Source organism: Apium graveolens, chromosome 3 (genome assembly GCF_009905375.1).
Source record: "Apium graveolens cultivar Ventura chromosome 3, ASM990537v1, whole genome shotgun sequence".
In the NCBI taxonomy this organism is placed as follows: Eukaryota; Viridiplantae; Streptophyta; class Magnoliopsida; order Apiales; family Apiaceae; genus Apium; species Apium graveolens.
The window spans coordinates 267,644,084-267,716,172 of record NC_133649.1 but is presented as its reverse complement, the minus strand read 5'-3'; the positions used below and the strand labels follow the sequence as shown (position 1 = coordinate 267,716,172).

The 72,089-nt window shown below is 37.6% G+C and overlaps 1 protein-coding gene across 1 annotated transcript; it reads left to right on the top strand.

The window, feature by feature from the left end:
- The first annotated feature begins 41,933 nt into the window (after positions 1–41,933).
- On the top strand, positions 41,934–62,342 carry LOC141714998 (uncharacterized). The gene is made up of 3 exons (XM_074518487.1): positions 41,934–41,987; positions 42,064–42,447; positions 62,337–62,342. The coding sequence occupies exons 1-3, from the start codon at positions 41,964–41,966 to the stop codon at positions 62,340–62,342; spliced, it is 414 nt and encodes a 137-aa protein (XP_074374588.1). The 5' UTR covers positions 41,934–41,963.
- The last annotated feature ends 9,747 nt before the right edge of the window (positions 62,343–72,089 follow it).

The following is a 72,089-nucleotide window of genomic DNA, read 5'->3' as shown; positions in this document are numbered from 1 at the left end:
AATCCTAAGAAAAGGAAGAGGAACTCTTCCAAGAAGAAGAAAGTAGGTGAGAAAATGCCGGTTCCACCAAAAGCTGAAGACCCCAAGAGCAAAGTTGTTTGCTTTCACTGTAATAAGGTGGGGCACTGGAAGAAGAACTGCTAGGTTTACCTTGCAGAATTGAAGAAGAAGAAGGGTAGTGAGACTACCGCTTCTGATTCAGGTATGTTCATGATAGAAGTGAATATGTCATTAAATCAAATTTCTACTTGGGTATTAGATACCGCCTGTGGTTCTCAAATCTGCAATTTATTACAGGGACCAAGGAGAAGTAGGACTCTTGAGGAAGAGGAGGTGATTCTACTGATGGGAAATGGAGCAAGAGTTGCTGCTGAAGATGTAGAATCATTTCATTTACATATGCCTACGGGCAAGACTATTGTTTTAAATAATTGTTATTTTGTTCCCTCGATTGTGAGGAATATTATTCCCATGTTAGACTTGGCTGGATTTTCATTTATTATTGAGAATAATGAATGTTATATTCTTAGAGATAATATCCTTTATGGACGTGGTACTTTAAATAATGGTCTGTATAAATGTGACATAATTTACTTCAGATTGAACAAACTAATAAAAGAAAAGGGATGATGAAAATCTCACTTTATAGTGGCACTGCAGTCTCCATTTAGTAGACATGGAGAGAGGGCTGCAAATTTGCTAGGAATGGTACACACAGATGTATGTGGACCAATGTCTACGCAAGCCATGGGTGGATTTTCATACTTCATTACTGTCATAGATGATAGATCTAGATTCGGATATGTGTTTGATGAAACACAAGTCTGAAGCCTTTGAAAAGTTCAAAGAGTATAAGTATGAAGTGGAGAAACAAACCAAACATAGTATTATAATTCTTCGATTAGATCGAGGTGGTGAATACTTTAATGGAGTGTTTCTAGATTATCTCAAAGTAAATGGAATAGTCTCCCAGTGGACTCCTCCAGATTGGTATCTGAAAGGAGAAATCGAACTTTGTTAGACATAGTTCGGTCCATGATGAGCTATGAGAATCTTCCAGTATTCCTATGGGGTTATGCATTGGAAACCTCAGCATATTTACTGAATAAGGTGCCTTCCAAATCTGTTCCTCAAACTCCGTATGAGATATGGAAAGAAAGAAAACCGAGTCTTAAACACGTTAAGATTTGGGGATGTCCAGCTTATGTCAAGAAAGTTGACCCAGATAAGCTGGAATATCGATCCGTAAAATGTAGTTTTGTGGGATATCCTAAAGAGATTTTAGGGTATTACTTTTACACCAATCATCGGGTATTTGTCTCTAGACATGCTACCTTCTTGGAAAAGGAGTTTATCCTTGAAGGAAACAGTGGGAGCAAAATTGAACTTGATGAAGTTCAAGAAGCACAAACTACTACGGATCAAGTGGAAACACCTGTTTTGACTGAATAACCTTTTGTGGAACAGCCCATTCATAGATCAGGGAGAGTGTCTCGCCAACTTGAGAGGTAATATGGCCTTGTCATTGAGAATGACAATGAGTTATCGATGATTGATGATGACGACCCTGTGACCTATAATGAGGCTATGAGTAGTGTTGACTCAGAGAAATGGCATAGTGCCATAAAATCCGGAATGCAATCTATGTATACGGTATACGTAAGAATGATTAGAGCAGATGGCCAGGTGGAGACCTTTAAGGCCAGGCTTTTGGCAAAAGGATTCAAACAAAGGCAATGGATTGACTTTGATGAAACCTTTTACCTGTAGCCCTGTTAAAATCAGTTCAGATTTTGCTTGCGATTGCTGCTTACTACGACTATGAGATCTGGCATAAAGCCAGATGGTTTTCTTTCCAAGGGAAATGAAAACCTAGTGTGTAAGCTGCTGCGAACCATATTTGGTTTAAAGCAAGCTTCTCGAAAGATGGAACATTCGTTTTGAAGAGACAATCAAAGAGTTTGATTTTATCAAAAATGCAGATGAACCATGCGTCTACAAAAGGGTTAGTGGGAGCGCGGTAACATTTCTTGTATTGTATTGAAATAGAGTTGACACACATAACAATATAGCAGACCCACTCACAAAGCTACTTTTTGAAAGTCACTTTGATCGTCATAAAGATGAGATGGGTATTAGATACCAGAGTGATTGGCTTTAGTACAAGTGGGAGATTGAAAGGAATATGTCCTAAGTCCAATCATGTATTAGGATTTAGGAATAACTTTTATGTAATTTGTTTTGATTTCATTGATATTAATAAAAGACTTGTTTTGTTTTTATTACGGGCTCGATCTATTTAAGTGTTTAAATAAGATATACCATAGTTTAGAGTAAAGCTTTTTATGGATTATGATGAGATCATAATAGTGAGACCTAAAAGATGATAACTCAAAACTTAAATAGTTCCTGGTCGTAGGATTACTAACTGGTAATTAATAATCCGCAAAGATCGGTACATATCATGCTTGCTTTATTATGAAGGATGTATGTTCTCATAGACATTTGTGTGGTGACACTATAGCTAGTATGTAGGTGCTTATTATAGAATAAGTTCACTGAACATGACTCGCACAGCTGAACAACTGATTGAGTTCACTCACGTGTCAGCAATTGTTCACATAGTGATAGTTGTACAAGTATCATTAGACTTGAGGTCATCATAGTCATCTTGTGTACACTGAACTATGCTTTGGTTTAGTTCTTAGTCTCCAGGGACAATTATTAGGGCTCTACTGGGTATAGGAATTTGTACACGAAGATAGTGTATGATCAATATAGGATCTACCCCTTCCAGTGAAGGAAGTGAATGTTCAAGGCTGATCCACTTATGCTAGTTCAGGAATCTCTGGCCAGAGTGAATGAAATTAGAAAGGAGTTTCTAATTTGCATAGAACTACGCATAGTAAATGGTAAGCAAGTGATTAAATTAGATAGGCTTGACACGAGATCCATGCCTTGTATTTAATCGGGACATTGTAGGGTAGAAGGAGTTTATTGTACGGTAACTATTCACTGAATAGGTTCTTGATATTCTAAGCAGTTAATTCATATTATCCGAATAGTCGGGATATGCTGAGAAGTATCCCTCACGATGTAGAATAAATGTGATTATTTAATTAATCATATTTAATAAATTAGAGAATTTATATAAATAATGATAAAATAGTTTTATTATTATTTATTTCTACTACCGGCTTAATAATGAACCTACAGGGTCACACCATAAAAAGAGAATGATTTAATGGTGAAGGAATTAATTAATAATGGCTAATAATTATTTATTTGTGAAATAAATAATTAATTGGCAAATTTAATAATTGATTAAATGAGATTTAATTGATTATAAATTAATTTAGAAAAGTTCTTAATATTATTAATTAAGAATTTAATTTTTGGAAATTAAATCAAGAGAGAGAATTATTTCTAAAGTGTTTAGAAAAAGGATTAATAATTAAAAGGTGTTTTAATTATTAATGAGAATAATAAATGGGATAATAATAATAATATTTATGGGAAAATTTCAGCTGAAAATTTTGCCTATAAATACACTATTATAAACCCCATATTTGATTCTAACCCCAAAACCCAAAAAGTTTGGAAAACTCAATTCTCACCAGCTCCTTCCTCCTCCTTAACATCGTTTTCTTGGTGGATACCGGTGGAGTGCTTCACACTTGAGGAGCAACTGCTAAGGATCTCTGATCGTTGTCTCCGAATTATTTTAAAGGTTAGATTCGATCCCTCGAATTTTTACTCATGATCTGTATGCTTTTATTTGGATTTTATATGTGCGAAAGTGTTTTTCCATACCCCCGCTGCGATTAAAAATCCAACAATGGTATCAGAGCATAGGTTGTATGCATATAGATCTGTGGTAAAAATTTCAGAATTTTATGTGCTTGTATGAATTAATTATGATTTTTACAAGTTATATCATGGATTAATTTTGTCTGATGAGAAATCGTTTCTCAGAATAATTTTGAATGTTGATCTGGGTTCTACAAGTGTTGTAGATCGTCCGGGTATTTTTCTCATAATTTTATGATGTATGGATTATTTATTATGAATTTTTGAAGTTATTTTAATTAAATTCATAATTAAATAAAGATATATAAATTTATATGAATTGTAAGTATATGTACATCTGTTGTATGTTGTTGCTGTGTTCAATGACTGTATGACGGAGAAAGTGAAGACAGACACGACAGAAAAGGATAGGCACGCTGCTCGAGAACGTCTGTCAGGCGGCGGGAAAAAAAAAGAGGGGGTGTCGCGCATTCCGGGAATGCGTTACACCGTGTGGCGCATTCACGGAATGCGTTACACCTTTTAATGGGTTAAAAGGGTTGTAACGCATCACCGGAATGCGTTACAGGGCTTGTAACGCGTTCCTGTAATGCGTTACAGCCCGACTGTCCACATTAAAATTGATTTTCTGGGAGTTTCGTAACTCCGTTTAAGGCGTGCAATATACCGTTGGATTCGTTTTTCCGAGACGGATCTAATAGAGTGATCAATTTTAGTTTATATAAAAGTTTTGAACTGTTTATATTTCTGAAAGTGTTTTAAAGCTGTTTTTAACTGTTTTTAATTGCTTTTAAATGCTTCATGTGATACATAGAGATGTATAATGCTTAGACTAATATGCTAGATGATATAACATGCCTACCTTGATGTTTATTCATGTTGATATATGTGATATATGCTTAGTTTATCATGCGATGATAGATTTAGGTGAACTTAAATGAACATAAGGCGTTTGTTAGACAACCTAGTATAGTGAAATTGTTTCATAACCTTAAGAATAATATTATGAATACAATCATGAGATTCTTGTGTTTATGAAACACGTAATTGAATATGAATTTTCGATATGAGAGAAAGGATAATTCTGTCAACAACAGATTTCTATCTGTAAGAAAGGGTTATTAAGTGACGCCTCTTGACAATGCTCCACCCGATCTAGGAATCATCTGATAATTGATTATTGATTTGAAATATTTAATTTAAAAGGAAGAATTTCTTTATAATATGATTATGATTGTAACGTAATATAATCCCTCTAAAATTAAATAATATCAAGTAGTAATTGGCCAATGATACAACGGGCTTGTGTCGGTCATAGCCTTCCAACATGATAGAAAGTAGTTCTTATTTTTAAATCATTGTCATTTCGTGCCACAGCCGAGGGCTTTAATTTCGAAATAAGAAATACTTGTCTATTACATAGAGATGTGTACATTGAATAAGAATCTAAAGGTCGTTACGTGCCACAGCCGTGGGCCTTTGGGGACTGATTCAATTGTACGGAATGTTGGGTTAGACTTGACTTAGAATATTGAGTTTGTCGTGCCACAGCCGTGACTCAATTATTCAAGAGGCTAAAGTTTGATTAGGGAATAACATTAGATGTAATTGACAAGAGTTGTCTGCCTATTGAACATTACATGGCATTTCGTGCTACAGCCGGGGTTGTGTAATGGAATGTAGGATCCCTATTCCCACTAGCATTATGAATGCTTAATTTTTCACATAGGGGGTTGAATAAATTAGATAAACTAGTGGGAGCCACTTATGAATAAAGACCCTGATTCATATAGTGTTTTAAAATGAAATCGAATATTTGCTAAGTATTGTTATGTGTTTATCATTTACAGATTTACAATATACATTATGTCTTCTGCACTATCACTCAGGAGCATACTGGATGCTCACAAATTGACTGGTCCTAATTATGCTGACTGGCTTCGAAACTTGAGAATTGTTCTCAGGATTGAGAAGCTGGAATACGTGATTGACTCACCTAAGCCTACTGAACCTGCTAGTGATGCACATAATGATGAACATGTTGTGTATCGTAAGTGGATAGATGATGCAAATGTTGCTCAATGCATCATGCTAGCTTCCATGAACATTGAGCTACAGAAGCAACATGAGCATATGGATGCTCACACTATCCTAATGCATCTACAAGAGTTGTATGATGTGGCGGGGAGGACATCTCGATATGAGATATCGAAGGAGTTGTTCGGTTGTAGGATGTCTGAGGGATCATCTGTGAATGACCATGTACTTAAGATGATCAATTTGATTGAACGTCTTGGACAACTTGGTTTTGCCATGGATGGGGAGCTGAGCCAAGACTTGGTCTTGCAATCGCTTCCGAGTTCGTTCTCGCAGTTTGTTGTAAACTTTCACATGAATAAGTTGGATGTCAGCCTTCCTGAACTCCACAACATGTTGAAGACTGCGGAATCGAAATTTTCCCCTAAGAAGAGTTCTGTTCTTCTAATTGGTGAAGGTTCCAATCCTAAGAAAAGGAAGAGGAACTCTTCCAAGAAGAAGAAAGTAGGTGAGAAAACGCCGGTTCCACCAAAAGCTGAAGATCCCAAGAGCAAAGTTATTTGCTTTCACTGTAATAAGGTGGGGCAATGGAAGAGGAACTGCAAGGTTTACCTTGCAGAATTGAAGAAGAAGAAGGGTAGTGAGACTACCGCTTCTGATTCAGGTATGTTCATGATAGAAGTGAATATGTCATTAAATCAAATTTTTACTTGGGTATTAGATACCGCCTGTGGTTCTCAAATCTGCAATTTGTTGCAGGGACCAAAGAGAAGTAGGACTCTTGAGGAAGAGGAGGTGATTCTACTGATGGGAAATGGAGCAAGAGTTGCTGCTGAAGATGTAGAATCATTTCATTTACATATGCCTACGGGCAAGACTATTATTTTAAATAATTGTTATTTTGTTCCCTCGATTGTGAGGAATATTATTCCCATGTTAGACTTGGCTGGATTTTCATTTATTATTGAGAATAATGAATGTTATATTCTTAGAGATAATATCCTTTATGTATGTGGTACTTTAAATAATGGTCTGTATAAATGTGACATAATTTACTTCAGATTGAACAAACTAATAAAAGAAAATGGATGATGAAAATCTCACTTTATAGTGGCACTGCAGTCTCCATTTAGTAGACATGGAGAGAGGGCTGCAAATTTGCTAGGAATGGTACACACAGATGTATGTGGACCAATGTCTACGCAAGCCATGGGTGGATTTTCATACTTCATTACTTTCATAGATGATAGATCTAGATTCGGATATGTGTTTGATGAAACACAAGTATGAAGCTTTTGAAAAGTTTAAAGAGTATAAGTATGAAGTGGAGAAACAAACCAAACATAGTATTATAATTCTTCGATTAGATCGAGGTGGTGAATACTTTAATGGAGTGTTTCTAGATTATCTCAAAGTAAATGGAATAGTCTCCCAGTGGACTCCTCCAGATTGGTATCTGAAAGGAGAAATCGAACTTTGTTAGACATAGTTCGGTCCATGATGAGCTATGAGAATCTTCCAGTATTCCTATGAGGTTATGCATTGGAAACCTCAGCATATTTACTGAATAAGGTGCCTTCCAAATCTGTTCCTCAAACTCCGTATGAGATATGGAAAGAAAGGAAACCGAGTCTTAAACATGTTAAGATTTGGGGATGTCCAGCTTATGTCAAGAAAGTTGACCCAGATAAGCTGGAATATCGATCCGTAAAATGTAGTTTTGTGGGATATCCTAAAGAGATTTTAGGGTATTACTTTTACACCAATCATCGGGTGTTTGTCTCTAGACATGCTACCTTCTTGGAAAAGGAGTTTATCCTTGAAGGAAACAATGGGAGCAAAATTGAACTTGATGAAGTTCAAGAAGCACAAATTACTACGGATCAAGTGGAAACACCTGTTCTAACTGAACAACCTTTTATGGAATAGCCCATTCATAGATCAGGGAGAGTGTCTCGCCAACTTGAGAGGTAATATGGCCTTGTCATTGAGAATGACAATGAGTTGTCGATAATTGATGATGATGACCCTGTGACCTATAATGAGGCTATGCGTAGCGTTGATTCAGAGAAATGGCATAGTGCCATGAAATCCGGAATGGAATCTATGTATACGGTATACGTAAGAATGATTAGAGCAGATGGCCAGGTGGAGACCTTTAAGGCCAGGGTTTTGGCAAAAGGATTCAAACAAAGGCAATTGATTGACTTTGATGAAAACTTTTACCTGTAGCCCTGTTAAAATCAGTTCGGATTTTGCTTGCGATTGCTGCTTACTTCGACTATGAGATCTGGCATATAGCCAGATGGTTTTCTTTCCAAGGGAAATGAAAACCTAGTGTGTAAGCTGCTGCGAACCATATATGGTTTAAAGCAAGCTTCTCGAAAGATGGAACATTCGTTTTGATGAGACAATCAAAGAGTTTGATTTTATCAAAAACGCAGATGAACCATGCGTCTACAAAAGGGTTAGTGGGAGCGCGGTAACATTTCTTATATTGTATTGAAATAGAGTTGACACACATAACTAACATAGCAGACCCACTCACAAAGCCACTTTTTGAAAGTCACTTTGATCGTCATAAAGATGAGATGGGTATTAGATACCAGAGTGATTGGCTTTAGTATAAGTGGGAGATTGAAAAGAATATGTCCTAAGTCCTAATCATGTATTAGGATTTAGGAATGACTTTTATGTAATCTGTTTTGATTTCATTGATATTAATAAAAGACTTGTTTTGTTTTTATTACGGGCTCGATCTATTTAAGTGTTTAAATAAGATATACCATAGTTTAGAGTAAAGCTTTTTATGGATTATGACTGAGATCATAATAGTGAGACCTAAAAGATGATAACTCTAAACTTAAATAGTTCCTGGTCGTAGGATTACTAACTGGTAATTAATAATCCGCAAAGATCGGTACATACTATGCTTCCTTCATTATGAAGGATGTATGTTCTCATAGACATTTGTGTGGTGACACTATAGCTAGTATGTAGGTGCTTATTATAGAATAAGTTCACTGAACATGACTCGCACAGCTGAACAGCTGATGGAGTTCACTCACGTGTCAGCAGTTGTTCACATAGTGATAGTTGTACAAGTATCCTTAGACTTGAGGTCATCATAGTCATCTTGTGTACACTGAACTGTGCTTTGGTTTAGTTCTTAGTCTCCAGGGACAATTATTAGGGCTCTACTGGGTATAGGAATTTGTACACGAAGATATTGTATGATCAATATAGGATCTACCCCTTCCAGTGAAGGAAGTGAATGTTCAAGGCTGATCCACTTATGCTAGTTCAGGAATCTCTGGCCAGAGTGAATGAAATTAGAAAGGAGTTTCTAATTTGCATAGAACTACGCATAGTAAATGGTAAGCAAGTGATTAAATTAGATAGGTTTGACACGAGATCCATGCCTTGTATTTAATCGGGACATTGTAGGGTAGAAGGAGTTTATTGTACGGTAACTATTCACTGAATAGGTTCTTGGTATTCTAAGCAGTGAATTCATATTATCCGGATAGTCGGGATATGCTGAGAAGTATCCCTCACGATGTAGAATAAATGTGATTATTTAATTAATCATATTTAATAAATTAGAGAATTTATATAAATAATGATAAAATAGTTTTATTATTATTTATTTCTACTACCGGCTTAATAATGAACCTACAGGGTCACACCATAAAAAGAGAATGATTTAATGGTGGAGGAATTAATTAATAATGGCTAATAATTATTTATTTGTGAAATAAATAATTAATTGGCAAATTTAATAATTGATTAAATGAGATTTAATTGATTATAAATTAATTAAGAAAAGTTCTTAATATTATTAATTAAGAATTTAATTTGGACATTAAATCAAGAGAGAGAATTATTTCTAAAGTGTTTAGAAAAAGGATTAATAATTAAAAGGTGTTTTAATTATTAATGAGAATAATAAATGGGATAATAATAATAATATTTATGGGAAAATTTCAGCTGAAAATTTTGCCTATAAATACACTATTATAAACCCTATATTTGATTCTAACCCCAAAACCCAAAAAGTTTGGAAAACCCAATTCTCTCCACCTCCTTCCTCCTCCTTAACATCGTTTTCTTGGTGGATACCGGTGGAGTGCTTCACACTTGAGGAGCAACTGCTAAGGATCTCTGATCGTTGTCTCCGGATTATTTTAAAGGTTAGATTCGATCCCTCGAATTTTTATTCATGATCTGTATGTTTTTATTTGGATTTTATATGTGCGAAAGTGTTTTCCCATGCCCCCGTTGCGATTAAAAATCCAACAGAACCTGTAGCTCTGATACCAATTGTGACGGCCTCAGCCCCGGGGTCAGGAGTTGACGTCACCAAACATAACAAACCACATACATAAACTACAGGATTATTATTATTACACTAACACGACCCCAAACCAAGATCCGATCCAGGTTCAAGTATGATTTAAGCTACTCACTATTATAAACCATTTATTTAAAAGTCTGACACACTAACTTATTCAGCATATGGTCTGATACAAACTACCTCAGAGGAGCCGGGACCGGAAGGGGATGAAACTCTGTTCTGACCAGGTCTGATAGATCGTCTAGGCATCTGCGAGATATATATAACAGGTTGCAAGGGTGAGCATATTATCGCTCAGCAGTACCAACATATGAATATCAGAGTAAAATAGTAATGTAAACAGTTATAGGAATAGAACTATAAAACAGATACATGTAAATCAATTCAACTTCCTGTCAAGATAACAACATTTAAAATTGGATATCACTGACTAGAATGCTCTTAATAAAACAACATAGTTGTGTACTGTGTAAATACCAAAGTCCAATTTTAGCATGCTATTCACATTTATAATTCAACTGTATAAATCACTTTTTCCGTTACGGGAATCACAAAGCCAAATCAAATACGTAGTGGATATGTGAAGACAGCTGATCAGGAGATCAACACCAGACGGCTCCAACTGCCATCCCATAAACCTGTTCCGGAACTCAGAGACTAGCTAGGTCTTTGATCTGCTGGACTAATCAGTTATGTAGCACGCGCAACCGCGTTAGCCTCTTACGCAACCTCAATAGGCTACTCTGGCCCCTATGTATTCAATATCTGATCATTTTATCCAGTTTTTAAATGACTTGTACCTATCTTATTTTAAAATCGCTCATTTAACAGCACACGTAAAATTGTTTCATAAATCATTTTTATTTGAGATAGGTACCTCTTCGAAGTTACTTTTCCCCAAAACAGATTTTAAACAAAAACTACAGGGGATACGTAACTTAAAACATTTATGTTCCTGTTAGATAATAAAACAATAGTCTATTCATATATACTGAAGCATAAAAGTATGGTCATGGGTACTTGCCTTGCGACAATTTTTCAGGATTCCTAGGGTAGTTGCGGTTGACTGACTTTGGTCCTCGCGAACTTTGACTGGGATCTACAGTAACAGGATAACCTAATTAGTTATACCGACATGCTTCATATCCTCGACCTAAATAACCCAATTCGATAAGCCGACTCGTATAATGTATATACATATATCCACGTAACGATATTTACAATAGGGGTAAAACGTTTTATGTCGAATAATACACTTTTCGTAATTAAAAATAATTTTTAGATAAATTTGGACAACGACTCCTCTATTTATAAGACTACCCGTCGAAACATAATCGACGCCCAAATCCCAACAATCACAATTTCGCAATCCATGATTCAATATGACTTTACAATAAATATTTACATTCGAAAACTAATTACACGAATTAATTTATTTGTTTTTATAAATTTAGGACTCAGAATAATTCATCACAGTCCACCGTCGACTCGCCGAGGCTCATCGTCGACGGTGGCAAAATTCGGTGGTGCCTGATAAATTCCTGGTTTCCTTACGAATTTCACCAATTAATACTATAATTTTCGCTCACAATTATTCATATCATAAGTATTATTCAAAAAAATTTCCTGCAAAATAATAAAAAAAAAATTAAATTAAAAAGGTAAACGAATTAACACAGGAAGCAACAACACAAGAATAGTCACAATCACGCGGCCACGCTCCGCCTCACACACCAGCACACACAAACACACGCACACACACAATACACACACACACTCAACACACACTGCACAAACACACATCAGCACACAAATATATATATATATATATATATATATATATATATATATATGATTATATAAATTAACTCAAACAGGGACGCAGTAAGGGAATCGCCGGAAAAATCCGGCCAGAAACTCACCGGACAGGCAAGAATTCGAGGGGAAATCGGGGGAGCAAAGGGAGGAAAAAGAAGGAGTGGAAAGGGAAGAGAAATAGAGATGAGAGATCAGGAGATTTTCTGGAGAGGGGTGAGAGATTTCAGAGGGAGAAAGAGACGAGGGATGAAGAAAATAGAGGTGGGGGAATTGTTTTGTTATTTTATTTCTAATTCATTTTTCTACTACCATGAAGCAAACTACAGGGACACACAGCAACTCAATAAATAGGATATATACACGTGTATCTGTCTCGCTTTTGCTTAAATTCTGGTTCATTTTCTTGTAAAATAACGAACCAGCTGCGCATCAAAATGCATTAAAAAATTACAAATTTTATACCGAAATTCTCGAAATATTCAAAATTTAATAAAATAAAATTTTCATAATTTTTAAACCATTTTAAAATGCAACTAATACCCGCATTTAACGATTTAACGAATAAACGTGCCGGTGAATTTAATCAGAAAAATTTCCGAAATAATTTTAAAATTCTTAAAATATTATAAACTTCATAAAATATGAGTTTCGTAATTTTTGAAACATTCTGGAATTAAATAATAAATTTACAAAAAAAGGTAATCAAAAAATCATTTAAAGATAAATAATTGATAAAATATTGATTTCAAAATTTTTAAAATCCCAAAAATAATTATTGAAATTATAAAAGCATAAAAATAATTTTAGAGATAATCCAAATATTTATGAAAATAAATCTGCAATAAAATCACTTTTAAAAGTGAAACAAAAATAATATAGCTCAATATTTAATTATACGAATAATCCTCGTAAACCAACAATCATATATAATTGATAACAAAATAACACACAGCTGACAGGACCAATACAAATATTTTATTATTTAATTATTTAACAATTACACTTTTAAATAGTACAAAATATACGAGTTGTTATACCTTATCAGTTCCTGACACTTCCTGTCCATGAGTTGCCATGAGTGCATAGCATTCTTCATCATTGTCAGGTCCTGATGAGTTCATCCAGTCTTTGTTGGAGTTTGATGTGTACAATGTCTTTCCAGTTGACTTGGGCACTCAGTAGCCAGATGTCCCCTTTTATTGCATTTGTAACAAGTCACCTTGGCCTTATCAAACTTCCTTCCCTTGGTGTACTGCATCTCATTATTTCTGAATTTGCCTTTGCCATCTCCAGAGTACTTCTAATTGAAATCACCTTTTCTTTATGGTTTTACAAACCTCATTCTTCTAAAGCCTTTCACCACCATGGAAGCAATCTGAACAACTCGAGGATCATCTAGTACAATGTCAGAATCTTCATCAATTGTTGTGTCAGGATATGATGATTCAGTGTCAGGATCTGACTCCTCAATTACCTACCTTCTTTTTGAGTTCTCTCTTGTGAGCTTCAACATTTAGAGTAACAACCTTCATTTTCTGACCCTTCATGTTCTTCCTTTGTTGAATCTCCATGTCATGGGTTTTCAGCATTCCATAGACTTCATCCAGTGTAAGTAAATCAAGATCATATTAATGCCTGCTTATAGAGGCTTGAGTATCCCATTCTTTAAGAAGAGCTCTCAGAAACTTGGTGTTTGAGTCTTCCCCGTCATACTCTTTTCCAACCAATGATAGATCATTCAACAGTGTCACGAATCTATCATAGATGATAGTAATTGACTCTTTAGCCTTGGCATCAAACTGCTCATACTCTTGCACAAGATCAGCTCTTCTATTCTTTTTTATTGCCATTGTACCTTGGTACTATGTCTCTAAAGCATCCAATATTTCTTTTGCAGTCTTGTAGGCAATCAACCTGTTGGACATCACATTCTCCAAACTGTTGTGCAAAATGTTCCTAATTTTTGCGTCTTAAGCATTACAGCCTTCTCAAGATCTGGTCATTCTGATTTCTTTTTCCTGATGTAGTGTTCACGAACAGTTGTTGTCATGGACACAACCTTCTCAGGATAAGGAGATCATTTGTTGATGATATCAACATATGCATCATCAATAGCTTCAAGGAACATCAATATCTCTACTCTCCATGTAGAGTAATCATCTTTCTTCAGGATATGAATTTTCATGCTTTCATACTTACTTCCATACATATTTAATCTTTTCAAACTAACAGTTAGTTTGACTGCTCTGATACCACTTCTTGCCCAGTAATGATAATTGTTTAAGGGGAGTTGGATACAGTTATCAAACAAATCGAATTATCAAATAAGTCAAGTAAGAATAACAATGAATAGTTTAATCAAATAACAAGTTTATATTGATCTTTAATAAACTCTTACAAAACTCTCTCAAGAACAATATTTTTAAGAGCTGCTAGGTTATGAATAATATTCGAGATTAAGCACACCACAAAGTCATAACCTATTCGGTGTTTATATATCATACAACTACAATCAGTTCCTATCAATTACAAGATATGTTATAGTATAATATATATAGTTTCTATACATATCTAAATCAACGACCACGATCCTATAAATTAGCATATTCTGATTTATCCTGTAGCTGTGACTTATCCAATTACATCCTGAAAGTCTTTATATCCTAATGCATATTCTAACTGCATCAGATCCTGATGACTTGACAAATCCTAACTATCAGACAGATTCTGATTGGCTACACATCCTAATACCTCTGTCAATTACTGACTCTTTAGAAGATCCTGATTCCTGACATAGATAACTTCCAACATAATCCACCAATTTCTAAGTCAAAACATTCAAGACTCATAACTTTAATACTGAGCATAATCATAAGATCCATTCATGCTAATAATCAAAAAAAACTCCTCTAAAATACACCATTCAACATATCACACAATTAAAATCTAATATCATACAAGTTCATGACTTAAACTAAAGGGTGGAAGCTTGGTTATACCTTCTTAGAGCTTAGTAACACAATACAAGAGCTTGGAATGCCTAAGAGAACCTTGATCTTTGCTTATATAACCTTAAACTTCCAAAAGAAATCAAGAAATCAAAGTTAGTTCTTGAAACTTACTATTCGTCATCATCTTTGATGAATTAATTAGCTAAGCAAACCATGGAATCTTGATCTTAAACTCATGGTATAACTAAGTTATGAAATATAGGATCCAAAGAAACAAACCTTGTAATTTTCCATGGCCTAGAGCTTGAGTGTTGATTTTCTAATCCTCCATTTCTTGTAAAAAGTCGAAGTGAAGATGAAGAAAATGGGGAGAGAAGCTTGCTTCGTGATTTTTTGATCTTTGTGCAAAGAATGCTTGGTTGTGGTAAATTTTTTGGCTATATATCTTGATTAACTTTAATCAATTGCTTATGTCACCATGCTTGCATCCCTCCTTGCCATATGTCATTTTCTTGTGGTGTGATGATGTCACCTTGTTCCTAATCCACTTGATTAATCTCTCTTGATTCTTGAACAAGCTTGTTTCTTGACCGTCTATATGTTTTACGATTCGCTTAACTCTCATTCTCGTTGATCGTTTGAGGAATCATATTCGAATCTTATCATTTGGGGTTCCCTAAGCCCTTCTTAATATATTTTATTCTTTTAATGATCCTCCGTAATCCTTGAATTTAATTCCTTTTAATCTTATCACCTTATACATAATTCCTTCGGTATCTGGTGAATTTTTGGGAAAATCAAAGTGCGTAATCGAATTCTAACGAACTTTACATACACTCATTTACATTATAGAATACTAATATGATCTCAGAATTTTCATTACAGAACTTCTATATAGGGTGGTCTGCTAATTTTACTCAATCAGCAAAAGTTACTATTCATCAAGGTTTTAAAAATTCCAAAAATTAGGGTTATTACAGTCAAGGAAAGAAGCCCAAGAAGTCAAGATCCAAGAAGAAATAGTCTATTTGTTCAGTATAGATGAATTTTTTTTTGTATTTATACTTAAGAAATATGGAATTGTATATGTAATCAATAATGTGTTGTGCAAGACATGCAATCCTATTACTACATAACAATAAACCTAATGAGCAATTATTTAGCAATACGATAGCATGACATGCATAATAATAAAGATTCTTTTAGAAATAGTTTTGCGGGTTTTAAGTTTTACCCAGTTGCTCATGCAATCCTATTACTACATAATTCACTCACCGGTTAGGATTCCCACATGACATAAGGTATGTTATCACAAGGATATTTGAATATGGTTTACTTGGGAGACAGGATATGTAAAATAGTCTATGAAACTTAAGATTTTGCACTATAGAATCAAGATGCATAGATAGATAATTTATGGAGTTCATCGATTTCTTGCAAGATAACCACGGTACATAGATAAATAGTTCCAATACAGTAAGTTCTGGGAATAAGGTACAACAACATAGCAGGGTTAAACAGAGGAAAACTGGAAAATATCCCCATATCTATCCCTAAATTCTACCTAGCTACTACTATTACAACCAACACTAAGTTTTGAAGTACAATATAGCATGAAAAGAAAAAGGGATCCCGACATCTGACCAAGAATCCCAAAGCCTATGGCGCTGAAAAGGAACAACCATAACAACTACGGGCTCTACCAGATGTCCCGTGTGATCTCTGAACTAACCATTAAAATCAAGAATCTCCCTCAATATTGACAACATGCAATGAATGATCTTATATATGAACCCTCCGGGCATCGGCCTCTGCATCACTGGAAGATGGTCCCTCATCCAACCGTCTACGGGCAACCTGCTACACCATCTCAATATGAACTCTCCACTCATCCTCCAACACTAACGTCTGTTGCCTAGACTCACATACCAACCTATCTACCAATGCTCCCAACTCAGGGATACGAGAATATACAAAGTCTTGATCTTGGGCTAGCTTACTACTAAAATGGGCAGTCACAGGTACAACAGCCTCTTGCTTAGGGGTTGGGGTCTCTGGAACTGGTCTCAGGGGAGAAACATGCATAGTGGCATCAGTGCTCTCAGATGGATCCTCCTCAGGATCTGAACTAATATACAGGGGTTCCACTGATATAGGTGGAGTAGAGTCCAGTACTGAGGAACCATGCAACAAACTATCCTTAGAATCAACATCACTACAACTACTAGGGTCCTGAGATAAAATATAAAACAACAGCCAAGAAACAACATTAGGGTTAAATAAAACCTCCAACTGACTCAATGCCCTAGCTCTATTTATCACCTTAACTTATTTATTCCACTTAGACTATACCTAATAGTCTAACTAAACTCTATTTGAGTCGAACACTCTCGTAATATAATTACCCAAATACCCTTTTATCCTATCCTAACTTGTCTCAGGGACTAGATCCTGTAGCTCTGATACCAACTTATGACGCCCTCAATCTCAGGGTTAGGAAATGAGGACCCACACACCAATATATTAATACCATAATAGCAGAAAAATAATAAACCCCGATACTGACAGGATCTAAATAGGATAAAGTAGGAGAGAAGAATACAACTACCAACCGAAACAATATTATTACAACCCAAAATATAAATAAATTCAATATATTCGATTCCGACTTGGAATCGATAGATAACCCAGAAGTATCTAATTCAATTATTACATTTCCCACCATCGCTTTCTCACACAACATCTACCTGATCTAGCATCTGAAATCTAACAACACGGTAGGGATTGCTAGGAACTGCTCTTACGAGCAGTGCGCCTAAGTCTGGCCATCTTCTCGCTTAACTGCCTAGTTAGATCAAAGCAAATAAATGAGCAAAAACGCTCAACAAGTAACTATATAGCAGTTCTAAATATCAACGCAAACAACATTAACTAAGGCATTCTATTTCTGCATAAAACTGAACTAGGTGGTAGTATTCTTTTAACGGCTAGGTAAAGGCTTTGGAAAAGGTTCCGGGCTTTCAAGATTCACAGTTTAAGAGAAAATTAAAATTCATCTCAAATCAACAACAGGGCTCTCAAGGAGTTTCTCATTTCAAACGAAACAGTCATTCAAGCTTCGAGGATCAATAACAACGTAAAGTGACAGGGTTCTCAATCAAATTTCATTACTTTGAGGAAGATACTACTCATTCTGTTCATTTCAAGTAATTAATCAAAATGCTTTATCAAAGATATACATTGCCCTTTTTATAAAACATTAAAGAACCCTTGATTGAACTATCTATCTTTCAAATATAATACGGGTGATCAACCCTAACTGACCTCCATCCCGTCATTAAGGTACCTATGGCATTATTTCAGCCTTATAGTGGACTAGCCCTGCTAGCCTCTTATATAGCTGGACTAGTCCCACTAGCCTCTTACGTCTCTATCCAATCTTCAAGGAATTCATTTGGAAAACATTTGCGTTGGAATACAAGAAAATTTATTTAAATTCAGTTTTAACATTACAAATAAATGAAATCATTTGGACTCTTTCAAGTCGAAAGTCATTCTTAAGTTCAATTTAAGAATTCAAGAAAAGTGAACAAATCTAAAATAAAAGGGGATCATAAGTTAAAGATATTGATAAATCATTGAACAAACGTATAAGTTTGCAATAAGGATAGTTCCAAAGAACGATACGTAACAAGGTATAAGGAATAACAAGGCATATCGGTAAACAAGATATAACATGTGAAAAGTTCATAAATCTCTTTTTAGGGTCAATGATTAATAAGATACAGGGATATGGTACAAGTTCTAGAAACAAGGGTTTACTGTTAGGGATCGTCATATGGACTTATAACGAGCTTATTCTATAACTTAAAGATATTGATCAATCGTTGAACAAGTGTATAAGTTTGCAATAAGGATAGTTCCAAGTGTATAAGTTAAACATATTGATCAATCATTGAACAAGTGTATAAGTTTGCAATAAGGATAGTTCCAAAGAACGTTATGTAACAGGGTATAAGAAATAACATGTGAAAAATTCATAAATCTCTTTTTAGGGTCAAGGATTAATAAGATAAAGAGATGGGGTAACAAGTTCTAGAAACAAGAGGGTTACTGTTAGGGATCGTCATATGGACTTATAACGAGCTTATTCCAGGGACCAATTTAGCATCTAAATTGTCTAATTTTGGTTCATCATCTGGTCATACTCATATTCTTCATCCTCATAGGGCTCATGAATGGAATCATTCTTGGAGATTACCCAGTGAGAAGATCTTTATAAAATCTGCTCAAACTTTAGCTGATCATGCTGTTCAATTAGTTTCAAATTCTAATATGAAAGCATCTATCAAATCCACCATATTGCTACTCCTGGTTCAATTCCTGATGACAAAATTACAAGTTCTTATTCTTTTCCTGACAGTGACAGGGTGATAGTAATTTCCGTGAAAACTGAAGAAGAAGAAATTCTATTTCGGATGGATTTACAAATTCTCTCTGCTTATGTTGAAGCTGTTAATGATGAAAATTTCAAGGAAAAGAAATGGTTTTTGAAAGAGAAATAAGGGCACAGGAAGGAAAAATCAGAACTGTTCTTGACAAAGAAGATCAAGTATACAAATATATGCTTAAAATATCTGAGAGGAATTGATGGAGGAGTACAGATATGAAGATGTTACATGAAAGAGCAAAAAAGAGAGCTCGAGTATTTCCAAAGATAAAAAACAAATGTAAAAAATTGTTGATCTCATTTGTAATGATAAATTGAGCTTTACTCCTGGAGGAATAAGGATGGATGGTTTACTTGGTTCTAATACTATGGGAGATAAGCAATCTTAGTGAGTACGTGCCAAGAATCTTAGGTTGATTGAACCATTCACAAGAGTTAGAATAAGACATCATGAAGCTATAACTTGTCAACTTAAAGGTGTTGAGCTTCACACTTGTTGATAGTCCTAGTCAAGAAGTAACTTCTGATCATCTAGATAGACTTGAAGCTGTGAAGATTATTATTGACAAACATGATGGTTATGAATCTAAATAGAAGATCTTACTCTTATTGCAAAATGATCAAATTCAAGTTCTTTCACTTGATGAACTGATGATCATGTCTACAAAGGAATTGAAATACATTCACTATTTGCTAAGAGTTGAAGATGAAACTTCAAGGTTATGGTCAAATATGATTCTTGCCAATATCAGAAGAAGGATACTGGATGATGGTCAATATTATTTTGGATCATATGTTCCTACATACATAAATTTCAGAGGGCAAGAAGTCAAGATTAAGAAAGGAGGAGATGTCATTGAAAATGTTCTTTCTTAGAGGCATATAACCATGAAAAACTTGTTATGTGTCACTAGAAGACATGATGATAGAAAGAGCTCAAATCAGAAATTTGAGAGCTGCTATCTATCAACTATCTGATAAAACAGAGTTTGAGAAGAATTTGAAGATCAAGTTAGAAGATATTCTATTGAAAAGGATTGATGATAGAGTTAAAACTTTTCAGAGATACTGCAGAATTTATCAAGAAATATAAAGGTCAAAGTCTGAAACAAAGTAAGCTTTACACTACTTATTTTGACTATCTGGTTTTTGGCACTAGACAATTCTATTTAGAATTCATGCTTATTCTTCAAAGCATAAATTGGGGGCGATTGTTGAGAATTGGCTAAGTCGAGAATCAGGATCTGTCTAACAATCAGGATATGATCAACTTCTGTGATATGATTATCCGTTGGAAGCTTCATTATATAATCTGTTGACAATCTTCAGTCATCCATTGATACATACAAATGATTATCCGTTGAAGCTACAACTATATATCCGTTGATCAGGCTATCCGCTGAGAATAACTTGAAGGATAAGTTAGGACTGCTAGATAAATCAGAAGATGTTGATTTATAGGATCGTAATTGATTTAGATATGTATAGAAAGTGTTAAGATTATACCGTAACATATCTTGTAGTTGATAGAGGATTGATTGTAGTTGTGTAGTATATAAACAAAGAATAGGTTATTACTTTGTAAGTGCTTAACTTGAGTATTCACATAACCTAGCAGCTCTTAAGAATATTGTTCTTGAGAGAGTTTTCGTAACAGTTTATTAAAGATCAATATAAATTGTTATTTGATTCATCTGTTCTTACTTTACTTTCATAATACATCGATTTGTTTACTAACTGTATTCAACCCCCTTAAAAAATTACTTTACTAGACAACAAATATTTTCATAAATCAACTTGTCATATCCCATTGTGAATCCCTTATTATCTTCAAAGGTCACCAAGGGCCAACTTGTAATATCCGGGATATATCGTGTAATTATTTTGCTAATAAATAATCATTATATGTGTTCATTATCTATTCTGTGAATCATTTGTTAAGTGTTAAATGTGTTTGGATGTTTAAAAATAATATTAATTGAGTATTTTAATTTTTATATGTCCAAAATAAAATATAGATAATTGTCATATCTTCCAAATTATTTTTATGTTGATTTATGATTTTATAGGAAATATATGGATTTTATAAAATCTTTTTCCGAGTATTTAAAAACTATTTTATACAATCAGTAACCAACCGACGTCATCCGTTTTTACAGTTTTTATAACCCGAAACTCTTCCGAGAACTCCTTCCTAACCTAATTGCAATATTCCGAGCATTTTCCATGTTTCGACTTTTTCGATCCGGCAGTACGGTTTGTCCTGCGCGGGTCCCAGCGCAACATTTTCGATACATTATTCGTTTCGGTAAATCGATAAAACTCGTATTTTCGATAAACGGGAGCTTTTTATTAAACTATCATAATTATCACCTCGTAATACGTGTAACCAGACGCTGATACCAAGACCGCAGTACAAATTGTACTGATTTGGATAATTATCCCGAAAACCGGTACCGTTTGGATCAGTTTTTATAAATAAACGTACCATTTCATATCCGGAATGATCCAAGGGGATACTAATTTTCCATAATTATAAATAGCCTTTTTACCGTATTTTATTCCGTATCAAAATCATTTGCAGTCAGTAATTATATAATTTTCCAGAGAAAATTCTTATATTCATAAACCCTTCTGAGAATCAAACCAACAATCAGAGGTGTTACCGGAGTCTCTTTGAAAAGCTCGAGTACTCAAAACGAAGGTCTTGAGGTGTACTATCAGATTCTGTGAACCATATACCTGCAGAAATCAAGGTTTATTTTCTGGAAATTTGTTTATTTTCTGGAAATTTGGTTATTTTCGAATTATTTTTATTAAAAATATGAATTTTTGTTCGGATCATTGTTTGAATGATTTGATGATTGCATGTTGTAGAGCTTGTTTTCCTGATGATTTTCATATGTTATATGACTGATTTGGAGTTCAATAACATGTTCAAAATTTAGTTTAATCTTCGAATTTTAAAATTAGGGTTTATAACCCGTATGAATGTTTTTAATTGAAATTTGGGGCGTTTTGATTTAGGGGTTATTGGCTGTTATGTTATAGTGGGTTGTGTTCCTTATGAAATTTGCAATCGATTGGTATATAGCTCGTTAACAGAGGATGTCTGAATCGAAGGGAGTTGTGTTTTGAAGTTTTTGATGGTTCGCCGAAAACCGACGATGTTCTTGGCCATTTTCCGGCCAGGACAGGGATGATTGATGTGGTTTGATTGCATGTATAAGTTGTTGGTAGCCTGTAGTTTAATTCTGGATAGTTTGGTGGCCTGAGGTGGCCGGAATCGTGTTCTCCGGCCACTCTCCGGCGAGTCGACGGCGGGGGTTTGCAAAATTGCAAACAGGCCCCTGGACTTTTGGGGAAGAAACAGTTATAGTCCCCCAGGTTTCCAGAGTTTGCACATTTTGGATTTCTGTTTATAAATTATTTAAAAATCATATTTCCTATTTATATATAATTATAAAAATTCGTTTTTAATTTCTGAAAATTCCAAAAATTATTATTTTAATTCCAAAAATTATTTTTAATTCAAAAATAAATCTGAATTAATTAGTTAATTAATTTAGTTAATATTTAATTGATTAATTAGTCAATTAATTCAAAAATTAATTGATTAATTGATTTAATTTAGTATTAATTGATTTTAATTAATTATTTAATTAGATTTAATTATTTAAAAATGATTTAAAAATTCTAAAAAATAGTTTTGAGATTTAAAATTTATTTTAAATTGTTTTCAAGGCTCGATAATTATTATAAAATTATTTTGAAGCCGGATTTGGCCACCCGAACCCTGTTTATTACTCCAAAATTGATCCAACGAACCGTTTTAATTCTGAAAAATGTTTTAAAAATCATTTTAAATACCCGAAAGCATGTTTATGACCTGAGACTTATTTATAAATGATATATCATTGATTATTTGACGTGTTATGTGTTATATGTAACTTTTTGGTTAACTGTCGGTATATATATTCGATGTTTACTTGTTTATAGTATAACTTTCAATCCGTTAATCGGATTTGGGTGAAACGAAGGGTAGATAGAAGTATATGTCGAATAGAATCGTATGAGTTGAATATTGATAGATGCTTATAATATGTGAGCTAAAGATGCAAGGCGTAGGAAAGGGAAACAGATAGTCGAGGAGTAGACGGTTGTGATTGAAAGTTAGAGAAGTATAGCAAGCTAATACCAGGCAAGTGTTCTGAACTTTCTCGAGATATATTGTAGTTGATTGATAATCCTGTTTTATATAGCAAGTGCTTTGAAGCACTGAACCCAAAACCCTGATTCCAGTTATTGATCTTGAGCCGTAAACCTTATTCTTTCTAAACCATTGATTGTTGTACACCCAAATACGAACCACAGATATACGACACTACTTCACAAATACATACAAACTAAATACCAAACACTGAACCGAATTACTTACATACTCAAACCACTGTACCTTATGATTTGAAAGACCAATTCCTGGTAACCCTAAAACATTGATTCCTTTGCTATTCAATTCTTCCATTACCCAACATCCAAGCTTTGAAATTGCCATATTGACCCTTTGTGAAGGTTGAAATCATTTCATTGTCGAACATCCAATGTTGTTTATGATTCTTTTTATTGCTTTACATTGTTTATTCTCTTATTATGTTAGAATTGGATTGTTTTTATAAAATTGTGGACTAGATTCATGGTCAGACCAGATTAATGGTCAAGTTAGGCCAATGTGTGCCTTGGATCCAGTAGTTAGAGCAGTGTTGTGTGCTTTGCTCGGGGTTACTGCGTGACTGATCAGCAGCCTAACCTTGGTTTTTAAAATGAAAATATAATATCCAATTCTAAATCATAATTCATTGTTCACTTGATATCATAACCCTTTTCACTTGATGATCATTATTCTCAGTTATGTCATTATGACTTGCTGAGCTAGTTAGCTCATTTATGCGATGTTGTTTATGTTCTTTTCCAGTTAAGAAGGAACCAGTTGGTACCGAGGATCCCTAGTCCAGCGCGAGAGCTAGGGGTTCAGGTTGTGAAGGAATTTACGGATGAGTGGAAGCGCGAAATAACATTTATTCCGTAAAAACCATATACCGCACATATAGATAAACGTATAAAAGGGAAAAACTGAGGAATCGAAATCATACCTCGTGAATCGAAGCTTTATAAAATTGGAGTGCTAGCAGTTGCTCCTCAGTGTGTGAAGCACTCTACCGGTATCCACCAAGTAACGATCCTCTTTGATGAACCTTTTTATAAAACTGAGCTTTTATAAAATGGAGTTTTGAGAGAGAGAGAGAGGAAGAAGATGGAGGCTAGGGTTTTCACAAAACCAAAATTGTGTGTGTTTTTTTTAAATGAGCCATCCATCTCATTCTATTTATAGGGCTCTCCTAGGGTTTTATAATATATCTTTATATATATTAACCCCCATATTTTATCTTCATAAAATGCTTTAATAATAATTAAAACTATTTTAATCATTATTTCTTTTCTTAACTATTTAGAAAATAATTCTCTCTCTCATTATTTCATCAAAGAAAATGTTCTTTTATGATGTGACCCTGTAGGTTCAATATTATGCTGGTAGTAGAAATAAATAATAATAAACTTTTATTAATTATTTACATGAATACTAAAATTCACTAAATATAATTAACTGATTAATTATATTTATTCTACATCGTGAGTGATGCTTCTCAACATATCGCGACTATCCAGATAATATGAATTCACTGCTTAGAATACCAAGAACCTGTCAGTGAATAGTTACCGTACAATTAACTCCTTCTACCCTCCAATGTCCTGATTAAATACAAGGCATGGAACTTGTGTCAAGCCTATCTAATTTAATCATTTGCTTTCCCATTCACTATGCTCAGTTCTATGTAAATTAGAAACTCCTTTCTAATTTCATTCACTCTGGTCAGAGATTCCTGAACTAGCATAAGTGGATCAGCTTTGAACATTCTCTTCCTTCACTGGAAGGGGTAGATCCTTTATTGATCATAAACTATCTTCGTGTACAAATTCCTATACCCAGTAGAGCCCTAATAATTGTCCCTGGTGTTATGGATAAAAAGCTAAGGTTATTATTTGCTGTATTTATTACTAAGATTCGGGAGCTCAAGGCCTTTAATGGCTGCTCTCGTGTGTCGTAGCTTAATTCTGCCTTTACGAGATGCCTACGTATCTCTGTGAATTAGAGAATCAAGCCAAAAAACGTAGTTCTGATTTGTGGGGTGAGGCCCCTTATATAGATGTGGGAGTCCTTGAATTGGACTTGGTATATGAGACTTGGTGGACAAGCCTCTGAATTAGGATAGACTTAGGAGTTCTAGGAAGTAGGAAGCTGATTTCTTATCCTTTTAGGTCCCCTTGAGGCTAATCTATAAGGATTTATATCCTTATCGGGACTCTTCTCAATTGCTGATTTTTCCCTTATTAATTAATTACGAAATTAATTAATAATTAGGGCTTTTGGGCCTTTTTTATTCCATCAGGCCTGATCTGGTCCATCAGGCTTAACCTTTCTGGTCTGAGTATCATATATCTTTTTATTGGGCCTAGCAGCCCACAGCTTGTACAATTAATACAGTATTTAATTATACAATCATAATTTATTTATCCCTATCATTTGCCCCCCAACTTTTGGGAAACATTGATTAGGTTTCGCAGAAGTTAAGTCTATTCGTTCCCTTACAGGGTTTCATTTTTCCGTAAAGTGTGGAGCGACCTACACATTTACAATGAATCTTCCTTTTATTCAGGAATTATCTTAATTTCCAGGAATTTTTCCCTAATTTTCTGGGATTTTCCCTAATTTTCTGGATTTTTCCCTAATTTTCTGGGATTTATCCTTAATTTCTGGATTTTTCCCTAATTTCCTGGGATTTATCCTTAATTTCTGGATTTTTCCCTAATTTTCTGGGATTTATCCTTTATTTTCTGGATTTTTCCCTTAATTTTCTGGGATTTATCCTTAATTTCTGGATTTTTCCCTACTTTCCTGGGATTTATCCTTTATTTTCTGGATTTATTCCTTATTCCTGAAAATATTAGTATTTTTCAGAAATTATTTAAGGAATTTCCTTATTTTTCTGTAATTTTCCAGGAATTTTTCCCTCCTTTTTCTTCTTTTTTCTTCCTTTTCTCTCCCTTTTTTTTTATACAGATTTCGACCAGAAATCCATTCGACCAGGATCCTGGTCGAATTAACCTTCATATTGCCCTAGTCGACAGGATTTCGGGTAGGATGGTTTCGATCAGGAATCCTGGTCGAATTTCGGCCAGGATTTTTCCCTTTTTTTTTATTTCAAGCAGAATTTTTCGACCAGGATTTCATTTCGGTCAGGATTTCATGCTTTTTGACCGAATTAGCCATCTTTTGTTGCCCAGGTCGACGTAAATTCGGGCAGGGTCCATTCGATCAGGATTTTACTTTGCTTCCTGGTCGACAGGGTCAAAAAACGTTATAGCATTCTGGTTGAATGAAACAGTTATTTCCCCTTTTCGACCAGGAATTTCTGGTCAGGATCCTTCTCTTGACCGAAATAGCCCCTTTTTTCAGCCTTGGTCGAAGGAAAATCGACCTCAATGCAATCGACTAGGATCTTGGTGCAGGTTCTGATCGAATTGGGTCAGGCTCCCCGCTTTTTTTTTTTTACCTTGAAGTTGGGCCATACATCTAGGGGTGGACTCTCTTGGGTCCTTGATTTGGGCCTGGATTTCTTGGGCCACCCTCTTAATGGGTCTTCATCCAGGGCCCATTTCTTAAATCTGGGATTTTGTCTGTCAACTAATTGGGCCCTCTTTCTGGGCTTTCTTGTACTGGGCCTTTATCATGCTTTAATATCCAAAGCCCATTCAAACTTGGATTGGGCTTTAACTCTTAAGCCTGACTTCCAGAATATTTTGGAATTTCTATATCACTCCAGATTTTTCCATATTTTTCTAAGATTTTTCTAAAATAATCTGGAACATTCCAGATCCTTCCATTTTTGGGCCCATATGGGCTTTTTTGAGGCCCAAATCCCCTTCTTCTTAGCTATAAAAAGGTGGGATGAGAGTGTGATTCCTCACACCTCTCATTTCACTTCTCCACTCATCCTACAAATTTCTCCCTCTTCTCTTCCTTTACTTTTTTTTTGCCACTCCTCCCTTCAAGACTTTCAGGTTTTCTAGGCTTTACTAATGGCTGACAAGAATTCCGAGAGAGCGGCGAAGATTGCCTCGGCTTCAAAACGAGGTAAGGATATCGAGATCCGTTCTTCGTACATGTCTTTAATCGATATGATTAACACTAGGGGGGATGAATATCCCTCTACTGCACATCTCGATTCTTTTAATCATTGTAACACTTGGCACAACATTGATTTCAATAAACTAAATGCTCGTTATAACGTCCTTCCTCCTTTTAGATTAGTTCCAGTCTCTGGTGGTGACCGTACTTGCCACTGGAGACCCGACACTCTCTTCATTTACACGGATGCCCTTAATGCTGGGCTTAGGTTTCCTTTTCATCCTTTTATTCGTCATCTTTTGGCTGATTTACAAATCAACCCGTGTCAGCTTCCTCCAAACGCCTGGAGGAACATTCTATGTTTTATGGTTTGTTGTCTTAGGGAGGGCTTTCCTCTTTCTGTAGCTGTTTTTAGGAAGGTCTTTCAGTGTTATAATAGTTCTTCCAATATCTGTGGCTGGGTCTATGTCAAGCAAAGGCCCAAAAGAAAACATATCTTTAACAGCGCCTCTATTCCTGATAATAATCAAAATTGGAGGAATAGTTTCGTTGGGTTACGTTGGGAGAATGGTGACTGGGGCACACTTTTTCGATCTTCCTTCGGGAAGGTCAGTGATGGTAGCCTCAAATCCATTCACTTAACTCCTGAAGAAACTATTATTTATAATGGGCTTACTCAGGATGATGGCACCACCACCAGCTGGACTCTCTTAGAGGAGTTTTCCCTGATTCATGTGGGACTATCCTCTATTTCTCAACAGGGTATTTTTCTTCCCTTCTCAATTTTACTTTATTTCATGCATTATTAACATCACTTATATTGTCCTTTGCTTTGTTTCAGCTGCTAAGGAGATTAACGAGGACAATGTTCCTTTGGTTGAGGAAACAGCTAGGATGAAGAAAGCTCGGCTCGCAGGCCTAGACACCCGGGGAAAGGCCACGGAGCCTATCTTTTTGAAGAAGCACAAAGAGCCTATAGGGGAGGCTTCAACTGAAGGAGCTGGAGGCCATGGTGCTCCTATCACTGCTGCTGCCCCTACTGCTGCTGCCACAGGCGCCTTTCAGCCTCTCTGGGGATTCCGCCGAGGGGACACCGTAGTTGGTTCCACGAAACATGCTTGGGATTGGTCCTACCATAGCGTGACTCCCAAGGACTTTACTGATGTGGTGGCCACCCCTGATCTTGAGAGGATTAAGCTCATGGGAGCTCAGTCTCTGGCTTCGGTATGCCTTCTCTTTTTTGAACTTATTTTTCGTTCTTGTAGCATTTTCTTGCCTTATACTTTGTTAGTTGCTTTGTTTCAGTCTAACGCCTACTTTCAAGGCGCTGTGAGGTAAGCCGAATCATGGAAGCGGGCTTCTGATAAGGCCGATAATGCCCTCAGGAGGCAACAGAAGAAGTATGCTACCCTGGAGAAGAAGCTCAAGTGCAAGGAGGAAGAACTCGGAGAGTCTAACACCGAGCTGGTGGTACTTCGGGCGGAGAAGGATAAAGCTATAGACAACTATCTGGACTCGGAGGAGTTTGCCCAATCCATGAGGATTAGGGATGATTCAGTCTTTCCCGGATTTTTTAGGACTGGTTGGGACACGGCCCTTGGGACTGTGAACGAGGCTTGTCCTGATATTAACCCGGCGGACTACATCTGCCCTGATGACGAGGCTTTGCTACAGAGGTTTCGTACCCGAGTAGTTGTCTCGGACCATGTTCCTCAGGATCCACTCCTTCCTCCTCCCGAGTCTTCTTCCAGACCAGCTGAGGACGATAGCTCTTCCTCCTCCTCCGAGACGACAGAGACATCCAGCGAGAGCGGAGAGGACGATGATATGGATGCCGAGGGTACTTCAGATCCTTAGAGCTTTTTCAGCCCTGCGTGGCTTGTTGTTTTTTATCCTATTTTCAAGACTTTATTTATCGAATTTTTGTAATATCTATCAGATCTATTTCATTTATCACCTTCTATGCTTGCATCCATGCATTTGATTTTTATTTGTTAGGCCACAAACATACTTTGAAGAACTCATGAATTTCGTAAAATTGTCTGGGATTCGTCCCTTACACAAGTAATAATAAATTTCGTAATAAAACTAAAACATATAAATCCTAAGCAAGCAAAGCTTCAAGGTGCTTTTCAACCTACTCGCCATCCTGACGAGTGAGAATCGTATCCGGCTGCCCTACACATAGTAAACCTTCAGGTTTTGTGCATGCCAAGTTCTCGGGACTTCAAATCCATCCATAGTCTCTAGCTTGTAGGTTCCTCTACCTTGAACACTCTTGACTCTGTACGGCCCTTCCCAATTCGGGGAAAGCTTCCCTTTTTGTCCTACACCAGATGCTTCTATCTTCCTCAAGACTAGATCGCCTTGTTTAAAAAACCTTTCTTTAACCCTTAGGTTGTAGTAGAATGAAGCCTTTTTCTGATATTCTACTATCTTTGCATGTGCCTTATCTCGCACTTCATCGATCAGATCCAGGGCTAACCTCTGCCCTTCCTCATTTTCTTCTGCGTTGAAAGCCTGAATCCTTGGAGAGGAATGTGATATCTCCACGGGAACTACTGCTTCTGCCCCATATGCCAACATGAAAGGAGTTGCTCCTGTCGTGACTCTACAGGTAGTCCTATAGGCCCATAATATGGGAAGTATCTCATCCACCCAATTATTTCTTGACTTCTCAATCCTCTTCTTTAGTCCATCCAGGATTATCTGATTTGCTACTTCTGCTTGCCCATTGGCTTGCGGGTGAGCCACAGAGGTGAATCGTAATTCAATTTCATTTTCTTCACAATACTTCTTGAATTCCTCATTGTTGAATTGTGCTCCATTGTTAGTGACGAGGATACGGGGAATTCCATATCGGCACATAATGTTTTCCCACAGGAATTGTGCAACCTGCTTAGTTGTGATTTTGGCCAAGGGTTTGGCTTCGATCCACTTGGTGAAATAATCAATGGCTACAATCAGAAATTTCCTTTGTGCCGTGGCCATAGGAAATGGCCCTAGAATATCCATCCCCCACATGGCAAAGGGAATAGGCGAGTTGATAGAGGTCAGCATCTCGGGGGGTTGTCTAACAACTGGTGCATGCTTCTGACAGCGATCACACTTCTTCACATATTCTTTGGCATTAGCCATCATTTCTGGCCAATAGAAGCCTAAACGGGTTATCTTATGAGCCAAGGCCCTGCCCCCCAAGTGTTGCCCACAAATACCTTCATGCACTTCCTCAAGAGCCAAGCGTGCCTCGTCGGGCCTGAGACACCTCAAGTAAGGAACCACGAAAGATCTCTTATACAGAATTCCATCTATCAAGGAGTACCTTAGTGCTCGAATAGTTAACTTCCGTGCCTCAGTTGCATCACTTGGCAACCAACCGGTCTGAATATGAGCCTTGATGGGATCAATCCATGACGTCCCCAAGCCTATGGGAGCCACAAGCTTAACATCTATGCTTCGTGTCTTCAAAACACGGAAGTACACACTTCCTGAACTTTCTTCAATCTCAGATGAAGCAAACTTTGATAGCGCATCTGCTTTAGCATTTTCTTCCCTTGGAATGTGTTCAACATGGCATTCATTAAATTGGGTCATCACAGCCCTTACTAGGCGAACATACTTAGCCATCGTATCATCCCTTGCCTCAAATTCTCCCTTTACCTGGGATATGATCAGCTTCGAGTCTCCACGGACCTTTAAGTTTTTGACTCTAAGTGTCCCAGCTAGACCAAGGCCAGCAATCAGGGCTTCATACTCTGCCTCATTATTTGTGGTTGGGAAGTCTAGCTTCATAGCATACTCAATTAAGAATCCATCAGGGCTTTGCAAAATCAACCCTGCTCCACTGGAATTTGTTTTTGATGCTCCATCAAAATAGAGAACCCAATATTCTTTCTCCTCGTCCCCATTGTCGACTCCCTTGTCTTGAGGTATGGTATCTTCCTGCCCCCCGACTTCTTGGTTGGGTATGGTACATTCCACCACGAAGTCAGCTAGTGCCTGGGCTTTTATGGCCGTACGTGGCTTATACTTGAGATCGAACTCTCCCAACTCTATTGCCCACTTAATCAGTCTCCCACTTGCCTTGGGACTGTGAATGATGTTTCTCAGTGGTTGATTTGTTAGCACTTCAATCTGGTGAGCTTGAAAATAAGGACGCAGCTTTCTTGAAGCCATTACCAAGGCTAAAGCGAATTTCTCAATAGTTGAATAATTCAACTCTGCACCATGCAAGATTTTGCTGACATAGTATACGGGTTTCTGGGCTTTCAGTTCCTCCTTAACCAACATCGCGCTCAAGGCGCTCTCTGAAACAGCCAAGTACAAGAATTAAAACTTCACTTAGAACTGGCTTGGCCAACAACGGGGCCTGGCCCATATACTTCTTTAACTCTTCAAATGCCTTCTGATTTTCCTCACTCCATACAAAGTCTTTAATGTTCTTTAATGACTTGAAGAATGACAAGCACTTGTCTCCTGACTTGGAGATGAATCGTCCTAGCGCCGCAACCCTTCCTGTGAGCTTCTGTACATCCTTGACAGTTTTTGGTGGTTCCATATCCAAGATTTCCTTTATTTTATCGGGGTTGGCCTCAATTCCCCTCTTTGAGACCATCAATCCCAAGAATTTTCCAGATCCTACTCCGAAAGCACACTTCGTTGGATTCAACATCATCTTGTGGTACCTTAGGACCTCAAAAGCTTCCCTCAAATGGGTTATATGATCAGTCTTTACTAGACTCTTGACTAGCATGTCATCAACATAGACTTCCATAGTCTTCCCAATAAGATCCTTAAAAATTTTATTCACCAACCTCTGATAGGTGGCTCCTGCATTCTTGAGACCAAACGCCATAACAAGATAACAATAAACACCAAAGTCAGTGATAAATGATACCTTTGGAATGTCATCCTTATGCATTTTGATCTGATTGTATCCGCTAAATCCATCCATGAAACTCAGCATCTCATGTCCAGCAGTGGCATCAATCAAAGTATCAATTCTAGGCAGCGGGAAACAGTCTTTGGGGCATGCATCATTCAGATCAGTGAAGTCTATACACATCCTCCACTTTCCATTAGCCTTCTTCACCATTACAGGGTTTGCTAACCACTCCGGAAATTGAATCTCCTCAATGAAACCAGCCTCTAAGAGCTTTTCTACTTCCTTTTTTATAGCCTCTTGTCTTTCCGGGGTAAAATTTCTTTTCTTTTATTTCACTGTCTTCCGGCTTGGATCCACGTTTAGCTTGTGAGTAATTAACTCCGGGTCTATGCCTGGAATATCAGCTGCTGACCATGCAAACACATCACTATTTTCTTGTAAAAATTTCACTAACTTCCCTCTAAGAGGCTCCTCTAATGTGGCTCCAATGAAAGTCATCCTCTCAGGATTCTCGGGGTCTAAAGGAACCGAAACCAATTCTTCTGCTGGCCTTCCTCTATTCTCATCATTTTCTCGAACATCCATATCTTCAATAGGAAGAACCTGCCCCCCGACTCCATCTGCCTCAAAGAGGCCACATAACAACTTCTAGCCATTTTTTGATCTCCTCTCTCTTCTCCAATCCCGTTTCGGGTGGGAAACTTCATGACTGAATGGTAGGAAGAGGGGACTGCCTTGAAGGCATGTAACCCTGTTCTCCCCATGATAGCATTATAAGTTGAACTAGCCTTTACCACCACGAAATCCATCATCTGCGTTGCTTGCCTTGGTTCCGTACCTATGGTGGTTGGCAATTTGATTATCCCTTCCACAGGACATTCTACTCCAGCAAATCCATATATCGGCATGTCGGTTGGTGTCAACTGGGAGTCGTTATATCCCATTCTTAGAAAGGTGTCGTGGAGTAAGATATCCACAGAAGCACCATTATCCACAAGGACCCTCTTAACCGGGCTATTTCCTATTATCGGTGTTATGACCAGCGGGTCGTCATGGGGAAACTTCACACCCTCTAGGTCGGAATCATCAAAAGCCAATGTTACTTCTGTCCTGGCCCTCTTCGGGGCTTCTCTAACAATATGCATAACCTCTCTAGTATATGCCTTTCTGGAATTTTTGGACAATCCAGCAGCAGTTGGACCTCCAAAGATCGTGTTTATCACTGGCCCTCGAGGGCGTCGCGGTCCTCCAAAAATTGCATTTATAACCGGCCCTCTGGGTTGGGGATTCCGCCCCTGATCATCTTGGTCCCTCCTACGATCTTCAAAATTCTTCCTTCCATTATTATTTATGTCCCCTCCATCTCCAATATACTTGTTCAACCTTCCTTTTCGAATCAAAAACTCAATTTCATCTTTCAATTGCCTACACTCATCGGTGTCATGGCCAACATCCTTGTGAAACCTGCAATACTTGCTCTTATCTAGCTTGGCGGGATCAGCCTTCAAGGGTTTAGGCCAGCGAATATCTCTATCTTTCTCAATCTCCATCAAAATCTGACTTCTAGGAGCACTCAGCTTAGCGTATTCAGTGAACTTTTGCCCAGGTCCTCCCTTCTTAGGGGTTGAATCAGGGTTTTGTTCGGTTCTAGGATATTTGTCCTTAGCGATATACTCCAGATCAGTTTTTCACTTCTTGCCTCCAGTGGGCTCATTACTCACTACGGTCTTCCTCATGCTTTCTTCAACCTTGATATACTTCCCTGCCCTCTCTTGGAGTTGCAACATGTTTTCAGGGGGACGTTTGGCCAAGGACATCTTGAAAAACTCATCCCTAGTTCCTTGTTGCAGTGCTATCATGGCTACCTTATCATCAAGGTCTGGGACTTTTAAAACCTCCTTTGTAAAACGATTCAGGTAATCTCTCAAGGATTCCTTAGCTCCCTGCACAAGACTCATAAGAGATGCTGAACTTTTCTCATGGACTCTTCCACTGATGAATTGCTTAATAAAAGCCTGACTTAATTCTCTGAACGATCCAATAGAATTTGGGGGCAGGCGACTGTACCATCTTTGAGCCATACCCGACAGGGTTTGAGGGAAGGCCCGACACTTTATAGCATCATTCACGGGTTGCAGCAGCAGTGCATTAGAGAATGTCCTAACATGATTAGCGGGATCTCCCGTGCCATCATAGGCTTTGATAGTGGGCATCTTGAATTTCCTCGAGATATGGGCATTCATTATCTCTTCTGTGAAGGGTGGAGTTGGATCATCAGGATCTCCAAGGGGAAGGAGATTGCTTGGATCAGTTCTTGGGACAGCAGCCCTTCTTCTTGCCGGACCATCCAGGTCTATGACAGGAGGAGGATTTCTCTCCCTAGGAGGTATCTGGGGTCTGGTGGCCTGGTGAGCCTCCAATTCACGCCTCAGCCTTTGGATTTCAGCCTCATGAGCCCTGATCCTTTCCTGCACTTCTTGGGGATTCGCCCCTGGGGTGCTCTGGGGGCGTTGCTTTCCATCGGCCATTGGCTCTTTTCCAGGACGCCTCCTTCTCAGGGCCACTTCATCATCCGAAGATTCGGAGTCTCTCTCAGTGTATGGACCAGAAAATTCCTGATCCTCAGGGATAGGACCCAAACCTCATATATAGGGGGGCGACCACCCTCGTGCTTCGCTTCGCCCAGCATATCTGCTTCCTCCAAACTCAGGGTGAAGGGGCATCCCATAAGGGGGGTTAGTAGTAACAATAGTTGAATATTCATACCCGACGGGTCGAGAATTCACAGGTATATGTATTTGTTGAACTTGAGGATTCGTACCTTGAATCGGGGGAGTTGTCCCTTGTAGCTGGGGTTGAGTTGCCCCTGTCTGGGCTTCCTCCTGAGTAGATGCATAAGTTGAATGGGGAGGAACCTCCACGGTTGATGAAATCACCTGGGTTGTCTCTGATGGTGTTCCTTCCTCGAGAGCTCCAATTGTTCTCCGTGTTCTCGCCATGGTTGTTGTTGTGCTTTCCCACAGACGGCGCCAAATGTTATGGATAAAAAGCTAAGGTTATTATTTGCTGTATTTATTACTAAGATTCGGGAGCTCAAGGCCTTTAATGGCTGCTCTCGTGTGTCGTAGCTTAATTCTGCCTTTACGAGATGCCTACGTATCTCTGTGAATTAGAGAATCAAGCCAAAAAACGTAGTTCTGATTTGTGGGGTGAGGCCCCTTATATAGATGTGGGAGTCCTTGAATTGGACTTGGTATAGGAGACTTGGTGGACAAGCCTCTGAATTAAGATAGACTTAGGAGTCCTAAGAAGTAGGAAGCTGATTCCTTATCCTTTTAGGTCCCCTTGACGCTAATCTATAAGGATTTATATCCTTATCGGGACTCTTCTCAATTGCTGATTTTTCCCTTATTAATTAATTACGAAATTAATTAATAATTAGTGTAATAACCCCAATTTTTGAGAAATTTTGAAACCCTTATGAATAGTGTTTTTGCTGAACGAGAAAACTTTTCATGCCACGCTATGTAGGGGTTCTGTTATTGATCTTATGGGATATTATTAGTACTCTATGTGGTATATAAGTGTATGTAAAGATCGTCAGAATCTAATTCCGAACACTTTGATTTTTCCCAAAAATCCACAAGATACGGAGAGAACTGAGTATAAGGTAACAGGATAAAAAAGATTTAAATTAAAGGATTATAAGAGAGGATCATAGAAGGAATACAATATATTGAGAAAGGTTAAGGGAACCTAATTAATAAGATCTCGGGTATGATCCCTCAAACGATAAACGAGAACGAAAGATAAGCGAACCGTAAAACAAATAAGTGACCAAGAGACAAGCTTGTACAAGAAGCCAGGGATTGTGACATCATCAAACCACAAGGTGTGGACAAGTGGGAGCATTATGACATGTGCAAGGTGACACAAGCATGACATGGGAAGGAAGGAGGTGTGGTGGCTTTTTAACCACACAAATTCAAGGGCAACAAGGTAATTAACTAAATCAAACACAAAAACAAGCCAACCAAGCCAAGCAAAATCATTTTCATCAAAATCAAAAAGAAACCAAGGCATTGTTCTTCATGCTCTCGGCCAAAACAGAACCAGAACACTAAAACTGCTGTATCTCCTTCATTTATCACTCAAATATTGTGTTCTATAGCTCATTGGAAAGGTATTGAGATGGCCTACAACTCTTGTTCACAAGTCTCGTCCAAATAATCATGGTAAGACCCTCATTTTTACAGTTATTTAAATCGGACTTTTAGAAACTTCAAAGCCTAACTTTGTGTTCTTGATTTCTTTGGAAAGATCAAGCTTGTAGGAGGCTCCCTAAGGCTTCCTAGCAACTTAACACCTCCCAAGGAAGGTATAAACTTCAAACCCTAGCCTTTACTTTATTTGTTAGTAAGTTTAATGGTTGGTGTTGTGAAATGAGAAGCATGGATTTTGATTATTAATAGTTTGGTTTGATTTGGAAGTGTTTTGGTAATTGAAGCTTGATTATAGTTCATAGGTCTTGATTGTGGTTGTTTGAGTTGAAAAACTTGGAGATTATGGACTGATGTGGTATGGTTTAGGTGAAGTTTTTTTGTATTGATGGTTATGAGTTGGTTGGTGGTTAATTGGAGTAGTTTAAACATTGGTAATCGCGTAAACATAGCCGTCGTAACGTCCGATTTTCTTTGGACTGTTTTTGTGCATAACATTAGGACCCGAGAACCCCCTGCTAGATTATGACCACTGCCATGTTTAGATAGCTCATGTTACGAGCTTCGTTTTGATATGTAGTTCGTTCGATTCCGATGCACGGTTTAGGAGAAACAACCGTTTCAAGTAACGGCGTTTCGCGAATGAAACTTTTCCCCTCGCCTTACTTTGAAACATAGGTTAAAGACCAAAAAGGGTTAATTAATGTATGAAACATTTATGGTAAGTGTGTTAGGCAGTTGGTAAGACACTCGCGAAGGAATCGCCTTAAAACTCATAAAGGTTAAATTATTAAAAATGGTGGAGCCGAGGGTACTCGAGTGACTTAAGAGAATCAGTAAGCGCAAAACAAGCGTTAGAGTCTAAGTTAGTTAAAGTATAGATTTACAAGTGACTTTGGTTTAATTCCAACTTACTTGTTGTTTATAGGTTACCAGACTCGTACCGAGCCATTCGTAACCCCCAGTCGCTCAGGCAAGTTTTCTACCCGTTATACTGTTGTTGTGATGTATATATGTATATGCATTATCTTGTGATAGATGCATGTTGGTTAACTAGCAAATTTTGCGATATATTGAAGCATGCTGATATGGTATATATATGCATGCCTGTTTCGTATTCTTGCCATATATATCTGTTGGTTCAGTTGATAATACCTATGCTAGAGAATAGCGGTAATTTGCATATACCCTTAGTATAGGGACCCAAAGGTGAAAACATTTTCTAAAACCGGGAGTCGAGGATCCCGAGTAGATTTTATATATATATATTTATATATATATGGTTATAGTTTTCAAAACTATTAATCGAATAAGGTTTATTCGATAACTTGATTTTATTAATGAATATTATCTTGAATATTCATTCGAGGACTTATGACTCCTTTATATTATTTATTGAATATTACTTGGATATTCATTTGAGGATGTATGACTCCTTTATTTTATTTAATGAATATTATTTATAATATTCATTCGAGGGCTTATGACTGTTATGGATAAAAAGCTAAGGTTATTACTTGCTGTATTTAATACTAAGATTCGGGAGCTCAAGGCCTTTAATGGCTGCTCTCGTACTTCGTAGCTTAATTCTGCCTTTACGAGATGCCTACGTATCTCTGTGAATTAGAGAATCAAGCCAAAAACGTCGTTCTGATATGTGGGGTGAGGCCCCTTATATAGATGTGGGAGTCCTTGAATTGGACTTGGTATAGGAGACTTGGTGGACAAGCCTCTGAATTAGGATAGACTTAGGAGTCCTAGAAAGTAGGAAGCTGATTCCTTATCCTTTTAGGTCCCCTTGAGGCTAATCTATAAGGATTTATATCCTTATCGGGACTCTTCTCAATAGCTGATTTTTCTCTTATTAATTAATTACGAAATTAATTAATAATTAGGGCTTTTGGGCCTTTTTTATTCCATCAGGCCTGATCTGGTCCATCAGGCTTAACCTTTCTGGTCTGAGTTTCATATATCTTTTTATTGGGCCTAGCAGCCCACAGCTTGTACAATTAATGCAGTATTTAATTATACAATCATAATTTATTTATCCCTGTCATTTGCCCCCCAACTTTTGGGAAACATTGAATAGGTTTCGCAGAAGTTAAGTCTATTTGTTCCCTTACAGGGTTTCGTTTTTCCGTAAAGTGTGGAGCGACCTACACGTTTACAACGAATTTTTCCTTTTATTTAGGAATTATTTTGATTTCCAGGAATTTTTCCCTTATTTCCGGGATTTTTCCCTAATTTCTGGAATTTTCCCTAATTTTTCTGGGATTTTCCCTAATTTTTCTGGGATTTTTCCTTATTTTTCTGGGATTTATCCTTAATTTCTGGATTTTTCCCTTAATTTCTGGATTTTTCCCTTAATTTCTGGGATTTATCCTTAATTTCTGGAATTTTCCCTTAATTTCTGGGATTTATCCTTAATTTCTGGATTTTCCCTTATTTTTCTGGGATTTATCCTTAATTTCTGGATTTTTCCCTTAATTTCTGGATTTTTCCCTTAATTTCTGGGATTTATCCTTAATTTCTGGAATTTTCCCTTAATTTCTGGGATTTATCCTTAATTTCTGGATTTTCCCTTAATTTCTGGGATTTATCCTTAATTTCTGGATTTATTCCTTATTTCTGAAAACATTAACATTTTTCAGAAACTATTTAAGGAATTTCCTTATTTTTTGTAATTTTCCAGGATTTTTTCTTCCCTTTTTCTTCCTTTTCTCTCTCTCTTTTTTTTTATACAATTTTCGACCAGGAATCCATTCGACCAGGATCCTGGTCGAATTAGCCTTTGTTGTGCCTTGGTCGAAGAGAATTCGAGGAGGATACATTCGATCTCACTTCCTGGTCGAATTTCGACCAGGATTTTTGCTTTGTTTTTTTAATATTTTTTTTGAGCAGAAATTTTCGACTAGGAATTTTCGTCCCTTTCGGTCAGGATTCCTGTGTTTCTGACCGAATTAACCACCTTTCTTGCCTTGGTCGAGGCTATTTCGAGCAAGATTGGTTCGGCCAGGATTCCTTCGTATTTCTTGGTCGAACGGGTCTAAATCCTGATCGAATTAAGTCTGGTTTTGAGCCTTGATCGAATTCTATTCGACCTTAAGCATTTCGATCAGGAATTCTTATGACTTCTGGTCTAGCTGGGTCAAGAAGCAGGGTTAAAAACTATTCCGGTATTTTCGACCAAGAATTTTGGTCAGAATTTTTTCTTGACCGAATTAGCCCCTTTTTTCAGCCCTGGTCGAAGGAAATTCTACCTCAATTCATTCGACTAGGATTTTAAGGCAAGTCCTGATCGAATTGGGTAAAGGGTACCAACTTTTTATTTTTAACTTTCCTGGGCCTCTATCTTGGGCCATCCCTTTTTCTGATTAGATTTTCTTGGGCCAACCCTTTAGTGGGTTTTAATCCTGGGCCCATTCCCTAATAAATCTGGGTTTTCCCTTTTGGGCCTTTGATTTTCAACTAAATGGGCCCTTTTCTGGGCTAGTTTTATTGGGCTAATCTTTGGGCCCTCTGTTTTTAACTGGGCTTTTCTTTCACCCCTCTTAAAAAGGTATTTGGGCCTCAAACATGGCTTTTATACCTGGGCCTTAGTTCTGGGCCTTTATCTTTAAGCCCAAATTCCAGGTTCTTCTAAGGTTTTTCTGGATTCTTCTAGAATCTTTTAAAAATTAAAATTTTTCACTTGGTTTTTCCAGGAACTTCTTGGATAGTTCCAGAACCTTCTAAGCTTTGGGCCCAAATGGGCTTTTTAAGGCCCATTATCCCCCTTCCTTGGCTATATAAAGGTGGGGTGAGAGTTTGATTTCTCCACACCTCTCATTTCACCTCTCTACTCATTCTACAACTTCTCCTCATCCTTCCTCCAACTTTCTAACCTTTCCTCTCTCAAATCCCCTCCTTTAGTTTTCCAACCTCTCCTTCCTAGCTTTACTAATGGCTGACAAGAGTTCTGAGAGGGCGGCCAAGATAGCCTCGGCTTCAAAACGAGGTAAGGATATCGAGATCCGTTCTTCATATATGTCTTTAATCGATATGATTAACACTAGGGGGATGAATATCCCTCCACTGCACATCTCGACTCTTTTAATCATTGTAATACTTGGCACAACATAGATTTCAATAAACTAAATGCTCGTTATAACGTCCTTCCTCCCCTTAGATTAGTTCCAGTCTCTGGTGGTGATCGTACTTGCCACTGGAGACCCGATACTCTCTTCATTTACACAGATGCCCTTAATGCTAGGCTTAGGTTTCCTTTTCACCCCTTTATTCCTCATCTTTTGGCTGATTTACAAATCAACCCGTGTCAGCTTCCTCCAAACGCCTGGAGGAACATTCTATGTTTTATGGTCTGCTGTCTTAGGGAGGGCTTTCCTCTTTCTGTAGCTGTTTTTAGGAAAGTCTTTCAGTGTTACAATAGTTCTTCCAGCATCTGCGGCTGGGTCTATGTCAAGCAAAGGCCCAAAAGCAAACATATTTTTAACAGTGCCTCTATTCCTGATAATAATCAAAATTGGAGGAATAGTTTCGTCGGGTTACGTTGGGAGAATGGTGACTGGGGCACACTTTTTCGATCTTCCTTTGGGAAGGTCAGTGATGGTAGCCTCAAATCCATTCACTTAACTCCTGAAGAAACTATTATTTATAATGGGCTTACTCAGGATGATGGCACGACCACCAGCTGGACTCTCTTAGAGGAGTTTTCCCTGATTCATGTGGGACTATCCTCTGTTTCTCAACAGGGTATTTTTCTTCCCTTCTCAATTTTACTTCATTTCATGCATTATTAACTTCACTTATTTTGTCCTTTGCTTTGTTTCAGCTGCTAAGGAGATTAACGAGGACAATGTTCCTTTGGTTGAGGAAACAGCTAGGATGAAGAAAGCTCGGCTCGCAGGCCTAGACACCCGGGGAAAGGCCACGGAGCCTATCTTTTTGAAGAAGCACAAAGAGCCTATAGGGGAGGCCTCAACTGAAGGAGCTGGAGGCCATGGTACTCCTATCACTGCTGCTGCCCCTACTGCTGCTGCCACAGGCGCCTTTCAGCCTCTCTGGGGATTCCGCCGAGGGGACACCGTAGTTGGTTCCACGAAACATGCTTGGGATTGGTCTTACCATAGCGTGACCCCCAAGGATTTTACTGATGTGGTGGCTACCCCTGATCTTGAGAGGATCAAGCTCATGGGAGCTCAGTCTCTGGCTTCGGTATGCCTTCTCTTTTTTGAACTTATTTTTCGTTTTTGTAGCATTGCCTTATACTTTGTTAATTGCTTTGTTTCAGTCTAACGCCTATTTTCAAGGCGCTGTGAGGCAAGCCGAATCATGGAAGCGGGCTTCTGATAAGGCCGATAATGCCCTCAGGAGGCAACAGAAGAAGTATGCTACCCTGGAGAAGAAGCTCAAGCGCAAGGAGGAAGAACTCGGAGAGTCTAACGCCGAGCTGGTGGTACTTCGGGCGGAGAAGGATAAAGCTATAGACAACTATCTGGACTCGGAGGAGTTTGCCCAATCCATGAGGATTAGGGATGATTCAGTCTTTCCCGAGTTTTTTAGGACTGGTTGGGACACGGCCCTTGGGACCGTGAACGAGGCTTGTCCTGATATTAACCCGGCGGACTACATCTGCCCTGATGACGAGGCTTCGCTACAGAGGTTTCGTACCCGAGTAGTTGTCTCGGACCATGTTCCTCAGGATCCACTCCTTCCTCCTCCCGAGTCTTCTTCCAGACCTGCTGAGGACGACAGCTCTTCCTCCTCCTCCGAGACGACAGAGACATCCAGCGAGAGTGGAGAGGACGATGATATGGATGCCGAGGGTACTTCAGCTCCTTAGAGCTTTTTCAGCCCTGCGTGGCCTTTTTTTTTTATTTTCGAGACTTTATTTATCAAACTTTTGTAACATCTATCAGATCTATTTCATTTATCACCTTTTATGCTTGCATCCATGCATTTGATTTTTATTTGTTAGGCCACAAACATACTTTGAAGAACTTATGAATTTCATAAAATTGTCTGGGATTCGTCCCTTACACAAGTCTTAATAAATTTCGTAATAAAACTAAAACATATAAATCCTAAGCACGCAAAGTTTCAAGGTGCTTTTCAACCTACTCGCCATCCTGACGAGTGAGAATCGTATCCGGCTTCCCTACACATAGTAAACTTTCAGGTTTTGTGCATGCCAAGTTCTCGGGACTTCAAAACCATCCATAGTCTCTAGCTTGTAGGTTCCTCTACCTTGAACACTCTTGACTCTGTACGGCCCTTCCCAATTCGGGGCAAGCTTCCCTTTTTGTCCTACACCAGATGCTTCTATCTTCCTCAAGATTAGATCGCCTTGTTTAAAAAACCTTTCTTTAACCCTTAGGTTGTAGTAGAATGAAGCTTTTTTCTGATATTCTACTATCTTTGCATGTGCTTTATCTCGCACTTCATCAATTAAATCCAGGGCTAATCTCTGCCCTTCCTCATTTTCTTTTTCATCGAAAGCCTGAATCCTTGGAGAGGAATGTGATATCTCCATGGGAACTACTGCTTCCGCCCCATATGCCAACATGAAAGGAGTTGCATCTGTCGTGACTCTACAAGTAGTCCTGTAGGCCCATAATATTGGAAGTATCTCATCTACCCAATTATTTCTTGACTTCTCGATCCTCTTCTTTAGTCCATCCAGGATTATCCGATTTGCTACCTCTGCTTGTCCATTGGCTTGCGGGTGAGCCACAGAGGTGAATTGTAACTCGATTTCATTTTCTTCACAATACTTCTTGAATTCCTCATTGTTGAATTGTGTTCCATTGTCAGTGACAAGGATACGGGGAATTCCATATCGGCACATAATGTTTTCCCACAGGAATTGTGCAACCTGCTTAGTAGTGATTTTGGCCAAGGGTTTGGCTTCAATCCACTTGGTGAAATAATCAATGGCTACAATCAGAAATTTCCTTTGTGCCGTGGCCATAGGAAAAGGCCCTAGAATATCCATCCCCCACATGGCAAAGGGAATAGGTGAGTTGATAGAGGTCAGCATCTCAGGGGGTTGTCTAACAATTGGTGCATGCTTCTGACAGCGGTCACACTTCTTTACATATTCTTTGGCATCAGCCATCATTTCTGGCCAATAGAAGCCTAAACGAGTTATCTTATGAGCCAAGGCCCTGCCCCCCAAGTGTTGCCCACAAATACCTCCATGCACTTCCTCAAGAGCTAAGCGTGCCTCATCGGGCCTGAGACACCTCAAGTAAGGAACCACGAAAGATCTTTTATATAGAATCCCATCTATCAAAGAGTACCTTAGTGCTCGAACAGTTAACTTCCGTGCCTCAATTGCATCGCTTGGCAACCAACCGGTCTGAATGTGAGCCTTGATGGGATCAATCCTTGACGTCCCCAAGCCTACGGGAGCCACAAGCTTAACATCTATGCTTCGTGTCTTCAAAACACGGAAGTACACACTTCCTGAACTTTCTTCAATCTCAGATGAAGCAAACTTTGACAGCGCATCTGCTTTAGCATTTTCTTCCCTTGGAATGTGTTCAACATGGCATTCATTAAATTGGGTCATCACAGCCCTTACTAGGCGAACATACTTAGCCATCGTATCATCCCTTGCTTCAAATTCTCCCTTTACCTGGGATATGATCAACTTCGAGTCTCCACGGACCTTTAAGTTTTTGACTCTAAGTGTCCCAGCTAGACCAAGGCCAACAATCAGGGCTTCATACTCTGCCTCATTGTTTGTGGTTGGGAAGTCTAGCTTCATGGCATACTCAATTAAGAATCCATCAGGGCTTTGCAAAACTAACCCTGCTCCACTGGAATTTGTTTTTGATGCTCCATCAAAATAGAGAACCCAATATTCTTTTTCCTTGTCCCCATTGTCGACTCCCTTGTCTTGAGGTATGGTATCTTCCTGCCCCCCGACTTCTTGGTTGGGTATGGTACATTCCACCACGAAGTCAGCTAGTGCCTGGGCTTTTACGGCCATACGTGGCTTATACTTGAGATCGAACTCTCCCAACTCTATTGCCCACTTAATTAGTCTCCCACTTGCCTTGGGACTGTGAATGATATTTCTTAGTGGCTGATTTGTTAGCACTTCAATTTGGTGAGCTTGAAAATAAGGACGCAGCTTTCTTGAAGCCATTACCAAGGCTAAAGCGAATTTCTCAATGGCTGAATAATTCAACTCAGCACCATGCAAAATTTTGCTGACATAGTATACGGGTTTCTGGACTTTCAGTTCCTCCTTAACCAACACCGCGCTCAAGGCGCTTTCTGAAACAGCCAAGTACAAGAATAAAACTTCACCCAGAACTGGCTTGGCCAACAACGGGGCCTGGCCCATATACTTCTTTAACTCTTCAAATGCCTTCTGATTTTCCTCACTCCATACAAAGTCTTTAACGTTCTTTAATGACTTGAAGAATGACAAGGACTTGTCTCCTGACTTGGAGATGAATCGTCCTAGCGCAGCAACCCTTCCTGTGAGTTTCTGAACATCCTTGACAGTTTTTGGGGGTTCCATGTCCAGGATTGCCTTTATTTTATCGGGGTTAGCCTCAATTCCCCTCTTTGAGACCGTCAATCCCAAGAATTTTCCAGATCCTACTCCGAAAGCACACTTCGTAGGATTCAACATCATCTTGTGGTACCTCAGGACCTCAAAAGCTTCCCTCAAATGGGTTATATGATCAGTCTTTACTAGACTCTTGACTAGCATGTCATCAACATAGACTTCCATAGTCTTCCCAATAAGATCCTTAAAAATTTTATTCACCAACCTTTGATAGGTGGCTCCTGCATTCTTGAGACCAAACGCCATAACAAGATAACAATAAACACCAAAGTCAGTGATAAATGATACCTTTGGAATGTCATCCTTATGCATTTTGATCTGGTTGTATCCGCTAAACCCATCCATGAAACTCAGCATCTCATGTCCAGCGGTGGCATCAATCAAAGTATCAATTCTAGGCAGCGGAAAACAGTCTTTGGGGCATGCATCATTCAGATCGGTGAAGTCTATACACATCCTCCACTTTCCATTAGCCTTCTTCACCATTACAGGGTTTGCTAACCACTCCGGAAATTGAATCTCCTCAATGAAACCAGCCTCTAAGAGCTTTTCCACTTCCTGCTTTATAGCCTCTTGTCTTTCCGGGGCAAAATTTCTTTTCTTTTGTTTTACTGTCTTCCGGCTTGGATCCACGTTTAACTTGTGAGTAATTAACTCCGGGTCTATGCCTGGCATATCAGCTGCTGACCATGCAAACACATCACTATTTTCTTGCAAAAATTTCACTAACTTCCCTCTAAGGGGCTCCTCTAATGTGGCTCCAATGAAAGTCATCCTCTCAGGATTCTTGGGATCTAAAGGAACCGAAACCAATTCTTCTGCTGGCCTTCCTCTATTCTCATCATTTTCTCGAACATCCATATCTTCAATAGGAAGAACCTGCCCCCCGACTCCATCTGCCCTCAAAGAGGCCACATAACAGCTTCTATCCATTTTTTGATCCCCTCTCTCTTCTCCAATCCCGTTTCGGGTGGGAAACTTCATGACTGAATGGTAGGAAGAGGGGACTGCCTTGAAGGCATGTATCCCTGTTCTCCCCATGATAGCATTATAAGTTGAACTAGCCTTTACCACTACGAAATCCAGCATCTGCGTTGCTTGCCTTGGCTCCGTACCTATGGTGGTTGGCAACTTGATTATCCCTTCCACAGGACATTCTACTCCAGCAAATCCATATATCGGCATGTCGGTTGGTGTTAACTGGGAGTCGTTATACCCCATCCTTAGAAAGGTGTCGTGGAGCAAGATATCCACAGAAGCACCATTATCCACAAGGACCCTCTTAACCGGGCTATTTCCTATTATCGGCGTTATGACCAGCGGGTCGTCATGGGGAAACTTCACACCCTCTAGGTCGGAATCATCAAAAGCCAATGTTACTTCTGTCCTGGCCCTCTTCGGGGCTTCTCCAACAATATGCATAACCTCTCTAGTATATGCCTTTCTGGAATTTTTGGACAATCCAGCAGCAGTTGGACCTCCAAAGATCGTGTTTATCACAGGCCCTCGAGGTCTCGGCCCTCCATAAATGGTGTTTATAACTGGTCGTCTAGGTTGGGGATTCCGCCCCTGATCATCTTGGTCCCTCCTACGATCTTCAAAGTTCTTCCTTCCATTATTATTTCTGTCTCCTCCATCTCCAGTATACTTGTTCAATCTTCCTTTTCGAATCAAAAACTCAATTTCATCTTTCAACTGTCTACACTCATCGGTGTCATGGCCAACATCTTTGTGAAACCTGCAATACTTGCCCTTATCTAGCTTGGCGGGATCAGCCTTCAAGGGCTTAGGCCAGCGAATATCTCTGTCTTTCTCAATCTCCATCAAAATCTGACTTCTGGGAGCATTCAGCTTAGCGTATTCAGTGAACTTTTGCCCAGGTCCTCCCTTCTTGGGGGTTGAATCAGGGTTTTGTTCAGTTCTAGGATATTTATCCTTAGCGATATACTCCAAATCAGTTTTTCATTTCTTGCCTCCAGTGGGCTCATTACTTACTACGGTCTTCCTCATACTTTCTTCAACCTTGATATACTTCCCTGCCCTCTCTTGGAGCTGCAACATGCTCTCAGGGGGTTGTTTGGCCAAAGACATCTTGAAAAACTCATCCCTAGTTCCTTGTTGCAGTGCTATCATGGCTACCTTATCATCAAGGTCTGGGACTTTTAAAGCCTCCTTTGTAAAACGATTCAGGTAATCTCTTAAGGATTCCTTAGCTCCCTGCACAAGACTCATAAGAGATGCTGAACTTTTCTCATGGACTCTTCCACTGATGAATTGCTTAATAAAAGCCTGACTTAATTCTCTGAATGATCCAATAGAATTTGGGGGTAGGCGACTGTACCATCTTTGAGCCATACCCGACAGGGTTTGAGGAAAGGCCCGACATTTTATAGCATCGTTCACGGGTTGCAGCAGCAGTGCATTAGAGAATGTCCTAACATGATTAGCGGGGTCTCCCGTGCCATCATAGGCTTTGATAGTGGGCATCTTGAATTTCCTTGAGATATGGGCATTCATTATCTCTTCTGTGAAGGGTGGAATTGGATCATCAGGATCTCCAAGGGGAAGGAGATTGCTTGGATCAGTTCTTGGGACAGCAGCCCTTCTTCTTACCGGACCATCCAGGTCTATGATAGGAGGAGGATTTGTCCCCCTAGGAGGTATGTGAGGTCTGGTGGCTTGGTGAGCCTCCAAATCACGCCTCAGCCTTTGGATTTCAGCCTCATGAGCCCTGATCTTTTCCTGCACTTCTTGGGGATTCACCCCTGGGGTGCTTTGGGGGCGTTGTCTTCCATCGGCCATTGGCTCTTTTCCAGGACGCCTCCTTCTCGGGGCCACTTCATCATCCGAAGATTCGGAGTCTCTCTCAGTGTATGGACCAGAAAATTCCCGATCCTCAGGGATAGGATCCAAACCTCGTATATAGGGGGGCGACCGCCCTCGTGCTTCACTTCGCCCAGCATGTCCGCTTCCTCCAACCTCAGGGTGAAGGGGCATCCCATAAGGGGGGTTAGTAGTAACAACAGTTGAATATTCATACCCGACGGGTCGAGAATTCACAGGTATATGTACTTGTTGAACTTGAGGATTCGTACCTTGAATAGTCGGGGGAGTTGTCCCTTGTGGCTGAGGTTGAGTTGCCTCTGTCTGGGCTTCCCCCTGAGTAGACGCATAAGTTGAATGGGGAGGAACCTCCACGGTTGATGAAATCACCTGGGTTGTCTCTGATGGTGTTCCTTCCTCTAGAGCTCCAATTGTTCTCCGTGTTCTCGCCATGGTTGTTGTTTTCCCACAGACGGCGCCAAATGTTATGGATAAAAAGCTAAGGTTATTACTTGCTGTATTTAATACTAAGATTCGGGAGCTCAAGGCCTTTAATGGCTGCTCTCGTACTTCGTAGCTTAATTCTGCCTTTACGAGATGCCTACGTATCTCTGTGAATTAGAGAATCAAGCCAAAAACGTCGTTCTGATATGTGGGGTGAGGCCCCTTATATAGATGTGGGAGTCCTTGAATTGGACTTGGTATAGGAGACTTGGTGGACAAGCCTCTGAATTAGGATAGACTTAGGAGTCCTAGGAAGTAGGAAGCTGATTCCTTATCCTTTTAGGTCCCCTTGAGGCTAATCTATAAGGATTTATATCCTTATCGGGACTCTTCTCAATAGCTGATTTTTCCCTTATTAATTAATTACGAAATTAATTAATAATTAGGGCTTTTGGGCCTTTTTTATTCCATCAGGCCTGATCTGGTCCATCAGGCTTAACCTTTCTGGTCTGAGTTTCATATATCTTTTTATTGGGCCTAGCAGCCCACAGCTTGTACAATTAATGCAGTATTTAATTATACAATCATAATTTATTTATCCCTATCAATGACTCAGCTTATTTATTTATTGAATATTATTTCGAATATTCATTCGAGGGCTTATGACTCAGCTTATTTTATTTATTGAATATTATTTGAATATTCATTTGAGGATCTATGACTCCGATTATTTGCTGAGATATATTCTTTATTTTATTAAAGAATAAGGTGTCGATAATCAAACTCACTTTTGATTATTCAAATAAAGATAGTACTTTCGTATAGGTATATCTTTGGTTATTTAATATTCATTTCAAGTATAAGTTTTAAAACTTCTACTTCAATTATTTTTATAAAGATTATTCTTTATGGGAATATTATTTAAATAATAATATTCAGATATTTTCTAATATATTGGGACTGATTTACCTTGTTAAATCAGAATCACTCCAAACATTCTTAAAAATGTTTTGCGAGTCTTCAAAATGATTTTTAAAAGTTAGAGCGGATCCCAAAACTCATTTTTATATTTAAGATCCTCCTTTCGAAGGGGATTTAAATACTCGCTCAAAACCTGAGGGATCCGGCTCTGTGGTGTGTTTTATATTCGCAACAAGGTTGCTGTTTTGTTAAATGAATCGATTACTTACCCAACACTCGGGAAGTAAAATTCTTGGAACAAGTTAATCCATTAACAGGCATCGCCTGGGAAATATCGGTGAGTTCTCCTTTCCAACTAGATACGACTTCTTGGTGGAGCCGTATCAACAAGTTTCTACTTGGGGAAAGGGGGGACGAGCTTTACGTTTCAGAGTCATGGATTTCATCTGAACTAGGAGTGGCGTAAGTGGTCGAGTGGCGCCGGCCCAGCCTTATTATATTGGCCCAAATGGCCTGGAAGTTCCGCTAAGGCGGTCCATTCCTTAGGAGTTCAGTGTTCGGTTGACAAGTAAACCCGACAGGTTCTCCTCTACATGTAGAAAATGGTGGGGTTGTACTACTACGACTGATCATCGTAAGTGGTCTTCCTAGCGCGGCAAACTCCCGTAATGAGTTCATCATCCAATTGGATATTTCTGCAACACTACCCAGAGCACTTCGATAGAAAGGCTACGGCTGGGCGATTGTTGAGTGTTGGCAGGGTCAAGTTTTCAAAATGATGTTTGCATCAAATGAAGTATCTCGTAACTTCATTTTATTTTGATGATATTTTAAAGATTTAATCTATTCAAATCTGGTCTTGTAGTCTCATCTACGTGATGAACTTTTGAAACTAATTATAACTTGAACGGTGGTAGTTCAAGTAGTATTTGGAAAAGATATAAGTATATTGGAGTATCTTGTAACTTCATCTTTTAAACTTATATCTAGTAAATGATTATCTTATGTATGACAAAGATTTTCAGAAAAAAAAACGTTGAGACAAGGTTAGATATATGAGATCACCTTGCAACAAAATTTTTATACAGTTATAAACTGGAACTCTGTGTATATTATGTATGGAAGAGGACTTCCAAGATTTTGAAAAGTATATATGTATATATACTGAATATTTTGCGACTTCATCGCATTAAGATATCAACTTGGTTCATTACTTTTGACCAAGACTTTCATGAGTACTATGAGAAGGCTCATATACTATTAATCATTATACATATTATTTTGGTGGGCTTGCTGCTCACCCTTGCTTTCTTCTTTCATCACACAACAACAGATAGAAAAGATGAACAGAACCAAGCTCCCGATTCGCAAGCGATTAGGAGACGTTCCGCAGTTTTCTAGAAGCATTGATGCCGCCGTAGCTGAGGTAGGAACTACCAATAGGCTAGGCTTTCAACTTTTGATGTACCAGATTTATTTATATTTATGAATTGTAATAATGGCAAAGAAATGTAAATTTATTCAGAAAACCTTTTAAGGTGTATTGGCAGATAATTGTGGAATAAAATGACTTGTGGTTATTTTTGGATGTTCATCTCTGAGACTATAACGTGTGGTGTGTGTGTTTATTGTGGGGTCACAGTACAGAGTAGTTGAGTAATTATTAAGATTGGGTGTTATTAAGGGAAATGGAACTCGTGACGACCCGGATCCCCGACCCCGGATCTGGGGGTGTTACAGAAATGGTATCAGAGCTAAGCTTTATAAACCTCAGAGATGATGGGACGTTAAGATAATAAGTTCACTAAGATAATAAGAACTCTTGCCAAGTTCATAGTCGGACTACCTAACGTAGTACTGACAGTTAAAACCCTTATGGGAACCCTTATAAATGTAGCGATAGAAGCGTAGTTCGTTATCGTATATGGTAGCGGGACTCCGAACCCTGAAGTTGAGGAACATCAACGCGATGATGTTTTATTACTAATTGGAGATCAGATTGTGGATCCAATAGAGCGTCCTAACGCAGGACCGGATGATGTTGATATTGAGGATGTAGCGGTTGAGGATGTTGTCCTAGAAGGGATAGTTGCTGAGGAGGATCCCATGGAGGATCCTGACGAGATTGGATAAAGGACCACTGATGAATTGATGACCCTGGTTGGGTCGACTACCAGAGGTAGGATTGGCCGGTCACTACCAGAGGTTCGTTCAAGTTTGTAAAGATAGTAGCCCCTTTAACGTGGCTTACTCGTAAGACTGAGAAGTTCGAATGGACAGAGAAATGCGAGAACAACTTTTAAGAACCGAAGCAAAGGTTGGTGACGTTCCCTATATTGGCGTTGCCGGATGGAAAATGAGATTTTGTGAAATGTAGTGACGCTTCGTATAAGGAATTAGGGTGCTTCTTATACAGCACAGCAAGGTAATCGCGTACGCGTCAAGATAATTAAGGGAATATAAAATTCGATATCCCCACCCATGAGCTTGGGCTCGTGGCAATAGTTTTTCCCTAAAGATTGGAGGCACTACTTGTATGGAGAGAAGTGCAAGATTTACACAAACCATAGGAGCTCTAGTACCTTTTTACGTAGAAAGAGCTCAACATACGCCAGAGGAGGCGGTTAGAGTTAATCAAGAGTTATGAGTGGGAGATTCTTTATCATTCGGGGAAAGCCAATGTGGTGGCTGATGCCATTAGTAAAAAGGAGAGACTCAAGATGATAATGTCTTTGGGAGAGTTGATAAGAGATTTTGAGAAAATGGAAATAGTAGTGAAGGTAACCGGAGCCGGTACCGAAAAGCTGTTTGAGATTGCAATAGAGACCGAATTATTGGAAAAGAGCATATTGTGCCAGAAAAAGGTGATGAATGAAGGCAGAGAGCCAACAAATAAATATGAGGTATTCCTATAGAATTTGGGTTTCGAAAGTTCAAGAGCTTAAGGATGAGAACTTAGATGAGAGCCATAGTTGAGGAATAGGATTTAGGGCAAACCCAGAGTGTGATAGTCAGGGAGGTTGCCATCAAGAAAGAAAGAACCCATAACATAATAGAGTGGAAAACATGGTTTTTAATGTATAAGATAACCCCGATTATGGGAGAAGGTTGAAACATTTCATACTAAGGAAACAGAAAGTCGAGTAAGGAAAGGAGACCCGAGACGGTACTCCTATATGGCAATTTATGGACCTGTCTAGACAGAACTTAGACTATTATCCCCAACCACCACCCTGAGGGGACAATGCGGCAGGAAATTCTTTCATGACCTTTAAATCGTTAAGCTCTCAGAGTTCCAAGGAACAGGTTGACCTAGTCGAGGCAAGAGCCTGGCTAAAGGAAATATAGGAATCATTTGAGATTCTAAATGATTGACGAATCACAAAAGACTGTTTTTATCACTCACCCTCCTAAGAGAGAGACCACCTGCTGGTAAAAGGCCAAGGAAGGCACGGAGCAAGAGATTATAATAAACTGATTAAAGTTCAGCCAATTGTTTTCGGAAAAGTAATTCCCAAGGTTATGGAATAGTGTAAAAGCTTTAGAGCCAGAACAAAGGCAGACGAGTATGATGAATTATGAATCTAAGTTATAAAAGTTATCAAGATTCGTTCTGAAGACACGAATCCAGAATGACGGGATGTTTGAAATCAATGCTTATGTTGTGTTGGTTCATGAAATAACGATAAGAGAAAGGAATATAAAGGCAAGAGAGTTTGAGGAATGATAAGGGAGTTGGGTATGAGGAAACCCTAAAGACTCGTAGAAATAGAAATAGAAGAGTATGTAATCGTCAGGATGAGGGTGATTCACCATGAGTTAAAATTGATGGTTGAAGGCATAAGAGTTATGTATATTTTATCCCCTTTAAGTTGGGAGGATTCGAGGAAAACCTTGAGATAGTTCGAAGGATAAATATTGAGACGCGGATAGACTGAGGAGACAAGGAAGTAAGAAATTAGGAAAATTGGATGAAGGAAGTGACCTTCAAGAATGTGAAGTGTAAGACCGGTGGCTTGATACCCAGGAAGGGAGACGCCAGGTATGAAAGATATCCCAACATTGAGATGACTGTTGAGATAAACAACAAAAGTAAATAAGGATTTATTAAGAAGAAGTTCACGTTGAACACGACCAATATCTTCCAGATCATCCATGTGATCATTACCAAATCAGGAAAGAAAAGCGGATAACCATTTTTATCTTTTGGAGGCCATGTGGATTGACCTTAACTTGAATAAGGATGCTATTGTGAAATTCGGTATAGACTATCGAGGTGGAAATGATTGAATAAGACACCCTTATCAGGGATATATGACTTGATTTATCCATGGAAGGATGCAGGTACCTTTTAAAGGTGGAATTAAGGATAGAACATCGGTAACTTAAAATGAATCCTAGGGGAATGCATAAAGGTTGGCATTTCACCCTTAATAGGGACATTATGAGTTTTGACAGAATGATTGGGAAAGGGTTAAGGTAACAACAACCTTTAAGAATCAGTGGAGAAATTTTTCAGAAGTATATAGACAATGATTCTGGTATTAATAAATGGTATCTTGATATGCCCTGTATCTAGGGAATACAGGAGGAACGATTGAAGGATAACCTTAGAGGTTTTACAAGGAGAAAGGTAATATTCAAAATTCTCAAGAATAGAAATGTTGATAAAGAAAATATGACGTAATTATAATGTTGCCAAGTGGGGCACGTGTTAAACCACGAGAAAGTATGGATCGAACCAGTAATGGTCGAAATTGTTCAGGGCAATTAGGACTTAAGATAAAAGATGTTCTAAGTATGATTAAGAGTCAGTCTTGACAGTGATTAGCCTCTAAAGATTGAGGCAATAACTTATGGAAAAATGGTGATATTTTTTTTTATTTACTCATCAGATATTAAAGAAAAGCATTTTCACATAAGCTGTGATTGAAATAAGGTAGAAAATTTATTTGGAGGTGGTTAAAATGACATTGACTGTAAGGAACTATTACTACCAGGAAAGGCCAAAGAGGTGGCCGACACTTTAACGGTAAAAGGATAATTGTAGGCGCTTGTGCCAAAGGATACAGTGATGATGGTTAAAAGCTGAAGGTTGTATTATGGTTTGGAAGATTGACATTCCTTCTGATGACTGTGCAATACCCAACCGTAATAGTAGTTAGTAAAGGTTTAATTCGTGTAATCGCCATGAGCGGGCTATCTATCTCAGAAGATACTATCTTGAGATAAGCCAGGACCATATTTCAAAAAGGACTAAACAAACCTTTGAGTTAAGTCTTCTATTGAAGGCATATGATTAAGAATGGTATTAACCTGCTATCGTTGCTTTGAGCGAAACTCTTCTGCAAATTTTATCTGCTTCATGTCATGTATGTATGTCAGAATCAGGAGTGTACTCCATGAATCATGAATGGTGATTATGTTACCTCCTTAGAAGGATTTGATACGACATGTATGGACTCCGTATGGTTAGCTATTAAGATTTCATGGAAAGTGAATGATGATAGTGGGTCAGTGGTAGACCATAGTAAGGCAGCAATGATTCTGCGAGTAACGAGCTGATTACAACCGTGAGAGTTGTATTGGAATGGATGTTGAGATTGAGTACCACTAATCGGGTCGTGGTAGTGTATAAGTTATCATTGATAGACTAATTAAGTAGAGTATCTACCTAGTGAATATTTATTCTTTCTTATCAATAGAGAGTCGTATTATTATACGAAGAAGGTTGCGGTATAGAAATGGGTTCTAGTAATGATGAGGTCTAGAATGAGATCCCAGATTCGATTTTCGATGTCGAGGGAGTTTCAAAGATGATTGTGTATAAGCTCGAGGAAGAGCATGGGTCCATAGAATGATGAACGGAATAGAAATATTTAGGCATGGGAAATACGATGCTATAATACTTGATGCTGATATAAATACGTTTATGTTTTGTTCTCCTATGACAAACCTCTATAATTCAGAGGTAGGTTCCAAGCCAGATATTTTGTGGCAGTATATATATTTTTTTATATATACAATTCTCTTCAGTTCGTTCTTTTCTCTTCTTTTCATTTCATGTAATCTGAGAAGAACAACCCTTCCAGAAGGGGAGGTATTGCCGAATGACTATCTATCTATGTGATAGAAGCCTAGTAGGATACCATCTATTGTTTAATTGCTTGTCAAGTACTAAAGGCTGGCCACCTTCTGTACTAACTAAGCGATATAACAAGTGTTCATGATCATAGTGATCTCTCAACAAATTCATTTACTTCTATATGATTGATCAAACTTTGGGAAATAGAAACAGCTGAAAAAGGAGTAATAAAGTTGTGGTAGTATTCGGAATGGAAATACATTCGTGATATTAAGGTTGACGTGGTTATTAAAAGGTTATAGAACGCTAACGAGCAAAAGTATAGCCAGTATAATATTAGGAACGGAAGGTAGTAGCGATTACGAACTGGAAAAGAATGGGTATTGAGACGCCAAAGCTATAGTGCTAGAAGCTGTGATAAAATTCCATGCGATAGACTTGAAAGAATTTGGAATGATCACTTAACACGGATTGAGTTTTCTTACGATAATAGATCACATGTCAGTATTGAGATATCGCCTTATGAGATCCTTGAGGGAAGACAATGTCGATCTCCCTTATGTTAGGATGAAGTTGTAGAGCGCAAGATGTTCGGACCCGCAGTAGTCCAAAGGATCAAGGATATAATAGATTTTAATCAGAGGACGGCTGGTAGTAGCCCAAGATGGGAACATGAAGTATGTTGATTTGACACGAAAGGACAGGGAATAGGAAGTGGGGGACCTAGTATTGTTATAGGTATTCCCTTGGAAAGGAAGGATGAGGTTCGGAAAGAAAGGGAAGCTAAGTCCACGAATTGTTGGACCCTTGGATATATTAAGACATATTGTGAAGATAGCATATGAGCTAGCCCTACCCCCGAATATGTAGCAAGTTCATAATGTGTTCCACGTATCAATGTTAAGGAAGTGTAATTCAGATGCCAGATAAATAGAGGCATATGAGCGCATAGATATGCAACCCGACGTAACCTATATGGAGCAACCAGGAAGGGTTATAGAGTGAAAAGGAACAAGTGCTTAGGAGAAGGATTATCAAACTAGGCAGAGTTTGGTGGTAGAACCACAATGAGAAAGTGTAATGCTAAGAAAGTATCCCCATTTGTTTTCTATCTGATTCCGGGACGGAATCCTTTTAAGGAGGGGAGACTGTAATAACCCCAATTTTTGAGAAATTTTGAAACCCTTATGAATAGTGTTTTTGCTGAACGAGAAAACTTTTCATGCCACGCTATGTAGGGGTTCTGTTATTGATCTTATGGGATATTATTAGTACTCTATGTGGTATATAAGTGTATGTAAAGATCGTCAGAATCCAATTCCGAACACTTTGATTTTTTCCGGAAATCCACAAGATACGGAGAGAATTGAGTATAAGGTAACAGGATAAAAAGGATTTAAATTAAAGGATTATAAGAGAGGATCATAGAAGGAATACAATATATTGAGAAAGGTTAAGGGAACCTAATTAATAAGATCCCGGGTATGATCCCTCAAACGATAAACGAGAACGAAAGATAAGCGAACCGTAAAACAAATAAGTGACCAAGAGACAAGCTTGTACAAGAAGCCAGGGATTGTGACATCATCAAACCACAAGGTGTGGACAAGTGGGAGCATTATGACATGTGCAAGGTGACACAAGCATGACATGGGAAGGAAGGAGGTGTGGTGGCTTTTTAACCACACAAATTCAAGGGCAACAAGGTAATTAACTAAATCAAACACAAAAACAAGCCAACCAAGCCAAGCAAAATCATTTTCATCAAAATCAAAAAGAAACCAAGGCATTGTTCTTCATGCTCTCGGCCAAAACAGAACCAGAACACTAAAACTGCTGTATCTCCTTCATTTATCACTCAAATATTGTGTTCTATAGCTCATTGGAAAGGTATGGAGATGGCCTACAACTCTTGTTCACAAGTCTCGTCCAAATAATCATGGTAAGACCCTCATTTTTACAGTTCTTTAAATCGGACTTTTAGAAACTTCAAAGCCTAACTTTGTGTTCTTGATTTCTTTGGAAAGATCAAGCTTGTAGGAGGCTCCCTAAGGCTTCCTAGCAACTTAACACCTCCCAAGGAAGGTATAAACTTCAAACCCTAGCCTTTACTTTATTTGTTAGTAATTTTAATGGTTGGTGTTGTGAAATGAGAAGCATGGATTGTGATTATTAATAGTTTGGTTTGATTTGGAAGTGTTTTGGTAATTGAAGCTTGATTATAGTTCATAGGTCTTAATTGTGGTTGTTTGAGTTGAAAAACTTGGAGATTATGGACTGATGTGGTATGGTTTAGGTGAAGTTTTTTTGTATTGATGGTTATGAGTTGGTTGGTGGTTAATTGGAGTAGTTTAAACATTGGTAATCGCGTAAACATAGCCGTCGTAACGTCCGATTTTCTTTGGACTGTTTTTGTGCATAACATTAGGACCCGAGAACCCCCTGCTAGATTATGACCACTGCCATGTTTAGATAGCTCATGTTACGAGCTTCGTTTTGATATGTAGTTCGTTCGATTCCGATGCACGGTTTAGGAGAAACAACCGTTTCAAGTAACGGCGTTTCGCGAATGAAACTTTTCCCCTCGCCTTACTTTGAAACATAGGTTAAAGACCAAAAAGGGTTAATTAATGTATGAAACATTTATGGTAAGTGTGTTAGGCAGTTGGTAAGACACTCGCGAAGGAATCGCCTTAAAACTCATAAAGGTTAAATTATTAAAAATGGTGGAGCCGAGGGTACTCGAGTGACTTAAGAGAATCAGTAAGCGCAAAACAAGCGTTAGAGTCTAAGTTAGTTAAAGTATAGATTTACAAGTGACTTTGGTTTAATTCCAACTTACTTGTTGTTTATAGGTTACCAGACTCGTACCGAGCCATTCGTAACCCCCAGTCGCTCAGGCAAGTTTTTTACCCGTTATACTGTTGTTGTGATGTATATATGTATATGCATTATCTTGTGATAGATGCATGTTGGTTAACTAGCAAATTTTGCGATATATTGAAGCATGCTGATATGGTATATATATGCATGCCTGTTTCGTATTCTTGCCATATATATCTGTTGGTTCAGTTGATAATACCTATGCTAGAGAATAGCGGTAATTTGCATATACCCTCAGTATAGGGACCCAAAGGTGAAAACATTTTCTAAAACCGGGAGTCGAGGATCCCGAGTAGATTTTATATATATATATTTATATATATATGGTTATAGTTTTCAAAACTATTAATCGAATAAGGTTTATTCGATAACTTGATTTTATTAATGAATATTATCTTGAATATTCATTCGAGGACTTATGACTCCTTTATATTATTTATTGAATATTACTTGGATATTCATTTGAGGATGTATGACTCCTTTATTTTATTTAATGAATATTATTTATAATATTCATTCGAGGGCTTATGACTCAGCTTATTTATTTATTGAATATTATTTCGAATATTCATTCGAGGGCTTATGACTCAGCTTATTTTATTTATTGAATATTATTTGAATATTCATTTGAGGATCTATGACTCCGATTATTTGCTGAGATATATTCTTTATTTTATTAAAGAATAAGGTGTCGATAATCAAACTCACTTTTGATTATTCAAATAAAGATAGTACTTTCGTATAGGTATATCTTTGGTTATTTAATATTCATTTCAAGTATAAGTTTTAAAACTTCTACTTCAATTATTTTTATAAAGATTATTCTTTATGGGAATATTATTTAAATAATAATATTCAGATATTTTCTAATATATTGGGACTGATTTACCTTGTTAAATCAGCATCACTCCAAACATTCTTAAAAATGTTTTGCGAGTCTTCAAAATGATTTTTAAAAGTTAGAGCGGATCCCAAAACTCATTTTTATATTTAAGATCCTCCTTTCGAAGGGGATTTAAATACTCGCTCAAAACCTGAGGGATCCGGCTCTGTGGTGTGTTTTATATTCGCAACAAGGTTGCTGTTTTGTTAAATGAATCGATTACTTACCCAACACTCGGGAAGTAAAATTCTTGGAACAAGTTAATCCATTAACAGGCATCGCCTGGGAAATATCGGTGAGTTCTCCTTTCCAACTAGATACGACTTCTTGGTGGAGCCGTATCAACAAGTTTCTACTTGGAGAAAGGGGGGACGAGCTTTACGTTTCAGAGTCATGGATTTCATCTGAACTAGGAGTGGCGTAAGTGGTCGAGTGGCGCCGGCCCAGCCTTATTATATTGGCCCAAATGGCCTGGAAGTTCCGCTAAGGCGGTCCATTCCTTAGGAGTTCAGTGTTCGGTTGACAAGTAAACCCGACAGGTTCTCCTCTACATGTAGAAAATGGTGGGGTTGTACTACTACGACTGATCATCGTAAGTGGTCTTCCTGGCGCGGCAAACTCCCGTAATGAGTTCATCATCCAATTGGATATTTCTGCAACACTACCCAGAGCACTTCGATAGAAAGGCTACGGCTGGGCGATTGTTGAGTGTTGGCAGGGTCAAGTTTTCAAAATGATGTTTGCATCAAATGAAGTATCTCGTAACTTCATTTTATTTTGATGATATTTTAAAGATTTAATCTATTCAAATCTGGTCTTGTAGTCTCATCTACGTGATGAACTTTTGAAACTAATTATAACTTGAACGGTGGTAGTTCAAGTAGTATTTGGAAAAGATATAAGTTTATTAGAGTATCTTGTAACTTCATCTTTTAAACTTATATCTAGTAAATGATTATCTTATGTATGACAAAGATTTTCAGAAAAAAAAACGTTGAGACAAGGTTAGATATATGAGATCACCTTGCAACAATATTTTTATACAGTTATAAACTGGAACTCTGTGTATATTATGTATGGAAGAGGACTTCCAAGATTTTGAAAAGTATATATGTATATATACTGAATATTTTGCGACTTCATCGCATTAAGATATCAACTTGGTTCATTTCTTTTGACCAAGACTTTCATGAGTACTATGAGAAGGCTCATATACTATTAATCATTATACATATTATTTTGGTGGGCTTGCTGCTCACCCTTGCTTTCTTCTTTCATCACACAACAACAGATAGAAAAGATGAACAGAACCAAGCTCCCGATTCGCAAGCGATTAGGAGACGTTCCGCAGTTTTCTAGAAGCATTGATGCCGCCGTAGCTGAGGTAGGAACTACCAATAGGCTAGGCTTTCAACTTTTGATGTACCAGATTTATTTATATTTATGAATTGTAATAATGGCAAAGAAATGTAAATTTATTCAGAAAACCTTTTAAGGTGTATTGGCAGATAATTGTGGAATAAAATGACTTGTGGTTATTTTTGGATGTTCATCTCTGAGACTATAACGTGTGGTGTGTGTGTTTATTGTGGGGTCACAGTACAGAGTAGTTGAGTAATTATTAAGATTGGGTGTTATTAAGGGAAATGGAACTCGTGACGACCCGGATCCCCGACCCCGGATCTGGGGGTGTTACAATTAGGGCTTTTGGGCCTTTTTTATTCCATCAGGCCTGATCTGGTCCATCAGGCTTAACCTTTCTGGTCTGAGTATCATATATCTTTTTATTGGGCCTAGCAGCCCACAGCTTGTACAATTAATACAGTATTTAATTATACAATCATAATTTATTTATCCCTATCACCTGGAGACTAAGAACTAAACCAAAGCATAGTTTAGTGTACACAAGATGACTATGATGACCTCAAGTCTAAGGATACTTGTACAACTATCACTATGTCAACAACTGCTGACACATGAGTGAACTCCATCAGTTGTTCAGCTGTGCGAGTCATGTTCAGTGAACTTATTCTATAATAAGCACCTACATACTAGCTATAGTGTCACCACACAAATATCTATGAGAACAGACATCCTTCATAATGAAGCAAGCATAGTATGTACCGATCTTTGCGGATTATTAATTATCAGTTAGTAATCCTATGACCAGGAACTATTTAAGTTTAGAGTTATCATCTTTTAGGTCTCACTATTATGATCTCATCATAATCCATAAAATGCTTTACTCTAAACTATGGTATATCTTATTTAAACACTTAAATAGATAGAGCCCGAAATAAAAACAAAACAAGTCTTTTATTAATATCAATGAAATCAAAACAGATTACATAAAAGTTATTCCTAAATCCTCATACGTGATTGGACTTAGGACATATCTCTTTCAGGTTGATCAAGTTAAGCTAGTAGGCACCTTTTGGAGTAATTTAAATTGGTAAAAGTTTATAATAATGTTTAATACTCAGTTCTGAGTTTGGATAGTTGGGATTTGAACGGTTTGTAATATAAGTAGGTGTGTTTGGCTTGTGTGCATACTTTAACCTGTTGTGGTCCGTGGTAGTTGGTAAGTAGGGTCACTGCATATTATTATTATCTTTATTATTGTTATAAACAGGTTATAAATAAGGTGTGTGTGTGGACCCCAAACTTCTGACCCGGGTTTGGAGGGCGCCACACAACTATCTCCTCAAACTATGATAGTAGGGCTTTATCACCTGTCATGTATCTGGAATATCCACTGTCAATGATTTACATGACTTTAATCTTCTTGCCCCGCACGCAATGAGGTTTAAGTGTGTTTACCTACCCAAGCAGTGTTGGGCACTTTCTTCTTTTTGACACAGTTAGCAGAAGTAGAAGTTGAACATGTAAAAGAAATAACATTCTTAGTTTGATCATAATTTTCTTTTTTGATAATAGATCTAAAGTTAATTTCTATTAGATCCTTTCTCAACTTATGACAACTGGTCATAACTTTCATGTTGCATGGAATGTAATCAAACTTGTCACAAAAATAGTATGGGTCATTTATTTGTGCATCATTGTATTTGCAAGCTTCATACTTTGGCTCACTAATAACTTTTTTACAACGGTGAGTTGGATGATTTGTTGAGCCACGTCTTTGACACTATTTCCTTGGAGCATTTGCAATATAAGCATAATTGTTGCTTTTGTTGACACCTATCTTCCCATTTCTGTTCTTCATTTTCTTTCCAGTGTTGTTATTCTTGATCTCATTTACCAGCATTGAGAGTGGATTTTGCATCCTCCTTTTCTTTTATCTTCATCTGTAATTTCCTGCTTGATGACAAGCTCCACTTCACTGAAGTTCACTTCACAAGCTTTGAACAAGGTTGCATTCACCTTTTTGAGCACCACAGGAACATCTTGGTTCACACTTTTCTTTCCCTTGTCAACATCACTTTTCTTGTGAGAACCAATAACCTCATAATTTAAGCAAATAGCTATGTTAGTACATGGCTGGTTCTTCTCAAGATACTGGCCAATTAATTGAGATTCATTTTTGAATGGTTTGAGCTTCAGATTATTTTTTTCAACTTTTTCTCTTAAAAAAGCTTCTACTTCCTCTACACACTTCAGCTTGTTCTTGAAATATTCATTTTCTTGTCTAACTGATTCTAGACTAACAAGTTGTAGTTCTAGTTCTTGTTTTTCAATCTCAAGTTTTTCATTTACTTTTGACAGTCTACTTACTTCCTCAGTAGCTGCCACCATGCTTGTATGAATATGGAATATTTCTACACTCATCGTTTCAACAGTTTCCTTATATTATGTAGCATTTAAATCAATGATGGTTAGGATTGGTACCTCAGACTTTGATGCAGATGACTCTCCTTGTTCCAATGCTATGAGAGCATAGTTTCCATATTCTTCACCATCATCTTCATCATCCTAAATTTTACCTTCAGCAATATAAGCTTTTCCCCATTGTTTTCTCAAAAGTGCTTCATACTTAGCTTCAAGATCCAAATAATCTTTGTCCTTCTTCGCCTTCTTTAACTTTTTAAAGTGGCCAAGTTCATCACAGTTGTAGCATTTAATCTTTGATCTGTCCACAATTCCTGACTTGTAACCACCTTTGCCAATTGTATTTATCTGAGTCTTTCCTTTCCAGTTGTTGTTGTAGGATGTTTGGCCTTTACCCTTGAAATACCTAGGCTTTTTGACTCTGATGTTTGAAAATTTTCTTGCTAGATAAGCCATAGACTGGTCTATTTCATCCAACTCATCAAGAGTATAGTACTCATCCTCTTCCAACTCTAAAATAACTTGTTTTTGAGGTTCATTATTTATCTACTCATCAGCTTGAATAACTTGAGTATGGGGTTCAATTTCATCTTCAGTCATTTTCTTGTCATTTGTTATCAAGGTACTTGATACATCCACAACATGCCATTGACTTACTTTTAATGACTTTCTTTGCATCATTTCCAGCTCACAGGTTTTGAGAATACCATACAAAACCTCCAAAGTTATTCTCCATAGATCTCTTCTTTCTCTTATTGTAGAGATCTTTTGTTCCAAATAGTTAGGAAGAGTGAGCAAAAATTTTGGGTTAAGTTCCTCAGCTTCATAGTACTTGTCATAAAGCTACAAGTCATTTATCAGCTTGTTGAATCTTTCAAAGACCTTAGTAATACCTTATTTAGGTTTAGCCATGAAACTCTCATATTGTGAGATAAAAATCCTTCTTTGGTTTAATCTCACCTTTTCAGTTCCTACACACAAAATCTCTATCTTTTCCCAGATTTGCTTAGCTGACTCACAGTTAATAATGTTGTTGTACATCACATTATCAAGAGATTCAATGAGAATGAGTTGCAAGCTACTTTCAAGTGCAACTTTCTCCTTTTCCGGTTCAGTGTATGTGAATGGATCTTTAGGTGCAAAGTGTCCAAGAATGACCATACCACCATATGTTACTTCAGGAACCCTTACCATAGGAATAAAAGGTCCATGCTTAAGAATTTTAATATATAGTGGATTGGTCATCGTGATGAACAACATCATCTTCTTCTTCCATAAGGTATAGTTCACTTTGTCAAAGACAGGGATCTTGATACTGCTAAGTTTCTGTGTACCCATACTTCCAAGATCTGATGTGTTTACTTTCAAATTTTGCTCTGATACCACCTTTTAGATATGAAGTGTAACACAGGGGGTGAATGTGTTTTCTTGATTTTTAAACTAACTGTGTTGGTTTTTGGCTTATGGAATAAACTGGTTGAATGAATTTGAAGTGATAAAATACTGGATGCAGACACACAAGCAAATTATCAAAAACTCACTTGATTTGTATTAAATCAAATTTGTCTTACTGAAAATATGTGTTCTTGAAAATAAGAACTCAGCTACTTCTCTTGAGAGAATTACAAGATTTTTCTAGATCTATTTGTTACAATTGAAAAAAGGACTCGTGACATATTTTATAGATCAACATGCACAGTTTACATGACTTGCACTAAAATAGACTAACACGTTTTCTAAAGCTTCTTTGTCTATTTCTAGTTCTGATATAGTATATCTGTGTAGAATCTACTAGGTCTGTGACCCTCCTTTGTCCAGTTCATCTTGGCCCTTGATCTTGTAATCTTTAAGTTGCATTTATAGGCTTTTCAATTCAGTGATGGAATTATTTTTTGACTGATAATCTTGGATCTTCAAGTTATCTACTGAATTCTGAAATTGTTTTTCAAGATCTCTTTTGTTGTGTAGAGATGTTACATATCGATAAGTAAAATGACTTATCGATATCTCAAGTTCTCTAGATAGGCTTTTGACTTGTCGAGGTCTCCAGTTCTCTAAAAGTAGAATGACTTGTCGATATCTCTAGTTCTCTATATAAAATTTTGACTTGTCGATATCTTTAGTTGTCTACATGAGGACTTGACTTGTCGACATCTCTAGTTCTTTACAAGAGAAATTAACTTATCGATATCTTTACTTCTCTATATGGTCTTTTTGACTTGTCGATATCTTCAGTTCTCTACATGCAGATTGACTTGTTGATATCTCTTGGGACTTCTCTACAAGTCATTTCTGACTTCTTTACATACTTCCCTACATTCCTTGATCCATGACTTGTCGATCTCTGACTTAGAAAATTTTTCCTAGAATAACCTTATTCCACTCCAAACTTCTATAATTCTGTCTGAGGCATGATTAGAATTGATCTTCTCTCAGAGTTTATTCCTTAGTTTGATGGATGTTCATTGAAAATCCTCCAGTCTAATCTACCAAGCATTTTTACATACTCAAGAAATATAATTACAGAATACAATTTGATTACCAAACAACTTATCATTAGGGTTGTCAAGATGACTTAGTCTTTTTATGTACATTTGTAGCAGTCTGGGATTTTCGCGATGTATTTAAGTGAATAAAATATAGTTTCGTGCTATAATTGTGAATTTATGTGAATATAATACAAAGATAAATGATTTTGTGATTTATATAGAATTTCTGTGAAATAATAGTAAGGAATGGTAAAGTCATTTCAGTTTGATGAGTCAGCTAAGGGCTTAAACTGTGTTGTCGGGCCGTCAAGTTAAACGGAACCCGTTTTGTAAAAGGGATTAAGGTGTTTAAGAGTACGAATGTGAAATATATTTGATGATCTTGTGTATTTGCATGTTATTTGATGTATGCGTGCTCAAATCTGAGATCTGTGGAATTTTAAATGTTTTTAAAAGGATTTATAAGGATTTTATTGATCTTTAAACATTTTTTGTAAATTATAGAAATGTGATCAAGGTGCGAGATTTTTTTTATTATTCTTAAAATAGTCCAAGGGAATTTTTAAAAGTGATAATTGGATTTATTTGGATGATCTGATATTTTAAAATGATTCTATGAAGTGTAATTCTATTATTTTGGGATTATTTGTAAAATCCATAATCAATAATATATTCACTTAAAAAATTATTTAAAAATATAAGTGAGGAGTTAATTTTATGTTTTAGTTTGTAAAAATCAAAAGTTTAATTATTTGTGAGTGGAATGTGGATAAATTGCAATATTACAATTATTTTGTAATTCAAAAATAGAATAAAAGGAAGAGGGATTTTGCAAATGACCAAAATGCCCCTGAAATGTTTTATATATATACTCCCTCCTCCCTTCCCCCTTCTTCCCTTTCTTTTCACCGTTCTCGGTTATTTCTCTCTCTCTCTCTCTCTCACTCACTCTCAAACTCTCTTTCTCTCTCTCTCTCGATAATCTCTCCCTCTCTCTCATCAAATCTTCCATTAAACCTTCATTTGTGTTTAAGATTCAAGCTCCTCATACCTTATATATATATATATATCTGTTTGCATGTATGTGTAGGTGTGTGTATTGTGTTCAATTTTGAGAGAAGCACTCGAGTTCTTGTTTTTACTTCGATTTTTGTTTGAATCCTTGCAGAACTTTGATGTTGAATTCTTGCATGTCATTGTTGTTGTGATTTTATGTGTAATCGGTGAGGTTTCGAGTTGGGGGCCAAATTCTAGAAACCCCGAACCCTTTCCACCACCGGTGATTGTTAGGAGTAATTGATGATATCAAACAGAAACTATCAGAAGCATCGACGAATGATGACTACAAGCATTGACAGATGTTGATAATTGATGGATAATGATATCAACGGATGATGATGTCAACAGATGATGAAATCAGTATGTCATATCAGTTGATCTTTGAGGAGGAAAAGGAAACCGGAACTCAAGTTGGTGAATGACTCTATCTCAGAAGTAATTGTATAGGTTTCCTTGTTGTTAATAGAATAGAATTCCTTATACATTGGTGGTTATGTTCTATATAAAGCATAGATTAGGTTCATGCTATATGCATTGCGACATTGTTATATCTTTCGCATAACCTAGCAGCTCTCAAGGATATTTGTTCATCCTTTCGAGAGAGAGAGTATGATTATAATAAGTTTTTATCAGTTAATATAAAACCGTTGATTCTGTTGAAGCTTTGTCATGTTGATTGAATTAACTGTATACACCCCCTACAGTTGATTAAGGGACTAACAATTGGTATTAGAGCTTACTGTTAATGTACAAACAGTTTAAGATCCAAAGATCAATCAACCATGTCAGACAGAGAAAAAGAAGAAACACAGATGTCGAATCTGAAGCCACCACCCCAGCCACATCACAGATAAGCAACAACATGAGTAGGTATAAAGCAATGAAGGTTCCCATCCTGAAATTGCATGAATATCCACTCTAGAAAGTCAGGATGGCCATGTGGTTGGAAGCCATAGATCCTGAATATCTGAACAGGATCTATGATGGTCCTCACAGACCAATGAAGGTAGTTGTTTCGCTTGCAGGAGAACCATAGAAGATGATAGACAAAGACAGGAAAGGACTACTCTCCTGAAGATATCTCATCTATCATGAAGGATGCTAAGGTAAGAAACATATCCAATAGAGTCATTGGATGTAAGACAACAAAAGAGATATGGGATGCTTTAAAAGTAAAGTGTCAAGGTATAATTGCTATCAAGAAGAATAGGAGGACAGTACTTACTCAAAAATATGAGCACTTTGACTCAAGGGACAATGAGTCATTAACTGAAATCGATAACAGATTTCAGAAGTTGCTGAATGACTTATCCCTTGTCGAAAAAAATATGATTTGGAGGACTCAAACCTGAAGTTCCTACTTGCTCTCCCTGAAAAGTGGGACTGTAAAGTCACATCAATAAGGGATAACTATGAACTTAATGACACACCTCTAGATGAGATCTATGGAATTCTGAAAAATCATGAACTAGAGATGGAGCAAAGAAGCAAGAGGAAAGTGTCAAAAGTTAGACCAGTTGCACTCAAGGTTGAAGAGAAGCAAAAGGAGAAAGCTAGAAGAAAAAGCTACTCCAAAGGGAAAGCCATGATTGTAAAGTCAGATACTGATTCATCAAATTCTGATGATTACTCAAATATTGATACTAAATCAGATACTGACAGCGATCATAACAATAATGAAGATTATGGAACAAATGGCTGCCCTACTGGTTAAAAGCTTCAAGAAGATGGTCAACAAGAACTTTAGGAAAGGAAGAAGATTTTCTAGAAAAGGTTCCAGTTCCTCAAACTCTGATAAGAGGAACAACTGGAGAAATACCGATGGGAAGGAATTAAGATTTGGAAAACTTGACAAGTCAAAAGAGAGATGTTACAACTGTGATGGAATTGGACACTATTGCAGCTGACTGCAGAAAACCCAGAGCTGAGAAGAAACAAGCCTTGATTTTAAGGAAGAGAAACTGGGATGATTCATCAGATTCAGATGATGGAGCTAATTGTGCTATCATGGAAAAAGCTGATATCGAGGATGACAATGCTGAATTAAAGGTACCTCAGTCTACTCTTACTTTTGATACTGATGATATTTCTGAGTTAAGATTATTTCTTAAGTCTCTGCATGTTAGTTTTAGGGATCAAACCTTAGAGAATAATAGAGTTAAAAGTGAAAATTTTGTGTTAAAGAAAAGGAATGATTACCTAGAAATTGAGTTGCTTTCCATGCTAGAAATTCAAAAAGAAAGAGATAATGTTGTTTTTGTTAAAGAAAAATTGGTAGAAAAACATGCTTATCTAGAAAATGAGCTAGCAAAAGAAAGAGAAGTCATTAAACTTTGGACTAACTCGGGAAAATCAACTCAGGAAATTCTAGAGAATGGTTATTGGGGATCAGGATTAGGATATTCAACAAGATCTAATTCTGATAAGAAAAGTGGAAAAGAAACTAAGATAATAGAACCAATAAAAACTGAAAGCAAGGTCAAACTGAACAAAGTTCAAATAAATACCATTAAGTTTAATTCTAGTGCTAATACTTTTAAGTCAATTCATGAGGAAGGTACTACCTCAGCACCTAGATCGAACTTAATTACTGAAAAGAGTGAACAAGTTCACACAAATTCAGTAAATATTGGTTCAATGACTCAGAAACAGCTTAAGGAAAAGATGAAGGATCTACACATGAAAGACAAAAAGAAAAGGTCTATGAAAAATAGGAATGGCAAGGTAGGTATTAATAAGAATAGAAATTATGTGACTCCTCCTAATGCACCTAGAAAGACCTGTTCAAATTGTGGTAGCACTAATCATGTTGCTAACTTTTGCAAGAAGAATAAAAAGATAAATATTGTTCCTTCCAAATCAGACTTTAGGAATAGAACAGTTACATATAAACCATAGAGTCCTTGTTTTCATTATGAAAGTGTTTGGCATTCTATCTATACATGTAAAGAGTATCACAGATTGTATTATGATTATTATAAACTGAAACCCTCTTTAATTAAAGAAAAATCTTTTTCTGCGTGTATAAATACTAATAGTAAGGTTGTTAACATAAATTCTGATAAAAAGTCTTCTGCTGCATATATTAACATACTTAAAAAGGCTAAAAGATCCAAGCAATTCTGGGTCCTTAAAAACACTAACTGATTCAAATTACTAATTACAGAGTGACATGAGGAATGCTCTAGTCTTGGACAGTGGATGCTCAGGACATATGACTGGTTATAATTCCCTTCTATCAAAATTTCAGGATAAAAGCTAGCCCAAGCGTTTCTTAAAGAGATGGCAACTTAGGAAAAATCTTGGGATATGGCAAAATCAAAGTTGGAAATGACATCATTGAAAATATAGCTCTAGTTGCAGGACTCAAGCATGATCTGATTAGTGGGAGTCAAATGTGTGACAGAGGTTACCATGTCAACTTTTATAAGGAGCATTGTGAGATTGTCAGTAAGTCTGATGGCAAGATCACATTGACTGGTGTGAGACATGGTAGTTTATATGAAGCCAGGGTCTCCACAAGTTTTGATAATTTAAAAGTTTGTCTACTGAGTTGAGCATCTATGGAAGATAGCTGGAACTGGTATAAAAGACTTTCTCACCTCAACTTCAACAATATCAATGAACTTTTGAAGAAAGATCTTGTAAGAGGATTGCCCAATACAGTTTTTACTCCTGGTGGCTTATGTGACTCATGCCAGAAATCCAAGCAAAGGAAAACTTCTTTCAAGAGTAAAAATGAATCCTCAATTCTTAAACTATATCATCTACTTCATGTTGATCTCTTTGGTCCAGTAAATGTTATGTCAATTGCCAAGAAGAGGTATGCACTCATAATTGTTGATGAATATACAAGATACACATGGGTGTATTTTCTGCACACCAAGGATGAATCTCCATCCATTCTTCTTGATTATGTGAGGGAGCTGAAAAAAGATCATCATACAAAGTGAAGATCATCAGAAGTGATAATGGAACTGAATTCAAGAATAGCTCTATGGAAGAGTTCTGCAAACTCAAGGGGATAAAACAAGAATTTTATGCTCCTGGAACTCCATAACAAAATAGAGTTGTTGAAAGAAAGAATAGAACTCTGATAGAAGCTGCAAGATCCATGCTAGAGGAAGCAAGATTGCCTACCTACTTCTGGGTTGAGGTTGTGCAAACTGCTTGCTTTACACAAAATGCAACATTGATCAACAAGCTTGGAAAAACATAATTTGAGATGGTGAAAGGAAATAAGCCAAATTTGAAGTTCTTTCATATATTTGGTTGTAAGTGTTTTGTTCTCAAAACCCATCCGGAGCAGCTGGCCAAGTTTGATCGGAAAGCTGATGAAGGAATATTTGTGGGTTATCCATTGACTACAAAAGTCTTCAAAGTTTACAATCTGAGAACAGGAACAGTCATGGAATCTATACATGTATCTTTTGATGACAGAAAGATAACAGGTCTAGAAGATGAAGATGACCATGACAAGTTGAGATTTGAAAATGAAGTGCCTTATGCTGAACTTTTAAATCCCGACTCTGATACAGTAAGTCCTGATATCACTCAAAGCTCTGAGATTCCACAGGATAGTGGAAATTCTTTTGACACTGAAGCATATGTCGAGGGGGAGCAACATAACTCAAATTCATAGGATTGTTATAAGGAATAAAGCAAGACTGGTTGCAAAGGGTACTCTCAACAAGAAGGCATTGATTATGATGAAACATTTGCTCCAGTTGCAAGGCTAGAGGCAATAAGAATCTTTCTTGCCTATGTTGCTCACAAGAAGTTTAAGGTGTTTCAAATGGATGTGAAGAGTGCATTCTTAAATGGAGGACTCGAAGAGGAAGTTTATGTTGAACAGCCTCCAAGGTTCATTGATCCAATGTATCCAGATCATATCTACTTACTGGATAAAGCACTCTATAGACTGAAGCAAGCTCCAAGGGCCTGGTATGAAACACTTGCTCTATTTCTGCTAGAGAGTGGTTTCACAAGAGGTACAATTGATAAAACTCTCTTTTATAAATACCATGGTAAGGACTTGTTATTAGTACAGATATGTTGATGATGTCATTTTTGGATCAACTAATGATAAACTTTGTGAGAGATTTGCAAAGCTAATGCAGTCCAGGTATCAAATGAGTATGATGGGAGAATTGAGTTATTTTCTGGGGTTACAAGTTAAACAGACTGATGAAGGAATCTTCATAAATCAATCCAAATACACCAGTAATCTACTTAAAAGGTTTGGAATGCAAGAATGCTCAACTGCATCAACTCCTATGGCTAATGCAACCAAGTTAGATTTAAATACTGGTTCTTCAGTAGATATAACTAACTATAGAGGTATGATTGACTCACT

Coding starts and splice junctions, on each gene's coding strand:
- LOC141714998 (XM_074518487.1), top strand. CDS start 41,964: ATGGGAGCTCAGTCTCTGGCTTCG. Junction 41,988..42,063: donor GAGCTCAGTCTCTGGCTTCG/GTATGCCTTCTC, acceptor GCTTTGTTTCAG/TCTAACGCCTATTTTCAAGG.